Raw genomic sequence first — 72,089 nt, forward strand, 5'->3', positions numbered from 1 at the left:
ATCATCATATAGTATTGTTGCTGAAGTGTATAATGATCTTCTGGTCCTGCTCATTTCACTCAGCATCAGTTCATATAAGTCCAAGCCTCTTTGTATTCATCCTGCTGGTCATTTCTTACAGAACAATAATATTCCATAACATTTATATATCACAATTTACCCAACCATTCTCCAATTGATGGGCATCTCTTCAATTTCCAGTTTCTAGACACTACAAAAAGGGCTGCCACAAACATTTTTGCACATACATGTCCTGGGAAAGCAAATTTTAAAGTGTTCAGAGAAAAGATAAATCAGGTACCAGGATTAAATGCTTCAGGGAAAGTCAGCTCAGGAGGGATAGAACATGGTCAAGAATGAAATTCTGGTAACACAAAGGAAAACAATTACAATGAGAAGGAAATAATAGAGCATGTCTGAAGAGATTGATGTGAATTCACAGAGAACTTGCCAACTGATTTTGGTTTTTAACATAAACTTACAGAAGATAAAGGCAAAGCTGGCTAACAGAAGATGAATGTGTATGTGGCATGGCCCTATAAAAATAGTATCAGGAATGCTAAATCTCAGAATGAACTGAGATTGACAAGGAAGCTAAGGACAACAGGAAAGGTTGTTAAGCTACATTGGACCAAAAAAGGTCTGAAAGAAAGGATAGGAACTCTTTTTGGAGTGGATGTGACAGTGATAAGTGATAACATACACAGAGTTGCTCACCTCTTTTCATTTTGTTTCTATTTTCTCTGCAAAGAAGAATGACCTTTACACTGAAAATAACAGAACAAAAATGACTAACAGAGAGTTGTTGCACAAGTTAAATGAGAGGGTACATGTAGTAATAGAGGATCTAGCTGCAATTGACAAATTCAAGTCACCTAACTCAGATACCTCCTTGAATACTAAAAGAACTAGCAAATAATAACAAATGAGGCATCATTGATGATATTTGAAAGATACTGGAAAATGGGAGGAGGTACTTTCATTTTGGAGAGGGCAAATAATTTTTTAAACAAAAGTAAAAGCAAAGAAATATCAAAATTAAGAGACCATTGGCAAACATCTAGAAGTGGAAGGGTAATTGCTGAAATTCATCATGGCTTCACTAAAAGCAATCATGACAAACTAATATAATTTCATTTTCCCCCTATAAGATTACTAAAGATTACTATATCATGGATATAGTTTACATATAGTCTATTTTATTTTTTTATCTTTGAAAAAAATATTTGCTGAGAAAATATAACAAGAAGCACAAATGATTTCTTTGAACCAGGAACATAGTCACCCCTATAGCAACTTAAACTTTTGAGAGAATTAGCTGAAACTTAGAGAGCTTGCTATCTAATTCACTTCCAAATATAGCAGAGTTGTAGAACACACAGGCTCAGGTTAATTCATTGATGGACTAGATCAAGGGTGAGGAGAATTGGTTCAATTGCTAGCAAACTTAGGTATGGGTTTTATTTCCTGGACCTTTGTCAACTCCCTCTACCAATCTTTCAAAGCTCACAAGGTCACAATTAACTTTAAAACTCTTTCATTTAAGTGCATGAAAATTAATTGCAAGAATATTCTATGGATAGAAAAACAGCTACATATTCATGCCTCTCTCAGTATTACCTGGCTCTTTCCACCCAGAAGCTTAGAGCAGATCATCTCTAGGAAGAAGTATTTACCTAAATCTTAGCAAAGCTTTTGATACAGTATCTTATGCTATTCTTGTGGAGAAGATAGTAACATGTAGATTAGGTAACAAAATGATCAGATGGATTCAGAACTGGTTGGGTGACTAAACTCAAATAGTAGTTGTTAATGATTCAATGGGAGTGGAATACCCAGGGAATGTCTCCTTGGTCCTGTGACAGGTGAAATCTGAAATAACTGAGGAAACAAAGGTTTGAGCTTATAAGCATATCAATTTATTAAGGAAAGCATACCAATTGCATAACAAATCAGAACAGGCCTCTTTGACTTGGCACTGGATCCCAAATACAGGGGAAGATAGATTTTTATGCACTTAAAAGAAAACAATTAACTAGATATAAACCAGTATACAAAGTAATTGGGGGAAAGATTAAGGACTTTCTGATTTGGAAGGGGGAAAGAAAACAGGTACAATTCTCTGAAATCAGAAAAAGAAGCATCTCACTCCCCCAAGGAAACATGGGGACAATAATTGATTGACCAGTACAGAGCCAGTTTTCAAATAAGATATGTAAGTTGTCTGAGATATATAACTGTGAGAAAACTTCTCGAATCAATCTTTAGATTTTTGTCTAGGTTTCTAGTCAATATAACCTAGATCCTTAATTAAGGTCCTAAGCAACAACAGGTGGATGTTGTTCCAGCTTCCCATCCATACAGAATTAGGTTCAAAGAAAGCAATAAAATTATCTCCCAATTCCTATAAGTAGTGCTAGAATGGATATTAGAAGTCACCTACTTCAACTTTTGACTTACCCTTGAGTACAAAAAAATCACCTCCAGAAAATGAGGGTGAAATGGATAGGCAACAGTTGTTAATAAATGGGATCTTGGCATTTTAGTGAACTGCAAGCTCAGTAGGAGCCAGTAGGGTGATGTGGCAGCCAAAAAAGCTCATTTGATCTTGGGCTGTATTAAGAAAGGCATAGCTTCCGGGAAGAGAGGAGTGATAGTATCTCTACTCTGCCCTCATTAGACCCCTCTTAAGGATTGTGTTCCATTCTGGGCACTGTGGTTGAAAAAAGACAATGATAAACTGGGGAGTGTTTAAAGAAAGGCAACAAATCTATAAGAAACCATCTGGTTGATTTCAGAAAGGCTTGGAGAGATTTTCATAAACTGATGCTAAGTGAAGTGAGTAGAACCAAGAGAACAATGTAACATGGCAACAACAAGCTTATATGATGATCAACTGTGATGGATTTTTTTCAATAATGAGGTGATTCAGGCCAATTTCAATAGACTTGTGATGGTGAAAGTCATCTCCTTCCAGAGAGAGAACTTTGAGGACTGAATGTGGATCACAACATAGTATTTTCATCTTTTTTTTGTTGTATTTGCTTGTTTTTTGTTCCCCTCATTTTTTTTCTTGTTGATCTGATTTTTCTTGTGAAGAATGATAAATTTGGAAATAGATATAGAAGAATTATATGTTTAATATATATTAGATTATTTGCTGTCTAGGGAAGGAGTAAGGAGGGAGGGAGAAAAAATTGGAACACAGGGTTTTGCAAGGGTGAATGTTGAAAATTATCTTTGCATATATTTTGAAAAATAAAATGCTATTATTATTATTTTAATAGTTTTTATTTACCAGATATATGCATGGGTAATTTTACATTGAAAATTGCCAAACCTTTTGTTCTAATTTTTCCCCTCCCCTCCCCAAGATGGCAGGTTGAGCAATACATGTTAAATATTATTATTTAAAAAAAAAAAGAAGGGTAACTGAACCAGCTACACCCAGCGAAAGAACTCTGAGAATGAATATGAACCACTACATAGAATTCCTAATCCCTCTATTTTTGTCCGCCTGCATTTTTTATTTCCTTCACAGATTAATTGCACACTATTTCAAAGTCCGATTCTTTTTGTACAGCAAAATAATTGTATGGACATGTATACATATATTGTATTTAACTTATACTTTAACATATTTAACATGTATTGGTCATCCTGGCATCTGGGGGAGGGGGTGGGGGAAGGAGGGGAAAAGTTGGAACAAAAGGTTTTGCAATTGTCAATGCTGAAAAATTACCCATGCATATATCTTGTAAATAAAAAGCTAAAATAATTTAAAAAAAGAAGGGTAACAAAAGATAGGATAGCTTAGAATCCATGACATATTGTTGTTGTTGTTTGTCCTTCATTCTGTAAGAGAAAATCAGGAGGAGGATGTCTTGACTTTCAAGTGAATTGGATTTAAAGAGCTGTTCAAAGTCATCAACCTCCAGAGTAGTCATCCAAGACCAGTGGCAGGACATAAGTTAAGACCTTATTCATGGCTCCCTATGCCATGTGAAGATTGGGTGAAGGAATTTGGCATGTTTCACTTGGAAAAAAAGAAAATTCAGGAGAGACAGGACAGATGTCTTTAAGTATCTGAAGGGCTGCCATGTGAAGGAGGAATATAACTTGTTTTGGTTGACCCTAAGGAGCAAGACCAACAAGATGCAAAGAAGTGAATTTAGGTCTGGTGTAAGGAAAACGTTATCACAATTAGAGATGTTCAAAATGGAATAGGTTGCCTTGAGAGGCAGGGGCACTTTCAACAGAGATTGGAACACAACTTGTCTAGTATATTATAGTGGAGATATATACCTTTAATATGTGAAATGGACTACATGGCTGATGACATCCTTACCAATCAAATTCTATGATTCTTTAAGTACAAATAATTCTCTCAGCAGTAAGTAGGACTTTCCAGCTCCTTTCCTTTGAGAAATAGTCAAGGGAGAATTGTGCCATGTACAAGTGATTATATAATCCACTTACTCCTTTTTCCCAAAAAATTCAATACTATTTTATTTTTCCAATTAAATGTAAAAATAATTTTCACCATTAATTTTTGTAAACTTTAGATTTCTAGATGTTTTCTCCATCCCTCCTTACCTCCTCCTTCCCCAAGACAGCAAGCAATCTGATATAGGTTATATATGTACAATACTTTAAAAAATATTTCCATATTTGTCATGTTGTATAAGAAAAGTCAAACCAAAAGGGAAAAAATTAGAAAGAAAAAAAAGGGCGTGAGCACGCGCGCGCCGCGCACACACACACACAGGTGAAAATACTATGCTTGAATCCATATCCAGTCTCCATTGTTCTCTTTTGATTTGAATGGCATTTTTCATCCCAGTGGAATTCGATTTGAATTGCCTTTAATCAACTCATTGTTGAGAAAAGCCAAGTCCATCATAATTGATCACATAATCTTGGTATCACTGGTTCTGCTCACTCCACTTAGCATCAGTTCTTGTAAGTTTTTCTGTACTTTTCTGAAATCATCCTGATGATCATTTCTCATAGAACAATAATATTCCATTTCATTCATATATCACAATTTATTCAGCCATTCCCCAATTGATGGACATATATTCAATACTTAATGACTTGTCACCACAAAAAGAGCTCTTACAAATATTTTTGCACATATGGGTCCTTTCCCCACTTTTATGATCTCTTTGGGATACAGACCCAGTAGAATGCACTTACTTTTTGAGGAAAATATTCTTTCTCAATAATAATTAGCCCCATTTATCTATGATTAAGAGGCAGCTAGGTAGTTTAGTGGATTAAAGGGTTGGGCCTAGAGTCAGGAAAACTTGAATCCAAATCTGGCTTCAAATACTTACCATGGACAAGTCATTTAATTTCTGCCTTAATTTACTACAAAAAGAAATGGATTTAGTGTCTTTGCCAAGAAAAATCCCATGAATACTATTGACATACTGTGGTTCATGGGATCATGAAGATTTGGACACAACTGGATGATGGAAAAACAACAGTCTATGATTAAGTAAATATTAACATTAATAAAAAATATGTTACTAACAAATAAGATCAATAATGATATAAGACATACGTAATCATTGAGTATATTTTAGCTATGATCAGTGTCATAGCCTGAATTACTTCAAGTCCTCAATATAATAGTAGTTGATGCCTTTTCACTTGTCTAGAAACTCAGTCTCATACTCTTCAGTTCATTCAAGACATTGACTAATGTATTTTGTGAATCTTAATATTTCACTTCAAGAATAGTTGTCTTCCACCTTTGTTATCTATTTATTAATTGCAGGAAATAATTTTTAAAAATCTACTTTATTTGCTAGTAGTTCCTCACAGACTCTTTAGAGAATTCACTTTATAATTTTATAAGAATTTTCTTAACAATTAAAATAGTTCCAACAAAGAAGGTTTGCCTTGCCTTCTTCCCATATACATTCTGCAAAGACTTTTTAAAAATAGTTTTTATTTACCAGATATATGCATGGGTAAGTTTACAACATTGACAATTGCCAAACCTTTTGTTCTAATTTTTCCCCTCCTTCCCCCACCAAATGAAAGGTTGACCAATACATGTTAAATATATTAAAGTATAAATTAAATACCATATATGTATATATGTCCAAACAGTTGTTTTGCTGTACAAAAAGAATCGGACTTTGAAATAGTATACAATTAGCTTGTGAAGGAAATCAGAAATGCAGGTAGACAAAAATAGAGGGATTGGGAATTCTATGTAGTGGTTCATAGTCATCTCCAAGAGTTCTTTCACTGGGTGTATCTGGTTCAGTTCATCACTACTCTATTGGAACTGATTTGGTTCATCTCATTGTTGAAGAGGGCCTCGTCCATCAGAATTGATCATCATACAGTATTGTTGTTGAAGTATATAATGATCTTCTGGTCCTGCTCATTTCACTCAGCATCAGTTCATGTAAGTCTCTCCAGGCCTTTCTGAAATCATCCTGTCAGTCATTTCTTATAGAACAATAATATTCCATAATATTTACATACCACAATTTATTCAGCCATTCTCCAGTTGATGGGCATCCACTTAGTTTCCAGTTTCTGGCCACTACAAAAAGGGCTGCCACAAACATTCTTGCACATACAGGTCCCCTTCCCTTCTTTAAGATCTCTTTAGGATATAAAACCAGTAGTAACACTCTGCAAAGACTTTTAAAAAATAGATTCTATCACTGACCACATAAGAGAAAGTATTACACTTTAAACAGTTTTTCAACTGTCACTATAAAAGTTCCAGCACAAATTATTTTCTTCTCAAAATTTTATTCAATCTTTTGTAGTCATAAAGAGAAAGTAATAGCCTTTCTTGTATTTGTGAGATAGATTTGAAACAAATTATAATAGGAAGACTGGATAGGAAAATATGTCAAAAGAGGGAGGCGGCCTACTCTTAGCTATTGAGATTATAAAGTACATTGCCAATTTCCTGATACCTGAAGCTCAAAAATCTTAGCTCCTGACATTCTTCTCTGATGAAGGGAATTCTATTCTTGGTATTTGACCAGTCTGATAAAACTTTGGAATACTCCCATGTTCTGGATTTTTGAGAATAATGTTTCATATCCACAGAGATATAGATAAAACTTGAGGATTGTGAAATAACTATAGATAAGATCCACAGTCAATAAGGTAATATCGATGAAATCTTAGATAAACATCTTGTAGACCAAGTCTTCAAAGACATGGAAGTGTCCATAGGAAAAGAAATCATTAAGGGTCAGTCAGAAGAGAGAAGTTTTATATTGAATTTGACTTTATGGTGACAAAACTCATATTATTCCTTTCTTACTTCCAGAATTTTTGGTGACTGGTCTGAAAGATCTTCAAAATATTGAATTTTATCTGAGTTCTACTAGGGAGTTTTGATCTCTTTCAAGATTTTGAAAGCATACCTAGATCTATCCTATCGCAAGTCTGATCTGAAGTCGGACTGGATCTTAATAGTCCCCTTCTTGTGTTTGACCTGTATTCCCAAGGATGGAATGGAAATAGAGTGTCTTTCAAGGCTGCAGAAGAGGAGAATGTTCATTGAGATACTGAAATTGTTTGGTGTGGTGACACGAGTACTTTGTACTAGGAATCAAGTAATTCTTAGTTGTGGTCCTAATTCTGTTGCTACCAACTGTGCAGTCTTGGGTTTACCCCACGGGCCTTAATTTCTTAATCTCTAAAAATGAGAGAATATAGAGTTCTTCTTGTCCTAACATGCTATGGTTCTAAGCTGAAAAAATATTCAAGACAGCTCCTAATTTAGCAGATAGTATAATGGGCTGACATAGACTTCATCCTATTCTTATATAGTTTTATTTTTTTTCCAGTGGCCCTCTAGATTTTGTGAGATTTATTTTGGGTAATAAAAAGATTCTGAATAGTGGAAAAGGCAATATACTAGCATGAAGTTCTAAATAGAAAACTTAAAAATTACATAAATTTTTATGAATCAATTATAAGGCTGAGTTATTGTGGACATAATTAGTTTTGTCTGTGATGATTTTCTAGTTGAAATACAGTAAATTTTTTGAGTTTTCAATATCATCATCCTTAATATCATCTCAATTTTCTAATATATTTTGATGAATGGAAAGGTTGGCAGGAACTTTAAAATGTGCTTTCATTGATTGTTTACTAATTATTTTTATTTAATGTTCTGCAGACTCTTGCAAGGTGGTAAAAAGGATTGTTTTTTGTTGTTTTTATTATTGAATAAAAGTATTTGTATGTAATATTATATTTGGTCAGATTTGGTCACTTAGATTCACTGGAAACATATTTTGAGCAAATCCAATAGCAAACAAGAGTACAGTATTTTTATTAAAAACATTGTCTTTACATTTTTATGAAACAATGTCATGTGCAGGTAATAATAGATAACTTGTGTATATAATAATCTCCCAATTGTAGTACAGTAGTTATTGAATTCTCAGGGATATTTTGAAATTTATTCACTACAAGGATTTGGGATCTGTTAGAAATAGGTCAGTGTGTTTCTGGCATATAAAAATCATTTGATTATTTCTTCCTAGGTACAGTAAATACTAAATTTTTACAATATGCATTGATATGTTACACAGTTCCCATCACTACATTTATAAGCTTCCCTGATCAATAAATATGGACTTCCTTGTGAATTATATAGTTTTTGGTGACAATATATTCCTTCTTTTGTATAAATCAATTTACATTACTCAGATGTTTGATTCTTCTTCATCAACATATTGTTGGTAGACTTTATATGGATGCCATTCATGGAATGTCTACTGATACTCCTCTTCAAACTTAGTCTTTTGATAGTCTTTCTCCATAGATCAGCCACTGAAAAACAAACAAAAACATCATACACAGCTTCAGCTTTTTCCTTGATAATCTTTTAAGAGGTGCTTTTGAGGGGCCTAAATTATAATCAACAAATCAATAATGGTTGTACTTTACATTCCCTTGGACTTTTGGGCAAACTCTTTTTGTTTCTCGGTCAGTATGTATTTTGGAGAGTAAATGCTTAAAGATTTTCTGACTATAGGCTATGGATACTTTTTATATGAACATGATATTGACCTATATCCAGAAGGGTCACTGGTATTCTCATTTTTTTTTGTTAATAAATATATGATGTCTTCTGTTAAGAAAAATAGAATCAATCCTAAATCAGTAAAGTGCTTTTTTCATAATTCATGTACTATTATAAACATTTGAGCCAAAAATATGGATCTTATCCAAACCTGCTACTTTTAAATTTTGTACAGATTATAATTTCTTTTTTAAGAATGATTTTTATCATTAGGTACTTGAAAAACATCAATGAATATGAACCCTTTCCTATACAAAAAACCCTCACCAAAACCAGAAGATAGTAGAATTTAAGTCATATGCTTTGATGTCACTGTTTTGTTATTCGTTATTTTAAGGATACACAAGATTTCTCTTTCATGGTTAATCCAGCCTGTACTTTTCGTTGTGTTTTGGGTCTTTTTAATTATCATAACACGGTTGAATTATTTATTTTGTTCTTTATATTGCTTTGTTCTTGTTATCACTTTAACCTTTCAGATTTAGCTTTTAACTGTTGACTAAGGATATCAAAACTTTCTAATGTAACAGAGGATAGGCTAATAAGAGCCAAGTTTTGCCAATCCACTTGAGGATTTGGTGAGCCTGCTTCTAGAAGTGAATGATAATGTAATTGAAAGGCCCTGCTTTCCCTGGTTTATAGTATTAGTAGATATTCTATGGTTATTTTCTGTTTGATTACTGACTGGTAAGGGCAGGGCAGAACTTTGTTATTAGTTTCTAAGTCCGAACTTAAAGCCAAATCAAGTTTTCTTTCCTATGGCAATTTTGTAAACCTCTAGGTGGAGAGAAAAGTCTAAAGTTTTAATCACCACATCTCAGTGGTGACCTTGAATATGTGGAATCATTGTTTTTCTATCTCTGTTGTGTTTCTTTTTTTTCCCCTTATGTGGGCGAATGTAGAAGATGGGATGGAGAAGACTATGACCTTGTGAGCTTTGAAAGGTCAGAAGAGCTCCCAGAAGTTCAAGAACTGGAATGCATACTAGTGCTTGCTCATTAAGGACCTAGCTCAGCAATGTATTAACCCAGTAGCCAAAAAGTCATGCCTTCCAATAAGAAAGTGATTCATTTATCTTCTATATCACACCCAGAATATGAACTTTTTGAGAAGAATGTTTAGTAGCAGCCATTTGGAAGCTAGAGCCTACTTTCCCCAAGATTCAAGATGGTAGAATAAAGAGTGTATCACAGTTTAGGAGATATTTTTGTACTTTGATTTTTGTTATATAATTTTTTCAGTAAATATTCTTTTATAAAAATTAATTGATGTTAATTAGTTAGGTGATATTAAGATACTAATCATTATCAATTAATATGGGGGGAAAAACTAGAATTTCAGTCAAGTTGAGAGCAATGAAAACACCCAGCCCTCAAGAGATGCCCCTAAGACTCTAAGAGAGATGTAGCCAACTGGGTTCTGGGACATGATCTACTATTTGTGCAAGTGTTGGGAAAGTCAGAGATTTGCAATGTTGATATATTTTTATTTTCTGGCTTCCGTTTCATGCCTTTCTTTCCTTTCTCCCTCCCTCTCCTCTCCTCTCCTCTCCTCTCCTTTCCTCTCCTTTCCTCTCCTTTCCTCTCCTCTCCTCTCCTTTCCTCTCCTTTCCTTTCCTTTCCTTTCCTTTTCCTTTTCCTTTCCTTTCCTTTCCTTTCCTTTCCTTTCCTTTCCTTTCCTTTCCTTTCCTTTCCTTTCCTTTCCTTTCCTTTCCTTTCCTTTCCTTTCCTTTCCTTTCCTTTCCTTTCCTTTCCTTTCCTTTCCTTTCCTGTTCTTCCTGTCCTTCCTTCCTTCCTTCCTTCCTTCCTTCCTTCCTTCCTTCCTTCCTTCCTTCCTTCCTTCCTTCCTTCCTTTCTCCTTCCCTCTCTCCTATCCTCCCTCTTTTTCTTCCTTTTTGCTTTTTCTTCCTTCCCTCTTTTTCCCTCCCTTTCTCCTTCCCTTTCTCTCTCTTTCTCCCTTCCTTTCCCTCTCTCTTTTCATCTTCTTTCCCTCTCTCTCTTCTTTCTTTTCTCTTTTCCCTTCCTCCCTTCTTTTCTTCCTTCCTACCTCCCTTTTTACCTCCTTTTTCTTCCTTTCCTTTTCTAGTCCACATATCTAATTATATATTGATATAATCTTTCACTGTCTCTCTCTTCAATAGTTTCTGAAGCTATAGCACAATTTGTTTTTTCTATGATCCTTATTGTGGTAACAACTTCAGCATATAATGTTGAATGAAATTTAGAAAGTATTTTTATACTATTAAATATTGTTGAAGCATGCATTTGTTCATGTTGATTATAACATATATTAGGTTTTTAAAAACACCCCCCCCCTTTTTTTTTTTCAGTATATTTAGCCTATTAGTTAGAACTGTGTTATCACACTCAAGGAGAGCTTTTCAAAATTCCATTCTAATTATGTTCATTTCCTACTCTCCCCCGCCTCCAAATCACAAGCATCCCTTTTCTCTCTTACTCCTCCCCTTCACTAAAAAAAAAAAAAAAAAAGAAAAAGAAAAACAAAATCCTTGTAACAAATATGCATGGTCAAGCAAAACAAATTCCCACACTGGCCATGTCCAAAAATGTATGTTTCATTTTGAAATGACTATTTTACTTCTCAAAATCATTTATAATAGTAGTAAGAGTAAGCCTTCAGTGATTGAGACAAATTGTGATTTAAAAAAATCTATGACCTAGAGAAGCATCCATATTGGAGACCGACAGATTCAGAAGACAAAGACTCTTAGGTATATGATAGTGGGGAGCTATAGTTGATATAGTTGAAAATTTAGTCTAGTGCTCATGAATGAGGGAAAGAGAGATGGCTCTTAACCTGCTTATTGAAAGTGGTGTCAAAATGACTGAAGGTGAATTAGAGGTTTAAAACTCAGCGAGGATCATTCACCTGCATACATACATACCATACAAGATGATGTATCCTTCTGCCAGGCAACAGGGAGAATGTGACTAGAGATCAAAGCCCACCTTACCTCCTCAATTCCATGTGCAAATGGGAGATGAAGATATTTGTACTGTAGAATTTGTGATAATGAGAGAGATGTTCTTGAAACAGTGACGAAGATAGAAGGAATTGTTCAGTATTGACCCATCATTTATCTAATTTAATGAGGTTCTGAATGCACTTTTTGGTACACTGACAAATATCAGGAGTTAGTCAGCAGCTAAATTGATTGACCAAGCAACTGGAGTTTGGGATGATAATGCAAAATGGCTATTTTCATTTCTGTCTATTTAGTTTGCAAGTGATGGAAGACAAGATGTCGACTGAAAGTGACAAAGTTAGGCTGGAGATGGAGGAGCATTTAATATCTTTGACCAGCTGGGGAGTTGACTGAAAGAACACAGGAGATCTCTTCTAATGTTTGAAATGTCAATATGTTCTCTGCTTGCTGAGTTGCCAAGATTTGATCAGATAATAAACGGGCCTGTGTGATGTGTACCCTGCAATGCATCTTGTGTATTTAGGTATTTTAACAATGTTATAAGGGAGGCCAGGCAGCAGTAAACAGCAGTAAATAAAACTAATTGGATATGAATTCCAAGTCTGACATGTTTATCTCCTTTCTTCTTTATCTTCTAATCTATTACATTTCTGTTTGTTATTTAGATTTCAAGAAGCTATCCCTTTTGGGCATTGGATGTATTTTGAAACTTCATGGAAAAAAGTTCCATTTACATTTTGGAGACCACATTCCATTGTGATGAACTGTTAGAAATCTTACTGTCTACTGGAAAAGATTAGAGTATAAATTAGTGGTCTCTCTGGGGTCACTTTCTTAACTCATACTATCACTGCCAGATTGAATTTCCAGAAGGTGGCTGATTACTACTATTTTGAGTCCTATGGGTAACCCTGAGGGGGTTGGCTTTCAAGTACTGTCACCCAGGAGACCCTACCAGTGTGTTTCCCATTAATATCAATTAGCTAGATTTCAATTCACTTTTACAAAAGGCATTACTGAGAACCTGTGGTATGAATAATTGATACAGAACATCCCAAACCAGTAGCACATTCCTCCCCTGTATAGATCCCTGGGGAGAGCAAGAATAAACTTATAATACAATGATAGTGAAGCACCTGTATAGAGAACATATGTGGCAAAGAGGGAACCTTCCATCTCCAGGCCCAGGAAGACCCACCTTTTTTTCTTCTGGAGAGTTTTCAATGAGTTCATTGCAGGATATGGAGCTGGTGATGGATGAGAAGCTGCCAGGCTCACCTAAACTGATTCCACAAAGAATATGACTTTCTTACTGGACAGGTCTGTGATCCAGCCTACTCCTCTGCTGGGATAATCCATTTTTCTACTGAAAACTTTGCACTGTTGCTTCTGATACTCTTTCCCCCTCGAGTTTCAGGAAAGGGAAGATACCAGCTGTACTCTCAGTTCTCTGAAGGCTTGATAGTGCTCACAAGGTCATTACCTAGATACACCCATCTCAAAGTAACTGTTGTTATTTCCCAATGGTGGGATCATAGGAGCTCCCAAATTCACAAAATCTTGCCTAGATACATCTACCTCAGAATACCCATGGAAAAGAAATATCACAGGCAGAGGGGATCATGGGCTCACAGCTACCATAGCTGGGTGGGGGATAGAGCAACTGTCCTTCCTTCCACCTGGCAGTACCAAACAGTCCTGTCTCACTTGCAACCACAAAAGGAAAAAAAAAAAAAAAAAAGATCGAGAGATGGGCGGGCTGCACTTTTTTGTTTGCACACTTTGTTCCAGTTCAGCAACTACTGAGTCATCAGTTCTTCAGGCTTCACAACCAATTAAAAAACTTTTCATCATCACGATGTACCAACCCTCTTATGGCTAGAAACCAGGTCTCTTAAATTTCCAAAATGGTTGGATTGGAAGCAGACAGAACATATCTGTGAATGCTCTATGAACTGCAACCTAGACTGTAATATCTGTGCATGCTTCAAGGATTGCCTCCCCATTGGCCAGCTTATTAACTAGGATTCCCCTCCTGTTTCCAGCTTCAAAAGCCAAAAGTATATTGGAAAGTGAATAGACTTGGAGCTCGGAGAGGTCCTTGTTTCCATGCTGCCTCTGTAACATCCTTGTTATATGATGATGGGAAAGTTTTTCAACCTCTTTGTTTTAGTTTTTTATTATGGAGAAAATAATATGTGTAGTATCTACTCACAGAGCAGTTGTAGTAAGGATTAAATAAAATATATGCAAAAGGTTTTATAAACATTAAAGGACTATATCAATGTCAGCTATTGTTATTGTGGATGTGGAGTAATGGAACATAAGTCACCAACACTGCAGAAGCCTCCTTCTTTATAAGGTATAAACACGATTCTTTTCAGTAATTCTATGCTCTCTGGAGACTAATCCAGGTTTGTTCTCCCTGGGATTTCTCAAAAAGTTGGGGAAGGGGATTCTCTCTTGAAGCAAACACATATACTTACCTAGGCAAGCTTGGGCCTGAACCAATGATTCTTGAATACTATTCTGCCTTGTGTTTCTTTCCTTGAACGTAGGTCACTGAAAAAAATCCTATTAGAAGGATGTTTCCTGTTAATAAGGATTGGCCAGTGAACTTGGTCCTCATGAGCGTGTGCAGAGTATTACAAATGCAGTTCTTTACAGGGAAGAGGGTGGAGAATCAGCTTCTGGAATTTATTAAGATGTGAGATGGAAGTATTTTGAAGAAACTTTATAACACTCATAATTCAGTTACTTCTGCAGTTACTAAACTGAAATTGGGAACATCTTCAAAAGGCCTCTTTTGGTCTTGTTGGTCTCTACCCTCTCTCTTGGTTCAGCTCAGCTTCTTTTCTTTGGCTAACACCTTTCCTTGGTAAAAGATGGATATAAGGAAAGAAGCCTTGGGCCCTCCCCACTGAAACTGACACGTGGATAACTGGAAAAGGATCCCAGTCCTTGCCTCAAGTATTTTGTTTTAGATGAAGAGATGGGAGGATATCAATTTATGAACTTCAAAAGATCATAAGAGAGAGCCTGAGAACTCAGGGTTCTGGAAGTTGAGTCCTTGCCAGATTTTATAGTTTATTCAGTAAAGTGACTTTAGGAAGGGATAGCAAAATTTAGCTATGTTGCATTTGAAAGTAAGCTTGGTAAAAACAATTCTATGTAGAACCTTGTGCTAAGTAAGTCAGAACCCAATATCCCCAGAGACTAAAGTGGCAAAGGTGTTGGGGGAGAAAAAATATTTTTAATTTTATTCTGGCTATATTTTTAAAGTAAATATCCTCTTGAAAAAGCTAATTGTTATAATTGATTGAATGAAACTGGGTTATTGGTCACTCACTAATGACTAACAGGAAATATAACTTGTGAGCACATGAGTCAATGACTTTAGAGAATAACACCCTCAAGACTACCTCTAGGAGTATGACAGGGAGATATAGCTAGTGCCGTGTTAGGATACTGAACAAGAAAAATACTGATTACATCACTGATGTTACCTCATGAATCTGAGAATTCTGGAGTTCCTGACATGGGGCTAATTCCTCAGTAGGTGGTACTTCCTGTAACTACAGCTCTTCTCTAAGAAGACAACTTTTGTCAGGAAGATGTTTACAATTAAAAGGTCTAAAAAAAGTCATCAAACTGGGCTGCCTGAGTGATTTGGACAATACAGATTAGACAAGATGGGAAATATCAACAATCCTGGAACTTGTAGTTGCAGGCGACTAGTGGTTTGGGATCCTAAGATTAAACTTGGTAAGAATATATGCATCACCATTTCTGGGTACTCAGTTTGAGCCACCGTGGCTATGGAGGCAGGGAGGGAGAGAGGTACACCCCTTCTAAACCAGGGATTCTAAATTTTTTTGTATCATGGATCCCTTTAGCAGTCTTAAAAGTATTGTGACTCTCTTCTCAGAAAAAAATGTTGTTTTTAAATACCTAAAATGAAATGCAAGGATTATAAAGGGAACCAAATATATTGAAAGATAGTTTTCAAAATATTTTTAAAAGACAAATTCACAGACCTGAAATTAAGAGCCTCTTAATAAATGTTGATTTCCTTCCTTCCTTCCTTCCTTCCTTCCTTCCTTCCTTCCTTCCTTCCTTCCTTTCTTCTCTTGACTCAATCATCACTAGCTATCTCTGATACATTCTCTAGTCACAGGGACAACCATAGACCATTCAGGAATAAGTGGGTTGCCTAGGTACTCTAATCCATTCCTGATCATACTCCATTAGATGGTTCCTACACTATTGCCAAGTTTATTCTTGTTGTCGTCATTGTTGTCATTGTTGTCATTGTTGTCATCATATCATCATCACTGAAGCTGTTGTTGTGTTTGCCTTGTTATGGTTGTCATCTTCTTTCTCCATCATCATCATCATCATCATCATCATCATCATCATCATCATCATCATCATCATCACCATCAGTACTGTTTTCATAGAGGAAGCCAGGTTATAAAGTCAGCAGTGCATTGAAAAAGTCTTTTGAAGGAATTCATTTACTTATTTCTTCCTTCATGTATTCTTCTAGTGAATATCTACCACTGTGTCAGGGACTAAGAGAGATAGAAAATGAGAATTGTATATAATACCTTCTGTCCAGGAAAGTACAATTCAAAAATTAGCTCAATGTAATTTCAGAAAAAAATCTCTAGATATTAAAAGGAATGTTTTACTTCCCACATTCATCAGGGTTAACAAGTCCTGTCCATTCTGCAACCCCTCACATATCACATCTACTTTCTGATATCCACAGCACAGTGGAAAAACCACTGGTTTAAGAGAGTCAGAGGATAAGAATTTGAATCCTGTCTAAAGCCACTTTACTTCCATGGGTTTTGGTTTCCTCATGTGTAAAATGAAAGAATTGGATTATACGACAATTCTGACGTCTTTTCCAGCTCTGGATCCATGACCCTAAACTTCAAAATGGCACCAATTTCTTTCTATTGCAAGTTATTTTGTACATACTTTGAGAATAATCTTCCTGAATCACAACTCTGGTTTTAATACTCACCTTTTCAAGAATCTCTCATAGCTTCCTAATCTACATTGGAAAATGGTCAATGTATATGATTTAGGATAAAATGAATGGAATACTGTGTTCTTGAACACATATCATAACTTTTTGATTCTATGCCTTAAGTCATGCTTTTCTCTCTCCCTAGAATGCTCTATCCCATCCTTACCTATTTAAATCCTACCTATTATTCAAAGTTTTTCCCCAATGCTACTTTTTTTTTTAAATGAACCCTTCCCTGATCTTCTACCACTACCCAGGTGGAAGTCATCTTTTCTTACTCTTCTTTCATAGAACTTTGGACCATTTCTTCTTTATCTTCATATTCCCCTTAATGTCTTTACATGGTGTTTTCTACAAAGTAGGATTTATTAAATGTTTGTTGAATTATGTTGAATTAAGTTCATTATACTCTTTTGCAGAAACTACAAGGAATCTATATACAAATTCTAAAAGACCATCCCCTGTTTCACTACCCAATTCACATTGACAAACCTTAGGGGAAAAGGATTTTCTTTACAAACAACCTACTCTGCCAGCTGCTAATTTCTTTTCTTTTCTTTTTTTTTTTTTTTAGAATTTTTTCCCCACAGTATATATGCATGAGTAATTTTTTTATATTATCCCTTGTATTCATTTTTCCAAATTATCCCCCCCTCCCTCTACTCCCTCCCTCCGATGACAGGCAATCCCATACATTTTACATATGTTACAATATAACCCAGATACAATATATGTGTGTAAATACCATTTTCTTGTTGCACATTAAGTATTAGATTCCGAAGGTATAAGTAACCTGGGTAGATCGACAGTAGTGCTAACAATTTACATTCCCACTTCCCACTCTGAGTGTAGCTGATTCTGTCCATCATTGATCAATTGGAATTGGATTAGCTCTTCTTTATGTTGAAGATATCCACTTCCATCAGAATACATCCTCATACAGTATCATTGTTGAAGTGTATAATTATCTCCTAATTCTGCTCGTTTCACTCAGCATCAGTTCATGTAAGTCTCTCCAAGCCTCTCTGTATTCCTCCTGCTGGTCATTTCTTACAGAGCAATAATATTCCATAACATTCATATACCATAATTTACCCAACCATTCTCCAATTGATGGACATCCGTTCATCTTCCAGTTTCTAGCTACTACAAAAAGAGCTGCCACAAACATTCTGGCACAAACAGGTCCCTTTCCACTCTTTAGTATTTCTTTGGGATATAAGCCCAATAATAGCAATGCTGGGTCAAAGGCTATGCACAGTTTGATAACTTTTTGGGCAAAGTTCCAAATTGCTCTCCAGAATGGCTGGATTCTTTCACAACTCCACCAACAATGCATCAGTGTCCCAGTTTTCTCACATCCCCTCCAACATTCATCATTATTTGTTCCTGTCATCTTAGCCAATCTGACAGGTGTGTAGTGATATCTCAAAGTTGTCTTAATTTGCATTTCTCTGATCAGTAGTGATTTGGAACACTCTTTCATATGAGTGGATATAGTTTCAATTTCATCATCTGAGAATTGTGCCAGCTGCTAATTTCAATTCCCTTTACCTCTGGAAGACTAATTAAATAAAAATGGCCAAGCTTCCAGCTAGACAGCTACATTTTTTGAGCATCTACCCTTTTTTCAAATATTTGAAGAATCAAAACATGGAGCTCATTTCCTCCTAGTGACTTCCTCCAATGCCAAATTACAATATGGAGCTGGCTATGGCGCAACAGTACACATATAGGACTAGGAACTAGAAGACCTAATTTATTATTATTATTATTATTATAGCTTTTTATTTACAAAACTTATGCATGGGTAATTTTTCAATTAAGCCTTGCAAAACCCTCTGTTCCAACTTTTCCCCTCCTTTTTCTCACCCCCTTCCCTAGATGGCAGATATTCCAATACATGTTAAATATACTAAAGTATATTTTAAATTCAATATATGTATATATATTTATACAGTTATCTTGCTGCACAAAAAAAAAAAAATCAGATCTAGAAAGGAAGAAAAAAACCTGAGAAGTAAAATAAAAATGCAAGCAAACAATAACAGAAAGAGTGAAAATGCTATGTTGTGGTCCACACTCATTTCCCATAGTTCTCTCTGGCTATAGCTGACTCTCTTCCTTACTGAACAATTAGACCTAAATTTTCCTCTCAGTTCTGCCTCTTACTATTTGTATTGAAAGCCTTGAACAAATCAATTAATCTCAATGGCCCTCAATTTCCTTATCAGTTAAATTATGTCCTGGGATTAGATGATCTGTAAGGTCCCTTAAATCAATAAGCCTATCATTTTGGGTTCTTAAATATTATACTAGTAGAACTACTAGGTTTAACAAAGTTAGAAAGGACTGGATTATGTGTCTGTTATCCAATGACCAGCCTTCCTAAGTTCAGAGAGACTAATTGTCAATAAGTTTTTTTCAGTCATGTCAACTCATGAAAATTGTCTAATAAGGCATGAAGGAGTTATACTTTGCATTGGGGAAGAAATAACAGATCTTTGAAGTACTGAGGAAGCCATATGGACTTTTAAAGAACAGAACCAAGATGGTGGAATAGAGGCAGTAACTTACCTGAACTCTCCCAAATTGCCCTCCTAATAACTTTAAAATATGGGTATGAGCTGACTATGATGGGATAATTTTTTTAAAAACCTAAAAGCTGAGAAAAAGGGGTAAACTGAGAGAAGGAAGAGATAGGGGAAAATCATCTCACATAAAAGAGGAACAAAAGGAAGAGGAAGGAAAGATGGGAAGTTGGCAGACTTGTTCTCATTGAAATTGGCTTTAAAGAAGGAATAACATATTTTCAATTAGGTATAGAAATTTATCTCACCCTACAGGGAAGTAGGAGAAAAAAGGAACAATAGAAAGGGATAGGGCTGATAAAAAGGAGGATGATTAAGGGAAGCAGTAGTGGGAAACAATAAGTGGTCAGAAACAAACTTTTGAGGAGAGACAGGGTAAAAGGAGAGAGAAGGATAAACAGAAGAAAATAGAATAGTAGTAATCACAATGTGAATGTGAATGTGAATAGGATGAAAATGGAAGCAGAGAGCAGAATGGATTAAAAACCAGCATCCAATAATATATTGTTTACAAGAAACATACTTGAAACAGAGAGACACATACAGAGTAAAAGAGACTGGAACAGACTCTATTATGCTTCTGCTGAGGTTAAAAAAAGAAGGGATAGCAATCATGAGATCAGACAAAACAAAAGCAAAAAATAAATCTAATTAAAAGAGATAAGCAAGGAAACTACATCTTGCTAAAATACGCCATAGACAATGAAGTAATATCAGTACTAAACATATATGCACCAAATGGGCATAGCATCCAATTTTTAAAAGAAAAGGTTAAATGAATTACAGAAAGAAAGAAATACTGAAACTATACTAGTGAGTGATCTCAATTTTTCCCTGTCAGAACTAGATAAATGTAACCATAAAATATACAAGATATTAAGAAGGTGAATAGAATTTTAGAAAAGTTATATACAGTAGGCCTCTGGAAAAACTTGAATGGGAATAGGAAAGAATATATTTTTTTCTCATTTGTCCAGGGTACCTTCACAGAAATTGATAATGAATCAGAGCATAAAACTTCATAAATAAATGCAGAAAACATAAATATTCGATGGATCCTTTTCAAAATATACTGTGATAAAAACTATATTCAATAAAGAGCCTTGAAAACATAAAATAAAATTAATTTGAAACTGAGTAATCGAATCCATTTTTACCTAATTTTTTATTTAAAGCTTTTTATTTACAAAACATATGCATGGGTAATTTCAAAATTGACCCTTGCAAAACTTTCTGTTCCAAAATTTTCCCTCCTTCTCTCCCTCACTGCCTTAAATGGCAGATAGTCCAATATATATTAAATATGTTAAAGCATATGTTAAATCCAATATATATATATATATATATATATATATACATATATATATATTTATACAGTTATCTTGCTGTGCAAGAAAAATCAGACCTAGAAAGAAAAAAAAAACCTGAGAAGGAAAACAAAATGTAAACAAACATCAACAGAAAGAATGAAAATGCTATATTGTGGTCCACACTCAGTTCCCACAGTTCTCTCTCTGGGTGTAGATGGTTCTCTTCATCACTGAGCAATTGAAGCTGGTTTGAATCATCTCATTGTTGAAGTGAGCCATGTCCATCAGAATTGATCTTGTTGCTGTGTATAATGATCTCCTGGGGTTCTGCTCATCTCACTCAGCATCAGTTCATGTAAGTCTCTCCAGACCTCTCTGAAATCATCCTGCTGGTCGTTTCTTACAGAACAATAATATTCCATAATTTATTCAGCCAATTTCCAATTGATGGGCATCTATTCAGTTTCCAGTTTCTAGCCACTTCAAAAAAGGCTGCCACAAACATTTTTGCACATGTGGGTCCCTTTGCCTCCTTTAAGATCTTTTTGGGAAATAAGCCCAGTAGAAACACTGCTAGGTCAAAGGGTATGCACAGTTTGATAACTTTTTGAGTATAGTTCCAAATTGCTCTCCAGTTCCCCCAACAATGTATCAGTGTCCCCGTTTTCCCACATCCCCTCCAACATTGGTCATTATTGTTTCCTGCCATTTTAGCCAATTTGACTGGTGTGTAGTGGTATCTCAGAGTTGTCTTAATTTGCATTTCTCTGATCAATAGTGATTTGGAGCACCTTTTCATATGAGTAGAAATAGTTTCAATTTCATCATCTGAAAATTGTCTATTTATATCCTTTGACCATTTACCAATTGAAGAATCCTTTGAATTCTTATAAATTTGAGTTAATTCTCTATATATTTTAGAAATGAGGCCTTTGTCAGAACCTTTGAATATAAAAATATTTTCCCAGTTTATTGCTTCCCTTCTAATCTTGTCTGCATTAGTTTTGTTTGTACAAAACCTTTTTAACTTAATATAATCAAAATTATCTATTTTGGGTTCAATAATGATCTCTAGTTCTTCTTTGGTCACAAATTCTTTCTTCCTCCACAGATTTGAGGGGTAAACTATTTTTTGTTCTTCTAATTTATTTATAATATCATTCTGTCTGTCTAGATCATAAACCCATTTCAACCTTATCTTGGTATATGGTATAAGGTGTGGGTCAATGTCTAGTTTCTGCCATACTAGTTTCAAAGGAGGGATTAATTTAAAAAGAAAGGAAAAAAATCCATTTAACTAATAAATAAAACTGGGAGCCAGTTTTATAAAGAAACCAAGAAACTAGATAAACCCACTGGTTAATCTGACTTAAAAAGAAAGAAAGAAAACCAGATTATCAGTATCAGAACTAAAAAGGGTAAATTCACCACTGGTAAAGATGAAATTAAAATAATTATTTAGAACTCTTTTCTCAATTATATACTAATAAATCTAACCATCTAAGTATGAGTATTTTCAAAAATATAAATTTCCCAGATTTACAGAAGAGGAAATAGAAAACTTAAATTACCCTATCTTAGAAAAAGAAGTTGAACAAGCTATAAAGGAGCTCTCTAAGATTAAATCCTTGGGTCCTGATAGGTTCACAAGTGAATTCTATTAAACATTTAAAAAACAATTAATTCCAGTGCTACATGAACTATTTGAAAAAATAAACAAATCAGGACTTCTATCAAATTCCTATTATGACAAAAATATGGTGCTGATATTTAAACCAGGGAGAGCCAAAACAGAGGAAGAAATCTATAGAACAATGTTCCTAATGAATATCGATGCAAAGATTTTAAATAAAATACTAGCAAGAAGGTACACTATGACCGGATGAGTTTCATGCCAGGAATGGAAGACTTGTTCTATATTAAAAAAAAAAACTATCAGAATAATTGATCATATGAATAACAAAAAACCCCACAAAAATCTTACAATTATTTCAATAGATGCAGAAAAAAAACTTTTTACAAATTGCAACATTTATTGCTAGAAAGACAGGAATAAAAGGAGTTTCTTAAAATTATAAGTAGTATCTACCTAAAACTATTAACAAGTATTATTTGTAATGGGGATAATTAGAAGACTTTCCAATAAAATCAGGGGTGAATCAAGGATTCCCATTATCACCATTATTATTCAATCTTATACTACAAGTGTTAGTTATAGCAATAAGACAAGATGAAAAAAAAAGGAATTGGAATAGGCAATAAAGAAACAAAAGTTGTATCTATGCAGATGATATGAGAGTATATTTAGAGAATCCTAAGGAATCCACTAAAAATAGTCAAAGTAATTAACTTCAGCAAATTTGCAGACTATAAAATAAACCCACATAAGTTATTAGCATTTCTATATATTACCAACAAAATCCAACAGTAAGAATTAGAAAGAGAAATTCCACTTAAAATACCTGCCAATACATGGACCCACACTTAACACCGTACACCAAGATAAGATCAAAATGGGTTCATGATTTCAGCATAAAGAATGAGATTATAAATAAATTAGAGGAACATAGGATAGTTTACCTCTCAGACTTGTGGCAAAGGAAGGAATTTGTGACCAAAGAAGAACTAGAGATCATTATCAATCACAAAATGGATAATTTTGATTATATCAAATTAAAAAGCTTTTATACAAACAAAACTAATGCAAACAAGATTAGAAGGGAAGCAATAAACTGGGAAAACATTTTTACAGTTGAAGGTTCTGATAAAGGCCTCATTTCCAAAATATATAGAGAACTGACTCTAATTTATAAGAAATCAAGCCATTCTCCAATTGATAAATGGTCAAAGAATATGAATAATTTTCAGATGATGAACTTGAAACTATTTCTACTCATATGAAAGGGTGTTCCAAATCACTATTGATCAGAGAAATGCAAATTAAGACAACTCAGGGATACCACTACACATCTGTCAGATTGGTTAAGATGACAGGAAAAGATAATGATGAATATTGGAGGGGATGCAGGAAAACTAGGACACTGATGCATTGCTGGTGGAGTTGTGAATGGATCCAGCCATTCTGGAGAGAAATCTGGAATTATGCCCCAAAAGTTATCAAACTGTGCATACCCTTTGATCCAGCAGTGCTACTACTGGGCTTATATCCCAAAGAGATATTAAAGAAGAGAAAGGGAACTGTCTGTGCCAAAATGTTTGTGGTAGCCTTGTAGTTTGTAGCAGCTAGAAACTGGAAACTGAATGGATGCCCATCAATTGGAGAATGGTTGGGTAAATTATGGTATATGAATGTTATGGAATATTATTGTTCTGTAAGAAATGACCAGCAGGATGAATACAGAGAGGCTTGGAGAGACTTACATGAATTGATGCTGAGTGAAATGAGCAGAACCAGGAGATCATTATATACTTCAACAACAATACTGTATGAGGATGTATTCTGATGGAAGTGGATATTTTCAACAAAGAGATCTAATTCAATTCCAAATGATCAATGATGGACAGAATGGGCTACACCCAGAGAATGAACACTGGGAAATGAATGTGGACGACTTGTATTTTTGTTTTTCTTCCCAGATTATTTTTACCAGATTTTTCTTGTGCAATAAGAGAACTGTACGGATCAGCACACATATATTGTATCTAGGATATACTTTAACATGTTTAACATGTATAAGACTTCCTGCTATCTAGGGGAGGAGGTAGAGGGAGGGAAGGGAAAAGTTGGAACACAAGTGAGTCCAAAGGACAATGTTGTAAAAATTACCCACGCATATGTTCTGTCAATAAAAAAGCTATAATTAAAAAAAATAAAATAAAATACCTGCCAACAATATAAAATTATTGGGAGTCTCCCTGCTAAGACAAAGTCAAGAATTGCATGAGCACAATTATAAAACACATTTTTTTCACGCAAATAAAGATAGACCTAAGCAATTGGAAAAATATTAATTACTAGTAGGTAGGCTGAGCCAATAGAAAAAAAAAGGCAATCCCACCTAAATTAACTTACTTATTCAGTACCATACTAATCAAATTTCTAATTAAAAAAATTTTATATAGCTAGAAACAAACAATATTTATTTGGAAGTGCTAAAGATCAATAATAAGAGAAACAATGAAAAAAAATGTGAAGGAATATAGTCTAGCAATACCAAATCTTAAACTGTGTTAAAAATATTAATCGTCAGAACAATCTCATACTGGCTAAGAAATAGTGATAGATCAGTGGAATCAATTAGATACACAACCACAATGTTAAATGATCATAGTAATTTAGTGTTTTTATAAATCCAAAGGCCCAGGCATATGAAACAAGAACTTACTACTTGATAAAAAGTACTAGGAAGTAGAAAGGAGTTTGGCAGAAGCTAGGTATAGAAAAACACCTCACACATCATACCAAAACATGTCACACATCATACCAAAATAAAGCCAAAATAGTTATAACTTTAGGTATAAATAGTGGTATTACCATGAAAAAGTTTACTTGTCAGATCTATCAATAAGCTCAGAATTTATGACACAACAAAAAACAGAGAGCACTATGGGATATAAAATGGATAGTTTTGATTACATTAAGTTATAAAGTTTCTGCCCAAACAAAACCCATGCAACTAAGATTAGAAGGAAAGCAGGAAACTGGGGGGAAGTTACAGCAAATTTCTCTAATAAATGCCTCATTTCTCAAATATATAGAGAAGTGAGTCAAATTTATAAAAAATACAAATCATTACCCAGTTGATAAATGGTCAAAGGACATGAACTGATCATTTTTGAGTGAAGAAATCAAAGCTATGTAGAAAATATGTTATTGATTAGAGAAACACAATTTGAAACAATTCCGAGGTACCATTTCATACATATCAGATTGGATAACATGACAGAAAAGAAAAATGACAAATGTTGAAGGGGATGTGAAAAAATTCAAACACTAATGCATTGTTGTTAGAGTTGTAAACTTATCCATTCACTCTGGAGAGCACTTTGACATTATGCCCAAAGGGCTATAAAATTATGCACATCCTTTGACCCAGCAATACCTTTACTAGGTCTAAATTACAAGGAGATCAAAGGAAAAAGAAAATGACTTATATGTACAAAAGTATAACAGCTCTTTGTGGTGGCAAAGAATTGGAAATAGAGGGGATGTTCATCAATGAGAAAATAGCTGAACAAATTGTGTTGTACCATTGTGATAGCACACTATTGTGCTATAAAAAGTCATGAACAGGATGCTTTCAGACAAACATAGGAAGATTAAAATAAACTGATGTAAAGTGAAATGAGCAGAACTAGAAGAACTTTGTATACGATAATGATAGTATTGTAAGGATGATCAACTCTGAAAGACTTAGCTACACTAATCAAGACAATGGTCCAAGAAAATTCTAAAGGATTGATGATTTTAAAAACACTATCCAGCCCCAGAATAAAAATTGATGGAGTCTGAATAAAAATAGAAGCAAATAGTTTTTTCACTTTTCTTATTTTTCTTGGGGTTTTTTGTTTGTTTTCTTTTGCAACATAGCTAATATGAAAACTTATTTTGCATGATTTCATATGTATAATCTATATAAAATTATTTGTCTTCTCAAGAAGGAGGGAGGAGTGGAAGGAGGGGGGAATTTGGAACTTGACATTTAAAAAATGAAATAATTTTAAAATTAAAACATTTTAAATATAATTGAGATTTTAAAAAAGGAAGTGAAATTAAACTTGTTCTGCTTGCTCAGCAAGGACAGAACCAGAATCTGATGAAATTCACAGAGGGGGCATATTTCAGTATAACCAGGAGATTCCTAACAATTAGAATTTTCTAATAGTGCTTCAGGAAATAGGGAGTTCATCAGCCACTGAAGAGACTCAAATTGAGTCTGAGTGACCAATTGTTTGGAATGTTGTAGAGGGGTATCATATATCAGATAAGTTTACATAACTCCTTGAATTCTGTCTCTGTCTCTGTCCTCTCTCTGTCCATCTGTGCAAAATCATATTTTAAAAACCATATCAATAAAGTTTGTTTGACCCTAGAGGTAATGAATTGTTTTTGCTGTTGTTGTTTTGTTGGGGGTAGGAGAACTAATTAAATAGCCCAGTCAGACCTATAAGTTAAGAAAATCACTTTGGCAATATATATTGAAGTAAAAAGAGACTTAAGTCAAAGAAACAAATCAGGAAGCTAATGCAATAGTTCAAGTGAAATGTTATGAGGGTCTAAAATGGAATAATGATTGTGAGAAGGGGATGATTATGAGAGAGATTGTGGAGTTATATTTGGGACAATTGATTAGATTTGTGAGGAGAAAAAGAGACATACAGAGACAGGACAGAGAAAGACAGATATTGAGAGACAGAGACAGATGGAGATAGAGACAGAAACAGAGAGGAAATTAAAGGATGACTACTAGGTTCCATAGGGAAGGCCTAAAGATCTGGGTCCTGATAACTCTGTTTTATGGGGATCTGTACCTCAAGGTCCCTTTACTCTCCCTCCCTTGACCCACCAAATCTGTGGGTAAAATTTATTTATGTGTGCCTTTCATGTTTTTAGTTTCAGGCTCACTTTGTGATGATTTCCCAAAGCACCAGAATTTCTAACTATGGCTCTGAGAATGCCTCTGCTTCAAATTTTAGACTTCAACTTCTCTCTGGGCTTCCAAAGTACTTATATTGTACCTTGAATTAAATTTATTTTCCCTTACTGGAATGCAAGCTTCTCAAGGTCAGGAACCATCATATTTATCCTTATGTTTACCTTAACACCTAGCATAATGCCTTACATATGCAACAGGTCCTTGATTTATGTTTCATAGATAAAATTGATCAACATCCACAATATCTAGCCATCTTTCCACATGTAACACCCTACCTAAGAGTACATAAACTTCACAAGATCCACATCTAGACACAAGGGCAGAGATTCTCTGTGATTTGGCTACAGCTGAATAAATGCCATGAAACTGATGTGGTTGAACCAGTTCAAAGACTTGAGGTCAGTGTGTTTCATAATCACTGGGAGAGAGCCAGTCCAATATCTTCATCTTTCTCCATTTGGAGGTTGGGGACTGGAGAAAACCCAGATATCATATTGATAGATATAAAGGGTTGTAGTCTTTTTTTTTTCAGTAGGACTGAAATGACAATCTCAACGAAACAAAAAACAAACAAACAAAAAACCTTGCACTTACACAATCAGAATGAAGTGCATTATTCAACTTCCTTATAATACTGAAATTTGAATGATGTGGTCATTTTTCTTATTATTTCAACTTTTATATTTGTTGAACCAGAAAATTTTACTGCTTTTAGAAACAAAAATTTCCCTTATTTGTAGGACAACCTCTTTCAGGGAATCTCTGGTGAAAATGATATCCTTCTGGGCTTCATTTTTTTCATCAATAAAATGAAGAGACTGAGTGTTTGGCAAGATGATAAAATAGTTGTCTTCCATGTAACTCTCCAACCCAAAAACATCAGAAGTGAAAAATATATGCCAAAGATAAAGAAGTTAAAGCTGTATTAACAATGTCAGAAGACAGAAATGCTGCTTGAGATATGGGTTTTATGTGAGCATTTAAAATTCCCTATACCCAATTCATTCCAAATGCCAGGCCCAACCAGCATAAATCCCCTCAAGACTTGTGTTTCCCACTCTAACAGTGAGGCCTCATATCTAAATTTCTCCACAGCAATGACTCAATTTGACTCCTTCCCATTCCACAGGAGGAAGAAACCATTAGTTCTGCTCAGACACATAAAGGAATAAGGAACAAACATAAGATGAAATAGCAGAGGGTCTACTACAAAAGAGGATTTTTCATACTGGAAGGAAAAAGTACTAAAAATTTAGCTGTGGTTAGTCCTCTGGCTAGGGAGTTTGCTTAAGGCAGAGAAAATGTTGGGATCCTAATTTCCCTAATCTGAGAAAATTGAGGACACCCAGCCTCAAGGATCTGTGTGAAAGAAAGGAAACTATAGCAATAGAAATCAGAAGGCCTTGGTCATAAACAGTTAAACCAATAGTGAGACTTGAAAAGACACAGAAAAATTAGAAAAAAATTTAAGGACATGACACATTTTTAAAAAGTATTATACTAGGAAAGAAAATTAACCCCGAATCCCTAATGAACAAGAAAATTATTCAGACTCTCCAAAGATCATGAAATGATAGAAATTCCAGAATGATTCAAAAAGAAAAAAAAATTAAAGATGATATTAGGATGAAAATTAGATTGGACATCAGAATTTTAAAAGAATATATACATATATGTATATCTATATATACATATATATGTATGTGTGTGTGAGTATATATATATATATTCCATCTGAGATGCTCTCAGCTCAAACACACAGGATAACTATAGAGATAGGATAACCTAGCTTTAGAAGTAATGAGTAATCATGGTAACAAGAGATGGGGGAAGGGGAAGGAAAGGCAATAAGCATTAATATAATATCTATTATGTGCTAAGTACTATCCCATTTGATCTTCATAACCATCCTTTTTCCCACTTTGCAGCTTTAAAAACTGAGGCAAACAAGCTAAGTGACTTACCCATAATCACACATCTAGTAAATATCATTTTTCATGTTTGTATGGTCTGCCCTCAATGCCTGGAATATTCTCATGCCTCATTTTAGCTTCTTGAGATTTCAGTATTCTTTCAAGATTAAGTCCAAGCAGTATCTTCTATAGGAGGCTTTTCTGATTCCCCACCCAGCAGCCACTTGAACCTTTGCTTCTAAATTTATCTTCTTTCTATTCTGTATATATCCTATTTATTTGCATGTTGTCTTGCCAAACATGCAAACTTCTTGAAGAGACTATGTTTTTGCCTTTCTTTTCATCTCCCTGCTTAGCAAAGTGCCTGACATGTAATAAGTATTTAATAAAAGCTTCTTTGATTGAAAATGGAAAGGGAGTTTGAGAGCTACAAAATATAGAAATGGGACAGACGGATATCAGAAGTTCTACTCAAGGAAAAACCCATGGAAGAAAATAAATATTCAGGAAAGGGATAGATTAGAAAGGAGGTGTAAATAAGGGACTGCATAAAGTAAATGAAAACTTCTTGGAAAAGGATATTACAAAATAATATTCCTCAGCTAATATTGGAGGTGGGAAAGGAAGATTTTGAGTCACAGTTTATTTGGACAGGGGAAAGAGTCAAAAAAAGAGGTGTATATGTGTGGAAACAGATAAATAAAAAAGGAACTAAGGGAAGAAAGAAGAAAAAGAAAAAAAGAAGGGAGGAAGGAAAGAAGGAAGGATGCAAGCAAACAAGCAAAGAAAGAAGGAATTTAAAATTTAAGTAATAACAAGGAACGTTGGAGCCCTTGGAAAATTTGTGGTGATAGACTGACAAAATTAATTTAAGCAAAACTCATCTTAGAGACAAAATGCATATTTTAAGAGAAGGGATAAAAATGGATATAAATAAAATAAATGGAAGAAAATAAAAAACTTAGCCATTATAATCTTAAATATGAATGTATAGAACAACCCAGTAAAACAAAACAAAGGGGAAGAATGGATAAGAAACCCCTCCCACAATTTTCTACACAGTTGAAATGCTTCAAACAATAAACATATGGAATAAGAAATAAATAATAGAAATGAATATATTGGAATATATGATTGCTAAGATTCATTCTAGTTCTATGGTTTTTCTTTTTCTTTTTTTTCATGCTAATAGGCTCCCTCTAACATTCCAGGAGAGATTTTTTTTTTTCATATTGCTCTGCCATAGAATTGATACTGATTACTGTTTTTGTGATTTGTGATTACTGTTCTATGTATTTCTTTGGTATGACTTTTTAAATCAGTGTTTTGGATAACATTATAAATGACATTCTTATCATACCTGCAGATGACATGAAGCTCAGAGCAATAGCTTATACACTGGATGACCAGGCTCCAAAAAGATCTTGACAGATTGGAATATTAGCTTGAAAATAGTAAAGTGAAATTTTTTATAAATAAATATATATTATATTTGTTTTTTTAAATTAGTTCATGAATAAAAAAAGTATGATAGATAATAGTTCATTTGAGAAAGATCTAGAGATGTTGGTGAACTTTGAGCATTGTATGAATCAACAATGTGATAAGACAGATCAAAAAGCTGGTGCCATTTTAGGCAGTATTAAAAGAGGTAAGGTATTTAGATTTGGGGGGGGATAGTTTTGCTGTATATCACACTTGTGGAGTTTTGTGTTCAATTATTAATAACCTTTGGAGAGCAACCAGAATAGGAAAGAGCCTCCATTTCATGCCAAAGAAAAATACATTGAAGCAATGGTAAATGTTTTGCCTGAACATGAAAAGATTCAGGAAAGATGTCTTTGATGTGTCCAAATATTTGAAGGTCTCGCTTACAAAAAAAAGGATTAGACTTGTTATTTGTGGTCCCAGAGAGTAGAACTAGAAGAAATTAATCTACAAAATGTCCTAAGACCCTACTATGTGCTAGATACTAAGTTAGACTCTGAGAAAACAAGTACAAAGGATGAAACAATATTTTCTCAAAGAGCTTTCTTCTATTGAGAGATAAAAAATAAATATGATATGAGGGAAGGTGAGGGACTGACTAGGTTAAGAGACTAGGAAACTTGGTGATATTTTTAACAGAAATATGAGAGGCAACTAGATGTATTAGATAGAACACTGGAAGTCAGGAGGATCTGAATTCAAATGTGACTTCAGACACTTATTAGTTGTGTGATCCTGGGCAAGTCTCTTAACCCCCCAAATCTCAAATAATCCAATAAACCCAGAAATAGAAACTTTGAAATGCGAGTAGATTTGGGGTGAAAAGAGAATGAATTCTGCTTGAATCTATTGAGTTTGATATAAATTTGCAGCATTCAGTTTTAAATGTTAAATAGGCAGTTATTGATAAGGAACTGAAACTCAGGTAAAAGACTACCCCTGCACATCTTTGACTCTTCTGCATAGAGATGATAATTAAACCCAGGGGAGCGGTGGTCACCAAGAAAAATGTTTGGAGAGAGCAAAGAAAAGGGCTCAGGGCAGAGCCTTGAGAAGATCCACAATTAGGGTCATGCTATTGATATTTGTAAAGGCTAATCAATGTTAAGTAGTTAAATGTAACTCTGGCACCAATAGTTAAATGGACTCTGACACCTAACTGAGAGTACACAGCTAGCTAGTTAGGGTTTGAGCCTATAATATATAGAAAAGAGACACTTCAAGCTCCTTAGGGTACCCTAAAACCTTGAGGGAAATATGTAGCTGGTCTGATAGTGTGGGACCAGAGATATACCCAAAAATCATTTTAACAGCAATTTTAGTGGAGTAGGAGGGTTGGAAGCTATATTGTAAATATAGCTTTTTCTAGGAGTTTGGCTAAGAAAGAAAGGAGTCATATAGATAATTTGAGGAGATTGCAAATTTTAGTACATTTTTTTAAGGATGGGGAAGAAAGACTATTTTTTGTTTGAAGGTAGCAGGGAAAGAATGAAAGGAATTGAAGGTCAGACAGGGAAAAGGCAAGAGGAAGGAGGAAATCTGGTGGGAAAGATGGGAGGAATGAGCATCAAGAGGGGTTGGTCTTGAGAAGAGCTACCTCATTATCAGAGCAATGAGTAGAAGTTGAAAAGAGGCAAAGTGACCAGACTATTAACAGTCATGAATTAGTTTAGGCATTCTGGGAAACAATTTGGAATTATGCCCCTTCCCTTCTCTCCACCATGACTAAATTGTGCATACCTGTCAACATGGCTATATTATTACAAGTTTGTATACCCAAAGGAATCAAACAAAGAAGAAAAGGATTTATTTGTACAAACATCTTGATAGCAGCTCTTTTTGTAATGGCCAGAAACTAGATTAGGAGATACTCACCTAAGAGGGAATGACTAAACAAATTATGGCATTTTCATATAATGGAATTATTGTGCAATAAAAAATAATGAAATGGACATTTTTAGAGAAAATTGGGAAGACTTCTTTGAATTGGTGCAGAGTGAAGTGAGCAGAACTAGAATAACTTAAACAAAAAAAACAAAGTTATAAAAATTTTTTGAAATACTTTAGAACTCCAAAAGTCCATAGAATTAAAGATGATCTCCATCTCCTCCTAGAAAAATGATGAACTTAAAATGAAGAATGGGACATAAATTTTTGAATACAACCAATGTAAAAATTTCTTTTGCTGTACTCAACACATTTGTCATGAGATTTTTCTCTCTCTCTTTTTTTTCCTTTTCTTTTTTGTTATTTTTTTCCTGGGAGATGGCAATGGGAATGAGATGAGGAAATAATAAATACAGTAGATAAACAGTTTTTTGTTTTTTTTTTAAAGAGGCAAGTTTAGACTTGAAGTAAAGAAAAACTTCATAACAATGAGAGATATCCCAAAATGGATGGATATAGAGTTTCTCTTCACTGGAGGCCTCCTAGAAAAGAATGAATGGCCAGTTTGTTGAGTTTATTGTGGAAGTCACTTAACTATACCTGGCCTAGATTTCCTCATCTGTAAACTGGGTATAATAATAGCACCTATCTCCCAGGATTGTTGTGAGAAATCAAATGAGATAATGATTGTAAAGCACTTAGCATTTCAAAAACAAAGGGGGAACAACAACATGGTATATGAGATTTTTTGCAAATTTAGTTTTTGTAATTCTTTTTTTCCCCCTTAGATAAAAGCTAGAATAGTGGATACTTTAGGGGGACTCCAGCACTTAACATTAGCTTGGCAAACACTTAATGATATTTTTTGACAATTCCTTAGGCTTATAGTCTCAGCATGACCTTTAGGAGGAAGTTAGAGATTGGTATCCTATATGAATGTGAAAGATGAAATAAAGATTTAATGGAAGATGTCAGTGTTATCCCAGTTAATTTTCTTGTCAAGAAGAGGAAAAAAAAAGCCTATCTCAACTCTTAAGCAAACACTGTTATGATCATATCTATTGAGGAAAGAAATGTACCCACTGTTTTCTTCTTTTTTTTATTTCAATATTTTATTTTCCAAATACATGTAAAGATAGTTTTCAACATTCTTTTTTTGTAAGACTTTGTGTTCCAGATTTCATTTCCTTGACATTGACTCCTGGCAAAAACCTTTATATAATATTCAAAGGTTTTGACTGTGACAAATTTTATTTTATAAGGAACTAAAGGGAAGGGAAGAACTGAGGGAAAATGTATACAATGATAACATTACAAAGAAAAACAACTTGAAAGATGCTTATCTGATACTATCTCTTCCAAGATAGTTCTTCCTCTTCCCTTCTTGATGCTCCCCAAAGGATGGATGGCTTCAAACACATAATAGTCTTTCTTTCCCATCCTTAAAAGACTTGGTGTCTTTTTGTGGGAAAGGAAATCTGATGCTACATACCAATGGCTAACGAAGGGGAGAAGTCATACTTCATACTTGCCCAAATTTTGACTACCCTCCACTCTCCAAATGCTAGATGATTTGGATGTTTAAAAATCTAAATCCAGAAGCAGTTAAAGGGCCCAATAGATAGAGGACCAGCCCTGAACTCAAGAAGACCTGAGTTCAAATCTAGCCTCAGACACTTAACACTTCCTAGCTGTGTGACCCTGGGCAAGTCACTTAAGCCCAATTGCCTCAGGGAAAATAAACCTAAATCCAAGGCATTTGATTGATTCTCTTTGCTAATTCATAGATGTTTCCTATTTGGCACCTTCACTCACTGTCTAAGGCATTATAATGCTCTCAATCTGATGTAAAAAAAAAAAAAAAACTTCATACTTTTTGGTTAAAGGAAAATTCCTTAGTTCTTTCTTTATACTAGCAATGGAAGTAGTGTGTCAAAGGGGTCACATCTACTCCACATACACTAGACTAGTTTCTCCCTAAAAGGTATTAAAGCTTAGCTCAAGGTTTAATTAGTTAAGGGGACTGATAAAGTTTGCTGGCTGTATATGAAAGCCAGTGCAAGGGTTCTTCCCTAAAGCTTAATATATTATCCTGATCTTTTATTGTTGCTTAACCTTTATTCTCAAAAAGGATCAATGACATAAGGAAGGCAATATCTTGACTTGCAAATGAATTGGATTTAAGTGAGACAGAACTGTACAAAGTCATCAGTCTCACTTTTTCCCTCAGAGTCATTTGGAATCTAGTGGCAAGACATAGGTCAGGACTATTGACAACTGGCTCCAGATGTAGTGGGAGATCTTGTTTTTTTTAAGCTAAGGTCTTTCCCAGTTTTCAGTTTGAGGCAACACCCATTTAGTGATTAAAGGATAGTGTCCATGTTGTGCATTCTTCATTATCAAAATGGACCAATAACCATCATAGGGAATACTAAGGCAGGGAAACCATCAATTGAATCAATGCTCTACTCCTGCTGAATATTCTTTCCACATTATTACAAGTAAACTTTCTTTTGGTAACTGTTGGATGGTTTCTGAGTACCTCATTAATTGTAACCCCAAATCTGAATTGGCAGCTCTAAGTCAGGCCTGGATGAGCTAGAACACTTGGAGTTAGTTGGAAAGATTGGGTTGCAATGACATTATGACTGACCTCATTGTTGAAGTTGAGGAATGGCAATGAAGAGAATATGAGAGCCTTGGACCCTCTATCTCCTGTCTAAACTGAGAGGGCCCCTACTGATCCTGGGGGACTGGAACAGAAATTGTCCATGGACATTCAAGTATAAGAGACAGATGAGAATGTGCCCTGGGCCTTTAAGAACTTTGCCCTGACGTGATAAATGTTTTAAAATGGTTTTTATTGTTATTGTTGAATTTGTGTGACTTTGTATTTGGCTATGATAGTGATCTCTAGGCCCACCAGCTGCCACAGGCCTGGATCCTCCCCAAACATTGTTAATTTAGGGATTGTCTAAGATCTGTGCTGAATGATCTTCTTAAAGCTTTTTATATGGTATTTAACAGACCACTAAGACTCATTAGTGCAAAGCTCTGGGGGAGGCATTTAAAAGGAGAATGCTTAGTTCTTCTCCAGACCCCAGAGATCTTTCCAGAATTGGGGATAGGACCAAATGAACCAAATGCACCCCAGTTGATTTTCTGAAGAGGGAGGGAAATGGCAGAGCTTTGTTTAAAAGGAGAGAAAGCTAATGCTTTCACTGTAAAATTCTGAATTGTAATTCTGTTTCTGTCCAGAATGTCCAGTAAGGGGTGGGTGAAGCACCTGGCAGAATGAGCCTCAGCGCAGGCGGAAGACTTCCTCCCCAATCTTGGCAGTGATAGTAACTATTGGATCATGTGTCCTGACCTAGATGAGCCTGAGACTGGTCCACCTCTTGTGTTTTATGGGTCTTTCCTGGAAGGTAGGTAAGTGAACATCAGCCCTGAGATGGACTGATAGTCTTGAAGGCAGTGCTTAACTGGGGATAGGATGGCAGCAGCAATATGTGGACACATAGCAGGCAATGTTTAGCTGGGCATGAGGTAGCAGGAATAGCCTCCAGCACGAATATAGTAGGAACAGCAAACAGCACTTTGGATTGGCACAGGTGGACAGTGGAACAATGATCACAGAAGGTATGATGGAATAAATATCTGCCATATACATATATATATATATATATGTACATTGGGATAGATAAATATAGATATAGATATAGGCTAGAATAGGCTTTCCTTAAAAGGTATTGAAAATGCTCTTGAAGCTTAACTAGCTTGGGGGGTGACTAAGGCTTATGCCTTTAACACATCTCCTTGTACAAAAGCCAGTCCAGGGAGTATCACTGGTGTTTCAGTATTGACATGCACTTTTGATTAGCACAGACATCACAGAAACCAAAAAACTATGCTGTACCCTTTATGGATATCCTTTCCATGTTATGACTAAGTAAATCTCTTTTTTATTAATGGCTCATTTTAATTCCAGTTTCAAACCTGGAAACATCAGATTATATTGGACTAGGATTGGACTACTACGGGGAAGGTAGAAGCAGTGCCTGGGCAGGCTAATGCTTTTACCTGAAATAAAGGTGAGATGTGGGTGTGGGAGGCATTTCTCAGAACCCATAAACAGTAGCAAAGGCCTTAAAATCAAAGGCATTGTCATGAGTGACAGGATTATGGGGATTGATAGAGGCAACAATAGAGTAACCAGTGGGGTAGATAGCTGATAAATCCCCTCCACATTGTTACCAGTATAGTAATCAATAATAACTATTCCAAAGTGAGGTTTGGAGGAGCAATAGGAAAGTACCTTGTCTTCTGGAGATGGAAAGAGTGAAACTGTACTTACAACTCCTGAAGAAAAAGAGGGCTGGTTTCTCAGCAGAAGCCTCTAGAAGTGAGAAGTTATGGTAGTTTCTACTGCCCGAGGTTTCTAATAAGGGTAATGTCCTGAACACTGAGTGGGTAGTGATATAGAGTGATTTCCTAACACCTGGATAGGCTGCTGTAATAGCCTGCAACAGTTTATTATAAATGATCCTGACAGTGACCACGTCAAAAATGTCATCATCTGTAATGTGACCCTGAAATTCTTTGTGCTTTCCCAGCTCAACATCACCACTTTACACTAGATATCTTATTGGGAAGTAAGAAGATTTGGCATTATCCACTGTGAGAAACAATGGTTTTTTTCTTACATTAACAACCAATTATTAAATTATGATTAAAATTTTCTCTATTTTTTCATTCAGAAATCTGTCCATGTAGGTTATTTATTCAGTCCCTGAAGGGACTCAGTAGGATAAGAGTGTGCCCCAAGTTTGGGGAAATAGTTGGTAGTATTCTTGCTACATTTAAGTTTTCATCTCTTTGTAAAAGTTAATAAATGATCTGGTATTCATTTAAAAATAGCTTAATTAATGGAACAGACTAGACAAAGAGACTAGGCAATGGAACTCAATAGCCCAGAGTTTGATAAAGTAGAAAACACCAATTACTTAGGGGAAAAATCTCCTTATATCTTTAAAAAATTTGCTGGGAAAATTGGAAAACAATCTGGCAAAAAATAGGCTTACAAACCCACTTCCATAATACAATTTAAGTGAATGTGGGACTTTAATATTAATAATCAAACTACAGAAAATTACAAGAGAAACAGATCATATGTCTACCTATTACATATATGGGTAGGAGGGGAATTTTTAACTCAAACAAGAGATAGAGATAATTACAACAAAATAAAATAGATACCATTGTATGAAACTGAAAAGCTTCTATATAGAAAAAATGAACACATATGTGATAAGAAGAAAAAATCTTTATATTAAATTTCTCTGGTAAAAGTTTTATATTGGAGATATATAATTAATAAGCATATATATGACTTATAGACATTCCTCAATATATTAGTTAAAAGATATGACAAACAGTTCTCAAAGGAAGAATTGCAAAGTATTCACAATCTCATGAAAGAATACTTGAAAATACTCACAATAAGAGAAATACATATCAAAACAATCTTGAGGTTTTATCTCACACCTTACAAATTTGCAAAGATAGAGAAAAAAAAATCACTCAATGTTGGGAGAACCTTGGTTGGAACTATAGATTGGGGGACTTGTGAAATGGTAAAACTGTTTTGCAAAACAATTTGAAATTAGGCAAATACAGTGACTTAGAGGTCCATATCTTTTGAACCAGAGACTCCATTATTAGACTTATGATCCAAGGAAGCTATTGATAAGAAAAAAATCCCATTATATTTATAGCAGCACTTTTTGTGATAACAAAAATTTTGGAAATAAAAGCTATGTCTGTCACTTGGGAAATGGCTAAACAAATTGTGATGGAAGAATATGGGATGAATAGAAAGAAGCATGGAAAGATTTACACAAAATGAGATCTAGTAAAGTAAGAAGTACCAAAAAAAAAAAAAAAGAAGAAGAAGAAGAAGAATACGCACAATAAACCCAACAATGTAAATGTAAAGAACAATCGCACTCAAAAAAAAAAAAAAGGTAGATGTAACAAATTATAAAGATTAAGCACGATTCGAATAAGATATAAGAAAATAGCCCCAACCCATACCTTCATGGAGTCAGGAGGTTTATGATTATTGAACACTGCATACATTTTTGGATTTTTAAAAATTTATCCAGTTGTGCTGAATTTTTTTTCCTTTTTTTTTAAAAAAAGAATACTTTTTCTTATATGGGATAACTCTCTGAGAGAAAGAAGGGGGAGGATTTGGGGGGCAATGTAAGAAACAGAAACTATTAATAAATATTTATTTTAAAGTTAATCTTAATTGGTTAAATGCTACTAGGACACGAATCACTGATGGTTAGCATTGGGCAGATAATGCCTAGATGGAGCTTTGAATCAATAACATTAGAAAAAGATACCCCAACCTCTCAGAGGTACCCCTAGAATCCTAAGGGAAAAATAGCATTAAGGTCATTTAAGTTATAGAAGGCCCTACAGAAGGCTTTTAGAATTTGCCTTCAAGGGATGATGTGTTTTTAGAACTACATTTACTGAACATAGGCTAAAAAAGTGTGTGTGTGTGTGTGTGTGTGTGTGTGTGTGTGTGTGTGTGTGTGTGTGTGTTTAAGCATTGAAATTGTCCTTGACACTTAACTAGTTCAAAGGACAAAGGTTACCATTGATGTAGCTTCCAAGTCACTTAAATAAAAAAGCCAGAACTTAAGGAGTCAAAGACTCCTTCCTCAGGCTTAACACGTGTTTCTGAACTTCATCAACATGGCAAATGCTGAGGCAAAGGAGGCTTTGCTCATCTGAATCAATTCTTACTGAACATCCTTTCCGTGATGTTGCTAAGTATAACTTTTATGGTTTTTAAGTATCTTATTTTGTTCCAATCCTGAAGTGGATTCATCTTTGTGTTCTGAATGTTAAAGAACCAAGGAACAATATAAGAAATGCCAATTATGAATCCAGTTTTCTTAAATAAGAATCATTCATATCATTAATCTGCATACTTATTCACCTCTCTATAAACCCTCATAACTCCTACAATCCAACCTGCTCCAGGGGACCTTGAAAGAATTATTATAATGACAATCATTGGCTTCTCTGCCAGAATTTAGAGTAATCAGTTTCTCCATGTTGGGCCTAGAGTCAAAAAGATCTGATTTCAAATGTGACCTCAGTCACTTAACTGTCTGTGACTCTGGGCAAGTCACTTAATTTGTTTACCTCTGTTTCTTCATCTGTAAAATGAGTATAATAATGCCACCTACCTCCCATGATTGCTGTGAGGATCAAATGAAATAATAATTGTAAAGTTCTCAGCTCAGTCTGGCATATACTAAGCACTATATATTATATACATATGTATCTATAAATTATTATTATTGTTGTTATTATTCGTATCATCCATCCTAATGATGCTATTATCTTTATTATCCACTTAAATCACATTAAGTCCCTTGATATGGATTGACTCCTAATAGTTTACTATTTGCTAAGAATCTCAGAATCAGACTTGAAGGAACTTTAAAGATTTCAGACCTCTGTTCCCTTTGCCTCATTGACAGATGAAGAAAGTGAAGAGAGTGGGTTCCGTCATAGGCATTTTCTTTACCAGTTTCTGGAAGCTTTGTTTGTATGTTGCACCTATTCCAGTCTCTTGGAGGATTTTTTTTGTGGTGGTAGTAGTAATAATGATGATGACGATGATGATGATAATGGGGATGATATTTGGTCAGGAATTATTCTGGGGACTTAAGAGTGTTAAACATACCTTTTTTGAAACCCTATACTAAGGGGACTCTGAAGCAGTAGTGAACAATGAGAAACCAGATACCATGGTATTAGTGAAGAATTTCTCAGATGAAACAGGAAAGGAAGGAAATCCAGGGAGGTTTACATTGCACCTGGCACAGGTTAAAAGAATCCAGGTCATTTGTTGGCAATATTAACTCCAGGGTTCTCTGGAAAGGAGCCTTTACTTCTGAAGTAGATGAGAGTATTTTTGGTTTTTTTGTTTGTTTGTTTGTTTTTTTGCCAAGAGAAGTTGCCTTTAGGATCATAGAGCAGGAGCTAGGAAGAATCTTAAAGGACAACTAGTCCAATTCCCTCATTTTAAATATGATGAAATTGAGACCCAGAGAAGTTGTGAATTTGCACAAAGCCCCACAGGTACTAAGCACAAAGCCAAGCTCTCTGAATCCAGAGACAGTGTTCTTGCTGGGGCACCATGTTTTGTTACAACCTTCTCTCTCCAAACATATTTTAATATCTTTTTTATAACAAAATATTCATACTGTACATTTGAAGATGTCTAAATAAAGGTCTGAGATTAAGCAAAAAAATATTGTTAATTTTGACTATAATCCTCTATGTAAATATAGCTACATACACATATCTATAGGACTGATATCCACTTGGTTACTTCCTAGTCCTGTGACCCTGAGTAAGTCATTTAACCCCAATAGCCTGTGCAGCAAAAAAGCAAAACAAAGAAATGTTATATTATTTGATCTTCACAACAACTTGGAAGGTGGGTACTATTATTATTATTATTACTATTTTAGAGATGAGAAAACTGAGGCAGACAAGGGTTTCATAACTTACTCAGGGTCAAACAGTATGTGTTTAAAACAGGATTTGAACTCAGATCTTTCTGAATTCAGATTAAGTGTTCTATCCATTCTGACACTGAGCTATCTCAAATAATATGACCAGTCCCTAATTAAAAGAACACTCTATTCTGAATCAAAAAATCTGGACTCAAAACCTGCCCTAATAAGCTATATGATAATGATTAAGTAACTTAATATCTGTGGTTCTCACTTTTCTTATCAGGGGGATGGGACGGACCAGATAATTAAGTCTCTTCCAGCAATAAAAGTAGAAAAGAAAAATTGAACACATCTCTTTCTTGGCCAAAAATATTCAGTGGATCCCTATTGCTTCTGGGATGAAATAAAATCCCTTCTGTTGATACTAAACATCCTTAACAATCTGGCTATACTTTATTATTTTACTCTCACAAATTGTCTTTCCAGTAAAAAAAAAAAAAATGGCCTTTTGGCTCTTCAATTGCACAAAGTTATCTATCCTTTTTTATTGTTGTTGCCTTGTTATAGGCTATTACCTATTCCAAGAATATCCTCATTATTTACTTTGGTCTTTCAAAACTCCAACTCTCTCAGCTCAATTGCTAACCTCTTCAAAAATGACCTCCAAAAAAGTTTTTTTTTTTAATTGTTTACCCTTCTCAGTAATTTTTTTCTTGGTCTTTATCTTGTCTGGTGAAAGGAATAATTTTCTCAGTGACACTTAAGTAGATGATTCAGTTGAGATAAGGAAGCTATAGAAGACAGTAGAGTGAAAGGAGTTTGAGGCATCAATAAATGGGATTGTTAGGGATAGCTCGAAATTAGCTATGGAAGGAAGGGTGGAATGTTGTTCATTTTTCTATCCTATTTTTGGTTCATCACCCACCTCAGTGTCAAGCCATAATTTTTTCCCTGGAGGTCATTGTCCTGTTATTGTTTTTGCTCTTCCCTTGTCCCCTCAAATTTTGTTGTGAGTTTAGCAAATGCTAAATCGGTTTATGGGGCACCCTAGGGATCAAGGGCACAGAACTCTGCTAAAAACTTATGGGAGCTTCAGGGACATATATATCTTGGCATTTGGCTTTACTGGAGATGTCTTCTGGTTTTGAAAGGATTTGATACTTTAGGATGGTGTGGCAAATACTTTTGAATGATACATTGATCTTCTTCCCATTCTGAGACATCTTCAGGGAGCAGGATATTGCTTTAAAGGAGAGGATTTCTGGGTTGGTTCTCCTTGCTTTAGCACTTCAAAGGACATCATGTAATTGAGGGGTGGGAGTTGAATGGGGATGGGATGGTAAAGGACTAATCTTTCCACAACTCACCTAATAATTAGCAACCAAGTCCTAAAGGCACCTAGTTCAAGGGGACCTATCTAGTCAAACTTTCACCTGACTAGCAGTATTGCTTTTGTATTTGTTTTTTCTTGTTTTGGGGTGAGCAAGTATCTATTCAAGATAGACAGGTCCAGTTTGGAGGCAACTTTGTGAGTTCAAGAGATAAGGAGTTCTTGAATCACATCCTTTTGAAACTGAATGATGACAGGAGAATATTCTCCAGCAACTACTCTTTGAGAGGCTACCAACTTGAGATGACTACCAACATCAAGATATTAGGACTTTAGATAGTACAGAGTGAAATATAAATTGATCAATTGTCTGTTCTATATGGATGATGTTTAATTAGTTTTCTGATGTAGTGTAATGGTAGTTTAATGTTAAATCTTAACTCCTGGTTCTTATTTTATATCATTGTTAATGTTCTCTGTGACTCTTTTATGTTTAGTATTTATTTTATGTGTTAAGAATACATTTTATATGGGGCAGCTAGGTGACACAGTGGATAGAGCACCAGTCAGGAGGATCTGAGTTCAAATTTGACCTCACTTAACACTTCCTAGCTGTGTGACTATGGGCAAGGCACTTAACCCCAATTGCCTCAGCAAAAAAAAAAAAAAAAAAAACCAAAAAACATTTTGTATCATATGTCTAATTCATATAGCACCAAAGAGTACTTTTTTACTTTCTACTCTCCTTCTGGGGAAATCTTAATGTGAGTCATAACATAAAATTATATGTAAAAGGCTTTACAACTTTAAAGCACTATATGAATGTTAGCTATTGTTGTTGTTAGCCACTGTTATTATTATTATTATAGTTACTATTGATGTTATTGTTATTTTTATGATACATTCTTTTGACTAATCTTCTAACTCTTGCTATATAAATTACAACTGTAACTCAGTGAGTGGCTACTCCTACTACTGTGGCTTACACCCACTAGCGTGCTTCCCATTAACAATCAGACATTAAACTTAATTAACTTTTAATGAAGGCATTCACTTAGGGATACATTATAGATAGGCTTTTTTTTTTAAGCATTTCCTCTCTGCCTGCCAGAAAAACCAAGGACATATTCTCCCATATGGTAGAATAGTGGATATATGGGAATGGTGGACTCAAAAGTGTAATAGTGGTGAAGGACACATATAAGATAAGTGAGTGGCAAAGGATTGTTTACAATTCATGACAATGGAAGTCCTCTCTCTCCTTAGAGTTTTCATATGGCTCCTCCTGGGTTCAAACCTCTCCTAAATTGCTGTTCATCTGCATTCTCTTGATTTTTCTTTTGTTTAAAATCTATAGCCAGTTGCCTTCTCTGTTATGAAAAGCCATGATCCTTTGAAGCTATCTCCTTCTTCCAATAACTCTCTCTCTGATTGTTTTTCAATATTTTTCTCTGCTCCTGGCTGCGTCAATTGTCTCTAGAGGTTGCTCTCAATCCAAACCACTTGCCTGGATACGGAATAGGAAGTAGGCACAGTCCCCCAGTCCCTGCAGGCTGAATATTTATTCTTTAAGGTATTTCATATATCTATCTAGCTATCTAGCAGAATAATATATTTGTATATATATGTACATATTTAAATATGTGTATATATGTCTATACATATATACATTTGTGTGGGAGCACTCAAGTGTATAATGGATCTTTTGATCAAATCCACAAGAAATGGTAATTCAAGAATTTGGGAGGAGACTGCCTCTTAAAGTGAGTACCTATTCTCAGGAACCCTTTCCTTTCTCTCAAAATCCTGGTTTCCTGTGGATTTGGTCAAAAACCTGTTGAGTATGGATACATTATATATCTATATACTTTTCCCATAATAGAATGTAAACTCTTGAAGACACAATGGGTTAGGATTGTTTCTTTTTTGCTGTTGTTGTTATGTTTTTGTTAGTTTTTATGTTTTTTGAAGCATTCCCTAGCACCTAAAACAGTATTGGGTATAGAGTAGGTGCTTAATTAATGAATACTTATTGAATTGAGTCATCATTATAATAATAGTAAACATTGATATAGCATTTTAAGGTTTGCAAAGTGCTTTACAAACATTTCATTTTATCCTCACAACAATCCTAGGATACAGTTGTTATTTCAGGAAATTAAAATAGATAGAGATTAGGTGACTTACTCCCAAAGGTAGTAAGTACCTGAGGTAGAATTTGAATTACAGTCTTCCTATCTCCTGGTACAGCTCTCTATGCTCTTCACCACCTAGTTGAATCCCAGGTCAGTCTGACCTGTTCATTTGAATAATCTGAATTTGGCTATGGGGGAAGAGAGTAGCTGTGAACCAAACCCTTGGAAATGCTGATTGGTGCCTTGGTGTCCTGAGCATTTGTCAATCTGTTTTGAGAAGGTTATTCCATGTGATTATATGACACTTGGGAGTAGTGGTGAATAAGGAATTTGGTCAAATTTGTGAACTTTTTGGTAGTTTGATGTTTTGGAAGGATCTTTCCAACTCAAAGCGGTGGTTGACCCACACACGATGTAGTAAAAAAGCAATTCATTTAACCAGTGTTTGTTGGATTCTGGTTATGAGGTCAGCACTATGCTAGAAGTTACTATATTTCCAAATAAATGAACATATATGACATAGTTCCGGCTCTCAAGATGATTCTAGAGTTGTTGGGAGAAGATAAGACTTATTTCCAATTAATAATTAGAGTGATAGTGCTCTATCCTCTCTCTCCATGCTCAATTAGTATGTGATTAAGCACCCAATTTAGTGGTATAAAGAAGTGCTAAAGGAGTTCAAAGAAAGTGGATATGAATATGGCAAAGAAGCAAAATATTGTAGTGATAAAGTCCTATGATCTGGCCTTGAATTCCACTTCAGATATTACAATGACAATTCCCATATGCTTATGTCTATTTTGTTCCATGTGCTAATGAGTAAATCACTAAGCCTTTAAGAACTTCATTTTTTTTTTTTTTCCATCTGTAGAAAAGACAGTTAGGTAGCAAAGTGGATAAAGGACCAGGTTTGGAGTAAGAAAGACTCATCATCCTGAGTTCAAATCTGATCTTGGACATGTACTGGCTATGTGACCCTGGGCATGTCATTTAGTCAGACAAAGTCTCAACTTCCTCATTTGCAAAATGAGCTGATGAAAGAAATGATGAATGACTCCATTATCTTTGTCAAGAAACCCAAATTCCAAAGAGTTGAACCTGACTGAACTGACTTAACAATAAAGAATGGAAATGAGAGATATCACTGGGAGAGTGGAAAGGAAAATGACTTTGAATTCAGGAAGACTTGGATTAAGGTCTTGCCTCTAAAGTAGGCTAGCTTTAGAACTTCGAGAAAATTACTTAAACTCTCATTTAGTATCCCCAGGCAACTCTTTAAAGTTTTGTTACAGACAAATTAGAGGGGATTTCCACACTTTACACAGATCTGGACCAAAAAAAAAAAAAAAAAAAAAAAAGCCAATACTTACATATAATTCTCACAAAGTTGTGAAGAAAAGATTCTGTAAAACTTATAAAGTGAATTTATTGGAGTGGTTTGAGAAATCTGAGCTAGAAGTGGCAGGATAGGTAAATTTTTAATGTAATAAAAAGATCACTATAACTTGATATTAGGAGATCCCAGTATTTAAAAGTCCTGTGATTATGGACAGGTCTTCTTGACGATGGATTTGTTTTAGGTTTCTGGAATAGTTTAGCTCTAAGTTCTCTTCCAGCTCTACTATTCATAGAACATTATATTTAATTCATAGATATATGACTAGGTTTTTTTTAAAAGTCAGAAGGACAATGGGAACAAAATAGACATAAGCATATGGGAATTATCATTGTAAGCAGGTCAAGCATGTACAATTCTAACCCTCTAAATTTATACTCTATCAAATCACCTAGTTATTTTGGAAATGAAGTTAAGTGCCAAACTTAGAAAAAAACTTCATTCTCAAGAAGGCACCATTTCCCAACCATAAACTACAGAAAGTAGATGCTGTCACTCAAGAAACCATATCAATGAAGTTACTCCTTCTCCTTTATCTTCCCTATCTGAAGTGAGCCTCACAGATTAAAAAAAAAAAAGTAGGAATATAATAATACATAACTTTTAAGTAGTGCTTTCAAATTTGCAAAATTTTTGACAAACATTAACTCATTTTATCCTCACAACAACTTGCATTTGTAAAACAATGTTAAGTGAATTCCCCAGGTCACACAATATCTGAGGCCACATTTAAAGTCAGTTTTTTTCTGATTCAAAGCCCAGAGTTCTTTCTATTGCATTTAGTTTTGAGAAACAGAGGCACAGACTAATTTATACTTCCCTTAATACCATGCTATGGTCAATTCCTCTGTGTCTGGTCAATTCAACTGGCTTTTATTAAGCCAGTTTGGCTTTGACCACATTGCAAAATCACATGTTAGGTCTTAAAGATACAAATATGAAATAAGACAATCCTTGTCTTCACAGAGCCTATATTGGGAAGAGACAGGATAAGACATGTACCCAAGTAATTATAATACGAGGCATAGTGTGATAAATGAAAAGGAGAGGTCCAGACAAGGTATAGTAAAACATCTGAGAAGGGAAGATCACTTTCAGCTGTGGGGAGGTAGTGGTGGGAGGAAGGGATCAGGAAAGATTTCATAGAGAAGGTGCTGCCAGGATTAGGGCTACAAAGAAACAAATAATTTCTCCTTTCTTGATCTAATTTTCATTATTCAAGAAGTTGGTTTAAAGATGGGAGGAAAGATCTCAAGTCAATAGGTAATTGACAAAACAAGAAATCTGCTTGTGTAAAACTAAAAATTGATCATTATTTTCTAACCTGTAGGAAAGGGAAGCAAAGTAGAAGGCAGATTAGTACTTTTAGACAGCATTATTAATCCATTGCTCAATCTGTCTTAATTTTGCCAGGCATGCATATAAATGATTCAATTCTTCTGTGAGATGTTTAATGTTCTGGTGAAAAAAAAAAATAATCTGAATGTTTATTCATAGGATTTTCCAGAAGAGCTCAAGGCATTCTACTGACCTAATTCATTCTTATATCCCATGTGACAAAGAAAGGTGGAGATCCTAGGATCATAAAGTTGAAGTTGGAATAGACCCAAGAGTCCTTCTAGTCCAAACCCTTTATTTTACAGAGGAGGAAACTGAGGCCCAGGAAGGTTGAGTTATTTGTCCAAAGTCACATAAGTAACATAGATTCAAGGTGGGATTTGAAAATAGGCCTTTTGACTCCAGGGGCAAAGGTGTTTTTTTTGTTTGTTTGTTTGTTTTTGTTTTTTTCACTGCTTCCTACTGAAGTACTATTTTAAGTTCACTTAAAAAGATTGGGAAACTAAGATCCAGAAAGGTACTATTTTATTGATGGGGAAAGTAGGTATAGAACTCAAATCTTTTCCATTCTCTTTATTCTTCCTATGAATTTGTTTAGAAATCTCAACCCAGGATCCCTAAATTTGTTCATCCATCAGACAGCCCAACTTCTGATCCTCCCTCATCAATCTCTGAGGCCTTACTTGAGTTTCCTCAAATATGAGGAACAAATTACCACTCCTTTTATATATACTTCCATTCAATTACAGTTGGAAGACATCTCCAGATTGTCTTCTTAGATATACTTGTTTCACCAATATAATTCCTAATTTACCTTTCCTCCCTTGGCATATAAATAGGATGTAGATGTGATCTATAATTTAATTAGTATAGAAAACTCCTAGATATGGAAATTCCCTTGATTAATGTAGGTCAACAGCTCTGCAATTTATAGGCTTAGAGAATTACCTAGAGCACTAAGAAATTAAATGGCTTGCCCAGTATCACACAACCAAAATGTGTCAGTGGCAGTACTTGAATTCAGAGCTTCTTTTCTCCCTATTATGCTGTGAATATAATGCTAAATACCCAATATACCACAAGATCCAATTTTATATATTGCCTATATCATCTTCTTCTCCCATTTATAATATTAATTCAAAAGTTTCTTGAGGATATAAGCCTTATTTATTTCTTACTATACTTAAGAACCTGATAGATGGCCTGACACTCTGTATTGACTAACTGAATTTAACAGAAAAAAAAAAATAGAGATTTAAGATAAAAGGGGATAAGAACAAATATTGGAATAGAATGAATTCTAAGAATTCTATGGAATCACAAAATCTTAAAAGTTGAAAGGGATCACAGAGGTAATTTGATTCACTCATTGAGGAAAATCTTTCTACTAACCCTCTTGACAATTGACTCTTCTGGAAACCATCCAGAACCAAGCTACCTACCAGTGGAAAAGAACTACATCATCTGGGGTAGTGAAGACTGGGAGGATATCAGCTACCCCTCCCTTTCCTGCAGATCAACTTTTGCTGTGGTGACTCCAGGATTCATTCTTTTGGAAAGGTTCAGTAGAAGAAAATAAAAGATCCAGGTATTGAGATTTAAACCAAAATTCTTCCTTCCCTGAAGTTTCAACTAGGATGTAGAATATATTATCATCTAAGAATAGGACTGGTGAAGAACTGGGGGTGGTGGTGAAAGGGGGAGAAGAAAAGGGTTGCAGACTGCTCCACAGTCAAGGAATCATACAGTCTTCTGGATGAACTCCATCTTTTTTTTATTATTAAATTTTTTATTATAGCTTTTTATTTACAAGATATATGCATGGCTAATTTTTCAGCATTAACCCTTGCAAAACCTTTTGTTCTAACTTTTCCCCTCCCCTAAATGGCAGGTAGACCAATACATGTTAAATATATTAAAGTATATGGTTTAACCTCCATCTTACAAGATGAGGAAACTGAGACCCAGAGAGACAAAATAACCAGTCCTAAACCACACAACTAGTGGGTAAAAGGGCAAATACTAGAATCTGGGTGTTTTTCCACTGTACCTCACTGCCACTTTTTAAAAAGAAATATTTAAATCTGTTCCAAAGACAGCTCTATGGGTGGAAGATGAGAGAAATGTTTTATATTACTCTAAATCTCTCTTTTGCATCCTGGGACCTTTTGGCACTCATCTTTGTTTCTGAATCAGTGAGTGATTTCTTCAGGGGGTAATGAGGCATGTGCCTATTGGCCTGTAGGGGAATCTACATACTCTTCATACTTGTCCAGGGTGGAGGGAGCAGCACTAGTCTAAGTCCTTAGGCATTTTGTCTACATTATTGGGGTATAAGATTGTGCCATTTTGTCTTGATATCACCACCTATATTCCTCTGCCCTATTTTTGATTCTTCCAATCCTGATTTCTAAGCCTTTCTTCAGATGATCCTTTGTGGCCCTAAAACAAACCAGGACACTAGGCAGTGTCCAAAACCTCAGATTTCTTCCCACCCAAATAACTGCTTATTACTCTGCCCTCCAGACCCCTGATCATGCCCCACTTAATTTTGGAGGGGTATTCCCACCCTCAATTGACCTCTTGGGATCAGCAGTCTCCTATAAGGGAGAAAAGTAGAAATATCAGTGCTCTCTCTAAGCTTACTAACAGTAAGATCCTGGACAAGAGGATTCCTTCCCCACCCCCAGTTCTTCAGTTCTCCTCAACTATAAAATCATGGAGGCTCAGTCACAGCTTGGTATTATCCTTTGTATCCAAAGAGGGACAGAACCAATTCTAGCCCCTTACAGGCAGAATGCCAGGATCAGCAGAGATTCTCCCCTTCCCCCAACTCAGAGAGGGCAAAGGGCATTCATTATGTGGAAGAAGAGTTTTAAATTCAGCTCAAGGGAGAATCCAGAGGGGGGAAGCTGTGGAAGGGTTCAGTTCATAAAAGAGAATGCTGTAGACACCAAAAGGTTAAAAAAAAAAAAAAAAAACATCTCAAAGTCAACCTAATAATCTTCCCTCCCTCCTCCAACTTTCCACCTCCTTTCTTGGCTTCCCTACCCCCTCCTCCCAGAGTTCAGACCTTCCAGCCGCTAGTGGCCTGAAGCCAACATCAAGGCCACACTGGCCGCATTCAGGTCCCTGCTGGCCTCAGGGTCCCCTGTTCCTTCCATACCAAGGTCATATCCTAGGCCTTTCCAGGGTTGACGGCCATTCCCCACACTCCCACACCCCCACATGGCATTCAGCATCGTGTTAACCCCTTCCTTCCCCAATCCTGGGTACGGAGGACCAACACATAGCCACACTAGAGAGACAGAAGACCCCATGAGCAAATCCCCAGGCCCCTTTAGCCCCGCCGGGTTTCTTCTCCTACGGGCTACAGAAACCAAGAGTCAGACTGCTGAGTCGGCACAAAGTCTCACGCTCTAGTCCGGGATAGCCAGTGGAGGGGGTGGGGGACTGCGGGCTGGTGGAGCCGATTTCCCAGAGCTCTGCCTACTCCTCGCCTCTGGGGAGCATTTAACCCGTTCCTCTCCGTGTCCAACTGGGTCCTGAGATTGCTTATCTCCTGAGGGAATGGAGAAAATAGTGGGAATTTTTGGTTTTGTTTGTTTTGTTTTTGTTTCCCCAAACTTGGGGCAGGAAAGGCCAAAAACATTCGCTAAGGACGACCTTTAGCCAGTACTACTTCCCTTCATGGCAAGAAAGCAGCCATGCATTCGCCTAGACTGGGCGGTAGTTTCCGGGGAGAACACCTAGCTCAGTCCCAGGGAAGGAAAGCTCTTCTCTACCTCTTCTTCAGGGTGGGTGAGCAATCTCGGCTCTGGGGACTCTGGCTGAGAAAGTGGAAGTGAGGAATGGGGAAGGTCTCCAAGTTTCGGGGTACAGCTAAACTTCAAATGAAAGGAAAATTCCTTCCCACACCAGGAACCCTCGGCTCTTTGGAGCACCTAGGGTGATTGAAGTGGAGGGAGGAGAATCAGAGAAGGAAAACTCGATTTCACCAAGGGCGGGGCGACGCGGGGACAACTTGAAACAATCTGGCAGGTGCAGCAGAGGGAAATGTCCACTGCGTGGGATTGGTGCCCATGAAAAAGTCTAGGTTCTAAGCTATGGAGCAATTTCCAAGATTTGCGAAGCCCTTACCCAAATGAATTTTACTTCACCCTGCACCCAGCCCCTCAGCCACAAGTGGAGTCTTGCAGGCCCCAACTGTTCCTTGGCAGGTGATATCGTACGGTCTTAGACCTACCATCGCCACGCGAATTACGCCCTTCCGCCCTAGTTTCTTAAGGAGCTGGAAAGAGGAAGGGGAAAGGAGAATTGGAGTGACGCCAAATTGCAGAGATGCACCCCATGGAACAAACCCACTAAGACGGCCCGTGCTGTTATAAAGCTTTATAGACCAGGGATAGCAGTCGCATCAGCATACAGTCGGTTCCCTGACCAAGTGCTAGCACCGGAGCTGGGGAATCGTGAGGTTGGGGCGGGGGAAGGGAAGACAGTGAGAGGCTAGACAGATAGTACGAGAGGGTCGAAAAAGTACCCAAAGCGAAACCTTGTTGATCCACTTTGCGCTAAGAGCAAACATCGAAAAACACCATCGACATCTCCATTTAATATTTACATTCAAGCAGGTAATAATTGGAAGCTTATAGTTTAGACATTTCTAGTAGCAGCAGTTTCTAGAGAGCTTGTTTAGCTTTTTAACAAACTTTTTTTTTGCACATAGAAACAACACATCCATGTGTACAGTATCAAAAAATATATACCAAGGTTATTGGTATTGCGGTTCATGGGGGAAGAGGGGAGAGAAAGAGGAAGGTATGGAAAATAAATCAACTGAAATACTGAATGAGGGAAGAGAGAGGTAAACAGAAAATAATTTGATATAGAATATAAGTGATCTAGAGGAAACTCCATAAATCTAGGTTTTTATATTTCAATATATAAATACCTACAAATAAATATATATATATTTATATATATATATATATATCAGCCCGATGGGGGTGGTCGGGATTTTTGAGTTCAAACAATACATTTCAATAATAACACCACGTACAAAGGGGAGTAAAGTCAGCACTTGACAAGTTAGCACGGTTAAAATATAATACTATAACTCTGAGACCGCCTCACGGCTGTCATGTCAGTATCCGAGGTCCGGGTGGAAGCGGCTGGGAGCAGCTCCCGGTTCGGGGATGGAGGTTGGGGAGGAAGCAGAGGAATAGCCCCTATAGGCACCTAGTGGAAGGAAGCTCGGGCTTCTCTCCACTCCCCCAAACCCTTCCCCCCTGCAGTGCGGTGCTGTACGGTGCGGGAGAGGGATGAGAAGGGCGGGGGGAGGGGATATAAGTGCTTCCTGTCCCGATCGTGGAGATGAACTTTGAAGGACAGGATCACTAGGGTATTTGGGGGTTCGCTGTCTGTAAGTGCACACCCTCAATCTCCAGTGGTCAGAAAGATAGGGATTTAGGCTCCCAGTCCACGCAAGCCAAGCTCCTCAGCAGAGGCAGAGCGCCTCTTCCCGACTACACCCCAGAGCTACACAGTCACGTACTCTTTGAAAGTGACAGTGAGGCAGTTTGCTGTTACGTCGGTGATAATTATATTTCCAAAAAAAGGTTTGAATTCGGTCAGAGGCTCCTCCGGCTCGTCCCGCGCCTCAGCCGGCGGCTTTTCGGCCGGCGCCGCCGCCGCCACTGTCGCCTGCGCCTCAGGTTTCACCTGCAGAGGGCTGGGAGACTCCCCAGTCCCGCAGCGCGACTTGACACAGCGTAAGTCTATAGGTTCGTCCAGGTCCGAGTCCAGAAGGATGACCTCGGGCGGGGGAAGGGCGGCGGCGGCCGAAGCTGCGGAGGGCAGGTCGATTGGTCGCTCAGCTACAGGGCTGGCGCCTAGGCAGGTGGGAGTGCTGATGCTGCGGGCCGTGAGACGTTTCTTGCAGGGCTCCCGATCACCGTGAGAATCCGAGAGGCAGCGTTTACGGGAGTTAGCGAGATTTAAGCCCACCGAGTGGTGGTGATGGTGATGGTGGTGATGGTGATGATGAGAAGAAGGTGGGTGCGAACTCCGATTGGAGTCCCAGGCTAATAAGTCGGGCTTGGTGGTGAGTTGTAGGGGTTGGTCTAGGAATGTCTCCTTCGTTGGGGAGGACTTGCGGGAGGCAGAGTCTTGGATCTGGGTCTCCTCATCGTCCCCATTTTGGGAGTCCTCGTCCCGCCTTTTAGCGGGCAGATCAGGATTTTTCTCACTGGCCCCCGTCATCTTTTTCAAAGTCCTGTCTCCACTACTATGCCGCTCCTCCCCAGCCTTCTTCTTGGTGTGTCCGGGAGAGCGGCTCTCAGTCTCAACTCCATCCCCTGACTTGATTTTCACTGCCTGCATGCCATTTTCCATGTATTTGCTCATGACAATAACTATGCGTCCATTTTTATTCTTATTTTTGACTATTTTCATCTTGCCCCCGATCCCATTGCCCGCTGGCATTCCTGCCTCCTTGGGCGGGGAAGTAACGCCATTGGACTGGCTCTTCTCCGAGACTTTGACACCAGCTCCGCCCCCACTGGCTAAGGGTTTCACAGTACCCAGATAACCCTTCGACATCTGGCTGTGTGCCCACTTGTCAGGTGGATGGCTCTTGGTCGCCAAATCCGGGCAGGTGGGATTGGGAGTCTCCTTGTGGCTAGGCTGGTATTGAAGGTCGTACATCTTGGGATCTGGCTGGTAGGGGTGATGTTTCTTACTGTTGAGTTGATAGTAGTATTTGCCGCTCTTGCCATGGGGCGGGGGCTTGCCCCCTTGCTCCTTGCTATGTGGCTGGTATTGATGGTGTTTTTTGCTGTTGAGTTCATATTGGTGACTTTGGCTCTTCCCTTGGGAGCCCAGCTCCAGCTTGGAGCGGTTGTCTGCTGAGGAATCTTGAAGGCCCGTCAGCACATTGGAGCGGCGGGCAAACGTGGGCACCTGCGAGACCAAGTGTAAAGAATGTAAATGTAAATGTAAAAAAGGATAAGGACTTGGCAAAGAGTATGGGGGGGTGACATTGGCATGCAGGAAGCACAAAGAGACTTTTTCCTTTTACTAAGGATGGAGGGTAAAGTAGGACTCTAGGAAAATTAAATACACCCTAAATTGTGAGGCTTTGTTATACCCATGACCCTCTGTGCAAAGGAAAGGGAAATAGTACAGAGGCATTTTAAAGCTCCAAGTGATTAGTCACCTCCATCCTCTTCCCCAAAACTCTAGAGCTCTGGCATTGTTCCACTTAAATCTGATCTCTCCCCCTAGGGATGATCAAGGCTCCCAAAAAAGTAAGGGGAGGAAACAAGGAGACCTGTCTAGGTACCCTAAGACCTCAAGGATATCATGACTTATTGAACTGGGGCAGGGGTAAGGGCATGCTGAAAATACCAGAAGAAAACTCTGGTTACCATGGATGTTTTTTAGAGGCCAGGAAAGGGGAGGTGCAAATCACTTAAATGATGCCACTAGATATAGAGACTGTTACTGCTACCCTCCCTCCAGTCCTTTCTCTATTCCTTAGTGTCCCAGATGCCCTGTTATATTTACTTGAACAACCAGCGGTTTGGGCTTTGGCCCTCTCTTCCGATATCCCATCAACTGCTCCTGGCGCTCTCTGGGGAGGAAACAAAGAACAGTGCTATTAGCAAGAGAGTCTCCTCATTCCCCTTTGGCAATGCCAAGCCATGGAGCCAATATTTCTTATAGAAAAAGAAAGCTTAAATGAACCATAGAGGGGAGATGATTAAGAACCACTGGGCAAAAATTTGCAAAGGAGGCGTCCTAAGCCCTGCTCTCTTAAATCCCTTTTTAAAAATGGGCTTAAATACTACTTTTGCATAGGATGTTTGAGTATGCATATCCTTCCTAATACACCCTGAAGTAAACATCATAATCCCAATACAAACCAGTGCCCAGTTTTCTTTAAATGAGCCCTCTTTAGCAAGAGCCTTCATTTGAGAAAAAAAAAAGGGGGGGGAAATAATGTGGAAGAGGAGTAACTCTGGCAGTGACCTACCATTTCAAACATCCTTAGCTTAAGCCCAGGACATTACTGGACAAAACAGATGGGGGGGGGGAGTGAGGATGGAGAGAGGAAAACAGAGAATCCAATCAAGTCTAAATGAGGTATATGTCGAATTCATCACTCTCTATCAGTAGTTCCTGATGCTAAATGACCTCATTAGGATTCAGATAGAGTGCTGCTCCCAGAAGTAAAGACTTTCCAAAAGGCCAGGCACTAAACAGGGGGAGGAGCTGGGCCCTTGTTTACACAAGGCAAATGAGCCAATTAGAGTCTGGTGGTGGAGGAAAGATAGAAGCCTGACCAGGTGAGTAGTCAGTTCTGTAAACTGTGCCCCCAACACATCCTCTAAGCAGATGGGAAGAAGCTAGGGTGCTGGAAAAGGAAAATTTCACTAACGATTGTCTCAAGGGCAGCCTCAATTTCTAATGACAATAAAATCAGCAGATTGTGCCACATCTTCAGGCTGAAGAGAGTGACAGTTTGAAGAATGCTCTAGCTATCTTTCTTCCAGGATAAAGTTTTCAATGTTCTCAAGAATTAAAGGCCTTGTCTCTGTCTGTAGAAGAGGACAGGTCTCCAGAGACCATACCCTTTCCCCCATGAGACTGTCTGGGTACTAGGTCTATGAGACAAATGTAAGAGCTGAGCAGGTTGGGGGCAGGAGCATTGCTTCGAAGTTGCATGGCATTGCAACATCCTGAGTTTAACTCTTCGGGGACCCATTATGCAACATGGCATCAGCCACTGACATGGTTACAGAGTTGTGAACTCCCCTGGGTGAGGGAACAGACAGGGTACTGCACTAGGCGCCCCCCTGCGCTTTGATAAGCAACTTCCACATTGAATCCCTTCTAGAGGGCTACCAGAGTTTAGTTTTAGCGCCAAACACACAACAGGAAGTAATGCAAAAATATAAGGGCGAGGGAGGGAGTAGAACCTTGTACAGTCGAGTTCGAAAGCCCAGTCCCTGTTTCTCCTTTTTCCTCTCTGTCCCCTCCAATTCTCCCCAAAATAGATCACTAAAGCCACCAGCAGAGAATCCAGCTGCAGCAGCTGCAGCTTGACAGGCATCTGCTCGGGTGCAAGGTCCTGAGGAAGAGCCTCTTTCAGCCTGAAATTCAGACCGCATTCCCTACCTTCCCTTCCCTTCCACCTCCAAGACAACACAGTTCCGCCACAATTTTCACTTTCCCTAGAACCAAACCTACTTTCAGCTCTCAACAGCCCCCTTCCCTTTCTCTGCCACCCCCTCATAAGAGAGTCATAGTGGGCGTGTATGTGTGAGGGAAAGTTAGGTGGGTGTGCGGTGGAGCTAACAGTAAAGCCTAAATGTGCCCCAAACTGTAGCAAGGGGAAGGGTTTGAGGACCTGTCCACTTTACGCCGGCCTCCAACAGGTTAACTTTAGTTCCATGACGTCCTTGAGGTTGCACAATGCCAGCTCCCGAGGAGCTGCTCCGCAGGTTAAGGGTGCCAAGAGCCTAGTGACTGTAAGAAAGCGAATACCTAGGCTTCGGGGGTGGAGCTGGAGGGTGGGGTTGTGAGGGGGCAGTGGGGGACCAGGCGTGGCTAAAAATCCTGGTAGTTGCAAAGCCTACAGCAAGGTTCTTTCCCTCCCCCCTTCCAACTAAACCCCGAAATATCAAACTCATGTTGCACCCCTCTCCCTAATGATGCAAGAGTTAAAGACATTTGTAAAGGAGCAGAAAAACTTGAGGGCGTCCCCAAGAGAGGAGGGGGAGATACTGTTCGAGCGCACCCCCACCTATTCCTAAAGCAGTTTCTCCCGCTTTCCCTTTTCCATATACGGTTACTGCAAGCAGCCGCAGCGGCTTCGGGGATTCTCACCTGTTCTGGAAAGCGATCAGCAGTCTGGGATCCAGGATATTCTCCTCGGGTTCCCACGTGTTATATCTTGCAAAGGGAAAGGGGGGGAGGGAGACACATCAGAAGAAATAATCCACCTCTGTGGCTGCCAGGAAGGGGAACGACAAATAAGGCCTGCTTATCTTAATGAAGCGAAAGCTGTTGGTGTGTGTGTGTGTGTGTGTGTGTGTGTGTGTGTGTGTGTGTGTGTGTATGTGTGTGTGTGTGTGTGTGTGTAGGGGAGGTTTTGTAGGCACAAGAGTCAATGGCATTCTCCACTTCTCTCCCCCCACTCCCCGTACCTCCCTTCTAACCATGAGTCCTCTGCAAACCAAACTCTAAATGCACAAGCCCGGAGCTGGGCGAAGGGGGTGCTGGAGGACGGTGTCGAGAAAAATAAAACAGTTTATTTTGCAGAGTGATTAGCCAGGAATTTTAAGTATGTTATACTGCGACATATTCTAAAAACCACTTTGCTCTTATGAACACTGTGTGTTCAGCAGAAATATAAAGTCGCCGTTCTTACCCCCCCCCCGCTTTCTCTCTGGGAGCCCCCAAAGGGTTTCGATCTCCCCTTACTTGAATCTTGATTCTACATTAGTCAACCGTCCCTCCAGATGGAAGAGAGCTCCGCTGTCATGGCCATTCAAATCCCAAATATTCGGCAACACAAAATATATGAGTGAGTGAGTGAGTGAGTGAGTGAGTGTGTGTGTGTGTGTGTGTGTGTGTGTGTGTGTGTGTGTGTGTATGCCTGTGTGTACGTCTGTCTCTATCCGGTGTCATCGCATTTCAAAAAGAAAAAAAATCCGAACCAAAAGAGCCACAATGACAGTTCCCAACATTTTCTGCCTTTTTTTCTCCCCTCCCTCCACCATCAGGAGGGAGGAGACACAATTGCATTTTCGTCGCTTTTTAATTTTTTTTTTTTTTTTTTTTTTTTTTTTTTTTTTTGGTTTTGCAATATGGAGCCGTTCGGTGGAGGGAAAGGGGAAAGAAGCCATTTTCTGCTGCACATCAGTCAGTGCCTGCTCGCTCCCTCCCTTCCTCCCTCCCTCCTCCGGCCTCCCCGGCTCGGCTCCACGTTTCTCCAGCCTTCTCCTAGCTCTTTTTAGTGCATAAATTAGTGATGGCATTTCCCGGAGAGCACAACACAGGGATCCAGGCTAGGGACTCTGCAGCTCTAGCTTTGCTAGTGCCTGCCACCGACCTCCCCACCCCCTCCCCCTTTTGCCCCCTACTCCGCCTCCCATTTATTTCCCCCCTCCCATCTCTGGTCCAGCAGTCCAAGACACCCGCTCTCTCCCCACCCCCGCTTCCCTCTTCCCAGGTCCACTACTTACTTGGGGGACCAGCCTCTCCATTTCACAAGATACTCCACTCTGCCCTGCGGGGGTGGAAGAGACAAGACTCAGCCCTAAGCAAGCGGTTTGCACTGGATCTCTAGCTCTACCTCCGCGGCTTCCCGGATCCTTTAGCTTCCCCAACCCCCAACCCCCTTCTCTTCTTTTCTCACCCTGTCTCCCAGTCTCCTGTTTCCCCTTCTCCTTCACGGTTGCCTTTCCCCTCCTTTTCAGCGGCTGCCTTACCTTTCGGATTCGCTTCTTCTCGATGCTTTCCACCGCGAAGACGTGCTCCCCAACAGCTGGCAGCTCCATGTTGGGGCCAGAGTGAGCCCAAGGCTCGAAGAGGTTGGCGAGGTTGCAGACACTGCTGGTTCTCCCGGGCGTCCTGCTGCACCACTGGCTGAGTGGCCGCCACTGCCACCGTTGCTTCTGCTCTTGCTCTGCTCCGCCAGGCTGACTCGTTCCCTGGACCTCTCACGGCTCCTGTCTCTTGCTCTCACAGACAACTGAGCCCCAGTCGATCCTGCACAAGCAACTCATGCAAATCCCGGACGTCAGTGGGGCGGGGCCTCCACAGGCCTAGTTTGTCGTCAAGGGGAGGGAAACAGAAGGGGATTGGTGCAATCCGGCCTGCCAAGGCACTGGAACTGGGCGGGAGGAGGAGGAGGAGGGAAGAATGGGAGGGGGGAGGGGAAGAGGGATTGAGGAGTGAGCGAGCCAGCTACGGAGGGAGAGAGAGAAGGGGAGAGACAGAGAGAGGCATAGATGGAGGTTTGGGAAGAGGGATAGGGACTAGGAAAAAGAGGTGAATCAAACAGACTATGCAAGGATAACAGCATAGGAAACTGGGTCTTGGGGAATCGGGGGAAGAGGGATGGATCTTGCTTCTCCGCGGCCAGTGGGTTCTGTTCGGGTCCCCTTTCTCGCTGTGCACAGCTTGGGGTCCTCTGCCAGGGGCCACGGAATCAATCTATAGCATTTAAAAATTGCACCAAATTGCATCATGTGCAGCTAGAATAGCATAGGAAAAATTGCCTGCAGGGGGCGGAATCGATGCTAGGGTAGTCTGTGCGACCCCTTCCATCCCCTGTCCAAGTGGCCGTTTCCGTGTCGCGCCCTCGAAGGCTTTTAGGGATGAGAGGAAGAAAGAGGTGGAAAAGGTGAAAGGTCAAGGAGAGAAAGAGGCAGGAAGAATGTCCTGCAAAAAGGTGGAGAAGTGGAAGAAATAACTGAAAAAGTAATAAGGCCAGAAGAAACGGAGAAGAAAACGCTCAAAAAGGGAGATTACCAGAACCTGACTCCTAATTTATTGATGGCGTTCCTCCTGGCACGGGGAAAAGCTTGAAAGTACAGACCCCAGCAGCCTCCGCGGCGAACCAGCGGGAAGAGAAGACAAGAAGGGGCCGGGAGAGAGGGCGAGGAAAGAAACCTAGGAAAACTGAGGGGGAGTGTCGACTTATGGGAGGAATTGGCGCGACGCCGATGGACACTGGGAAGGGACAAGGAACGAGGAAACGGGAAGGGTTGGTTAAGGCAGGAGGGGAAGTCCAGGATGAGACCCAAGGAGAGGGAGAAGAGAAGACAGCAGAGCTGGGAGCATATCCGCAGGAAGTGAAAGGGACCCCAAAGCTGGAGAAAAGACAAGCGTAGGAAACAGCAGAGGAAAGGAGATACAGACTAGCCCGCTAACTTCTTAGCTAGCCTTCTATTGGACTCTGGAGCCCTTTCCAGTAGTTACCTTCTGTGGCTTTTAGCCACAAGGACGTGTGAAGTTTAGCACCTACGGTGGAGAGGCTGTGCTTTCTCCGGTTAGAGGCGCTGCTGTTCCTCGTAGACTTCCCCGAAATCCCTAATAGTCCAAAGAAGGGGGTGGTGAGGTTGGATTCAATAGGAGCCACGGTGCAGGAGAGAGGATAGGAGGCTGAGATCTTTGGACCTCCTGAGGATCCTGGAGATAAAGCCAGGCAATACTTAGTACGAAATGGCCTAGAGAGATAAATAAAGGAAGGGAAAGAAGATTGAAACTGTCCGGCTTTCCACCCTTCCCCCCAAGTCTCCGAAAGACACCGAGGAGGAGAACAGCATTGGAACCTCGGAAAACCAGAAAGGCGATTTAAGAGAGAGGTTACAGTAGTGAACCCTCCAAACTGCCAGAAGTTAGCACTACTAAATTGATTCACGAGAAGACTGAAGAATGTTAACAGTGTAATAACGGAGTGCCGCATTTACTACTTCTAGTACTATTACTACTGTTACCGCCACTGACTGGTACTACCTACCTATTGCTATGGCTGGTAAAACTGCGCAGAAGCAGCAGAAGAGGAATTGAAGCGGCTTCTGCCTCAACACTCTTCCAACAAATACAAAGTGCAAATATAGTTTTTTCTGTTGATATCTTGCCGAATCCAAAGAAGCAACCCATGTTCTGATCTCCCAGGGCAACAGGAAACCTAGGCTCAAGGAGTCCCGTTAATGAATGGATGGGGGAAAGAAGCCCAGGATCCGGACCTCCAGTCCCTGGTACTCTCCATTCAAAGGTTAAATAGAGGGAAAGGAAGAAATTGCATAACATCTTGACATCTACATCTTTTAGGGAAGTTGTTGTTTTTAATTACCCCTCTACCTGGAAGAGGATTTCTTTCTTTTTCTTTTTTCCTTTTTTTTTATGCTGTCTGATGATACCTTTCCATTTTTATCTCTAGTTCTATCTAGTGGCTTCTTTAAAAAGTGGGGCACAAGTAGAAGGGAGGACTGGGTAGGAAAGGTATACTGCATACCCATCTCCAAACAGATTAGGTCTAATATAGAGGCAATCCTCTGGGGAAATATATATATATATACATAACAGAGCTGTCTACAGGTTTTATCCAACCGTATACTCAATTGTACTCCTCAACTGGAAAAGGGTGGGGGCTTCCCAAGCCTCTTCTCTCCTCCTCATTCTAAAATCCCCAGGAAAGGGGGACTCTGTCCTCTGCTTCAAAAATTCTGGTTCACCTGGCATCCGAGGGGAGAAAGCCTAGCTTCAATTCCATCCCTCCTAGCCGCCAGGGGCGTTGGTCCGTTATAGGACTCCGATTTCTCTTCCTTCGAGTCGGGGCCCTTTGCTTAAAGCTCCCTTAGCCGAGGAGTTGGGAAGGAGGAGGAGACAGATAGTATTCGAGGCCCTGGTGGTCCACGTGGCACCGAATTTTAAGTTTGGCTCCCAGCTTTGTCCGACGGTCTGAAACCACCCAGATTTGGGAAAGGAGAGGGGTGAGAGGGATAAGAGTGAACCGAGACAAGAAAGGGACCCAGACTGGCGTGCTTTCTCTTCCGGAGTCAGCTTTAGGGCTAGGATGGCAAAATAAGGAGCAAACAAATCTTCGGGGACTGTCCCAATCCTTCTTCTGGCCCCTCACAGCATCCCTGAGGGCTCTAGTTCAGAGCATTTGGAGAGAGATTTGTAAAATGCTAGAAAGAGACAAGTGTCCAACATCCCCAGCAACTCGCTTCCCTTGATCTGTTATTTATTTATTTGCGTACAAAACAAGGGGGTGGGAGAGAAAAAGTGAAAAAGCTCTCAAACTTCCCACTACCCTTTCCCCTGCCCATCAGAAGTTAAAGGAAAGCAGCACCTGAGTCAGGGGACAGGGGCCAAAAGAAAGTCTAAAGGAAATCAAATTAATCCGAAAAGTGAACGGGGAAGGAGTACTATCCCAAAGTCTTGTCACCTGTTTTAGAGTCTCTTTTCTTCCTTATAGGGAAAAATCGCGAATATTCCCTATCTTCAGCCTAGATCACCATAAATTAGAGTTCTTAGTCCACATTTCATAAAAAATGATCTCACCTAAAGAAAGAACCTACACGGCAACAAATGCCTGAAGGGTCCACCCCTTGGAGTGTTAAAAAGAGAGGAGAGTACAAGAGCCAGCCTTTCTCTGGCAGAAATCTACTCTTCCACTATATCGCTGCACACTGCAGAGCCCGGAAAAGATTTGAAGGCTGCTTTTTTTTTTTTTTTTTTTTTTTTTTTTTCCCCCTCCCTCTGCGCTAGAATTGCCCTCTTGTCTTTCATCTGCTTGGAGCTTAGAACAATCCTCTCCGAAAACATCCCTTTTGCTCCTCTCCTGAATGGAGTTCGCCCTTCCCCAACCACTGCCTGTAAAAGAAAGACCTCCAAAGGAGATATGTTACCCGTCTCGGGCCGTTCCCCAAGTTCCGGTGGCCACAACCCAACCCTGTGAAAGATTGGGGTCCCCTTAGTTAGTGACAGCCTGACAACTGAGGAAGGGAAATGCGTTACCTCTTCCCCACCCCCATCTCCAATTTCTCCCAACCCAATTAAGCACACTCGAACTTAAACCCCGGAAAATATTTACTCCCCCAAAAGCCCCTAATCCATTATTCCTCTTCTCTAAAGGGAAATTCCTTCCTGAAGTTGGAGACAGAGAAGTTCTCTCCACCCCATCTCAAGGTTTTCCCACTCAAGAGCCGCTACGCATTCTTTCACTGGATGAATATCTCTACAGGATTGTGACTCTTTCAAAAATAGTTGGGACCAGTTAAGTAGTCCCTTTATTAAGTAGTCGTGTTCTTTCATGGCTTCATTCTCCAAGGGAATTGAAGGTGAAATTTCTGAAAGGTGAAGTTGAAGGGGAATTTACAAAGAATGACAAATTTTTCTCGGAATTTACTAGACCGTTCATTTCTAGACCAACTGTCAATCTGGAAACTCTCCTCTAATTTTATTTCGAGTCTTATAAACGCTGTATTTTTAGCAGTGACTGAGGGGAATCTTTAGGGGAAACGTGCTGGATTCTCCAGGGAAAAGTTACAAAGGAGGAATGCAATAGTCTTCTTTTCCACCCCTTCACTTTTGATTTCCAGATTCCAGCAACTTTCAAGAATTCTTTAACTCTCACCCTACTTCAATGGGGGGGGGGTGCGATAGAGAGAGAGAATTAGCTCTTTAGAATCACCCCCACTCCCATTTTCCACCTTCCGTGGAAATGCTTAGCTCCTGATGACCCGGATCTCACAGCTTCGCGGCGAATCGGTTTACTGGTTACTTCCAGTCTTTCTGTCGCGGACTGGAGAACCCGTACGGGTGCCCCGGCAGCAGACCGAGGCAGGGGAGCGTGAGGGAAGAGCTCAGGGAAGTAGGCAATACCTGGAAAATTAGAGTTTGGGAAGACCCTAGCCTAGAATTAGTCAAACTAGAGATCCAGTCCCAGCCCCAACCACGCAATTACGAGTCTTTTTCCACTCGCTGGAACTCTGGGATAGCCATCGTATTCATCATCGCTTCCCCCGCCCTTATACACTCGCACACACTCTTGAATGCAGAGGATCTTGGGGCACAAAGAGGGGAGATGAATTACACATCAAAAAAACATAAAAAATGTTGCCCCCACTTTTCAAAAGCCAAGACAACCAATCTCTGACCCCAACAGTAAGAAATCGGAGAAAGTGCAGGTCTCATCATGGGACTCCCGACCAACCCAGTAGACATTTATCTCCCCTTTAGATCCACTTTTTAAATAATAAATGTTGAGTCATCATCCTTGGGTTGCCCTCCGCTGGGTGTGTGTGTTTTATTTTATGTATTTGTTTTATTTATGTATTTATTTAAATCTGGCTCCAGAGTATTTCTCCTTCCGTGGGCATTCATGATTCACACCCTCCGCTGACTCTCAGGGCCCTCTCTCTGAGGCGGGCTTCTCCCAGCAATACCCTGAAATCCATCAGTGCCCACCACACAAACGGCAGGTCCCCCCCCCTTCCCATCCACCTCTCCTTCCGAGAGCTGCAGCGCAGAAGCTGCACATGAAATGATAGCCTAGCCCCTCACCCCGAAGATGCTTAAGTTGTCTTCAATCCCAAACGGAGCCACACCCTGTACTCCCCTCCCCACACACATCGTGCCCTTCCATCGCCCTCAAAGCCCCCTTCCCCGGTATCTGGCGCAAGCCAGGCCCCGAGGGAGTGCAAAGGGTTAAGCGCGTGTGCTGGGAAGAGTATTTAGCTATGCAAATCGGTCAGCTCCTGAGACGTGTGTATATATACATGTGTGTGAGTGTGTGTGTGTGTGTGTGTGTGTGTGTCTGTGTGTGTGAGTGTGTAAGCGCGCGCGCGCCCCCGGTGGCGGCGTGTGCAGCGGCTGCTAAGCCAAGCCAAGACTAGTTGCCCTGGGCCCAGCAGCCCTTTTTCTTGTTCCCACCTCCTTCCTTCCTCGGGCTCAAGCTTCCTTAGAGCGAGCGGAGCTAGGCTTGGCAGATCGGAAGGGGCAAGGAGGCCGCCTCCGGTGTAGCTCGTGCCGAGAGAGGGTGGGGAATGGAGGAGAGGGGGAATGGGGAGCCTCTGGGAGGCGGGGGTTAGTTTTTCCGGAGCAGCTGCAGCAGCAGCCTGGCTGCCCTATCGTTACTCTAACAAACGATCGATGCTCAGTTCAGGGGCACGAAGTCTTGGGAGGCTGGGCTGACGCGAACCGTCTTGGCCCCAGGAAGGAGGATTTATACCAGTCCAGTTGAATCGTCTGCAAGGAGGAAAGAAATGGCGTGGGGAGGATGAAATAGCAAAACTGAGCAAGATCTTCCTTCGGCCTCTGAAACTAGATGAATAAACGTGCACAGGAAAGTTATGGACTCAGGAAAAAGTAGCAAATTTTGCTGATTTGAATTCACCACTACCGCACACTCTCTCTTTCCCTCTTCCTAGTCCATTCCAGGTAATGGTGATGTCCTGGTTCTTACCAACAGACTCAGGCCCTTCTCGAACCCAGACAAATGAAAAATAATTCTTGTGTGTCTGATCTCACAGTCAGGCCCTGACCAGTTCATTGCATAACTAAAAAGAATCTTTCATTTAGCTTATCTGCCATTTTAAGATCCCTAAAATGTCTCTCTTATTCTCTTTCGAGACACAAATGAGGCAATACCTCTAAAGTGTACTCTAAAGTTCTAGCCCTATTGCCTTTCAGTACTCTTATTTCAACCTTCTCCGACCGCTCCCCCTTCACTCCCCCTTCCCAACCCCCACACATCACAGGTCCCAGTTGTGGACCATTGGTTGAGAGAGGGGGAGGGAACCTGCACTAGTGAAGCCCTCCCCTAGGGGGCAGGCTACTCCTGAAGGACTCTCCAAGAGCTTAACAAATCCACGAAGTCACAGACCTGTGTGATTCCACCTCTGGGTTGTCCAGCATTCTCTGGAGCAGAAAAAAGGGTTTGGGGTTGTTGGTATTTCATTCCTGCTGATTCCACAGAGTTTCCCTCTGTGCTTGGCTACTTCACCCAAACTGTCTCTAGCATTTTACGGCTCATGTTGGTTGGAAGCTGAGAAACGACTGGTTTTCAAAAAACAGAACCAATCATCTCACAGGAGATTTTAAACTTATGAGCTTCATACTTTTATTTAGCCTCATAAGAATGCAAAGAAATATAACTTAATAGTTAAGGCTGTTAATTCTTAAAATGGGCACAATTCAAAAGTTTTTTTTTTTTTTTTGGCATTTTAGATGAGGGATAATATGCAAAGTATATCCTTAAGTCTTTTTTCTTTAATAAAAAATAGGAAACCTCAGAGTAAGATAATCACAGAGTCCCTTCTTCTACTACCAAAGAGCCAATAAAAAGCAAAGTGATATTACAATTTAGATTTCCCTCGAGTAATTCCCTAAGAATTAGTATCCGGTGTGAAGAATAGCAAAAATGAACTGCCGCCTGGAAATATTTTCCCTAATCAAGAGTTTACTTAAGAAGGAAAAAAAAAGTTGGATTTTCCTTGAAATTCATTACTCTCCTATCTTATTAAAAACTGTCTTGACATTTCACTATAACAGAAGCTTCCCAAGCCTAGCTCATAGAGAAGGCAGAGAAAAGCACTGGTGTTTGCAATAAAATCCTAGGGATATGTCATACCAAAGAAAACAAGTTGTAGTGCTTCATTAACTCAGGTAACCTATAAAAGGGAACCCAATAAATTGACAATTTCAGACCAGAGGAATCTTGAAGAGAGGTAGCAGATAGTATGGATTTTGTCCTCAAATGATTTATAATTTGTGGCTTAAGTTTCAAAGAAAGTTCAGGTTTTTCTTCCCTGCTTAGATTCTCATGGAAATTAAAGAATGGGTTCCACAGCTAATCTAATGGGAAAGCTACAAAAGGAAGGAGAGAGTTGAAGAGGAAAGAGGATCATTTATGAAGGTAGTAAACAGCCATAACTAACTGTTCTTGGTTCTGAAATAGACTCCAAGAATTGTGTTTCTGGGCAGTAATGGAGAGTGGGAAACGTTAATTTAATCTGAAATTCAGTTCCTAGATCAGACTGAATTCCTTGTCTATGGAACCAACCCCTCTGGTTATAAAACTTTTATTTTAGGGTCTATCATGGACTACTCCCTTTGCATAAACAAAATACTCCCAAATATTTTCTTGATATTTCTCCCTCTTTCAATTCAATTTGATTTCACAGCATTTATAAAGTGCCTATCACTGAAAAAGCACTACACTGAGTACTGTGAGTACAAAGATGAAAAAGAAAAGAAAAAAAATAGAGTTCCTACCTTTAAGAAGCTAACAATCTACTGAGATATACAACAGATACAGAGATAAGTAATGGGAAAAAGACAAAGAGAAAGAGAGAGAGAGAGAGAGAGAGAGAGAGAGAGAGAGAGAGAGAGAGAGAGAGAGAGAGAGAGAGAGAGAGAGAGAGAGAGAGAGAGAGAGAAAGAGAGAGAGAGAGGAGAAAAAGAAGAAAAAAGAAAGGAGAGAAGGACAGGGAGAGAAAGGGAGCTCTAATTAATTGGGATATCATGAATTGCCTCATAGAGGAGATAGCACCTGAAATGTTCTGAAGGAAGCTAGAGAGCCTAAGAAGGAGAGGTGAAGGAGTGCATTCCAGACATGGGAGGCCACTTGTAAAAAGGCATATCAGCAGGGGATGGAATGTCATGTATAGAAAATAGCAGGCTAGCTTCAAGATTCTCTCTGTCTTTCTGTCTCTGTCTCTCTTTTTCTCTGTATCTTTCTCTGTCTCTCTGTCTCTCTCGTTCCATTTTAAATAGTTTAGAAGCAGATATAACAGTATAGATTTCTCCTAAATGTTCAGCTTGTCTGTGGCATGAGGGTGATTGTCTGAGATTTAACAGTAATGATTATAATAGTGGTGATTTTGTATTCTTTGACTCACTCTGATACCAGAGATTCACAGGCAAATCTATCTCTTCTTTTACTTGAAAACAGTGCTTTCTTTGATTCCTCCTCTCAAATGGCCAGATCTCATGAAAAAATGTTTCAAATAGAATAGACCCTTTATTTCTTCAATTCTTTTATTTACATATTCTCTCTCTCTCTCTCTCTCTCTCTCTCTCTCTCTCTCTCTCTCTCTCTCTCTCTCTCTCTCTCTTTCTCTCTCTCTCTCTCTCTCTCTCTCTCTCTCTCTCTCTCTCTCCCCCCCCCCCTCTCTCTCTCTCACCATGAAATATTACTTCAGATGCAAGCACAGGAGATAAATGGTTTTCAGTTTTTAAAAAAATGTCTATGGCTGTTATATACACTGAGATAGAGTATCATAGGCTCAATCATTCCCACACACTGTTAGTGTTGCTTTTTTATCTCTACCTTGGTAACTCACCAGCAGAGATATTCAGATTTTAATAAGCCTGACTTCTGCCCTCTTTCCCAAAATAGATCCTAACAGACAGATGGACACTGATGCATTTCCTGCAGATGCTATGGTATTGAACCAAGTACAGCTTGGTCTCCAATAATTTCCTACCTTTTCTTCTCTCTGACCCAGATAAGTATGCTTTGGTCTTCTTTTCCCTCCCTCCCTCCCTCCTTCCTTCTTTCCTTCCTTTCCTTCCTTCCTTCCCTTCCTTCCTTCCTTCCTTCCTTCCTTCCTTCCTTCCTTCCTTCCTTCCTTCCTTCCTTCCTTCCTTCCTTCCTTCCTTCCTTCCTTCCTTCCTTCCTTCCTTCCTTCTCTTCTTTCCTTCCTTCCTCTCTTTTCCTTTTTCCCTCTTTTTCTTTCTTTCTTCTTTTCTTTTCCTTAAAACATTCTATAAATGTTAATTATTATTATTTTTTCTCATTTGTTGAATCATGGAAGTAAACTTGTAAATGTCCTCCATTTAAAAAAATACATAAGCTAGTACTGGTATAAACATTACAGGGAAAGTGCCTCATTTCTGGTGCAGTTCAGATTCTCTGAAAGGAAAGCCTTATATTTAGAGCTTTCTTGCTACCATCCAAATGCATCTTGTAGACCTGCTACATATCAGCTACTAAGCAGCATTGATTATACATGCAATCATTTTTCATGTCACTCATTAGGCAGTTTGATTATTAGCAATGCAAACCAGTATTTTTTTCTTAAACTCAAAGCTTCTAATCCATAGTAGAGAGACTGAGCTCAGAGAATTATGTGTTTAGTTTTTCTTCCTTTTCTCCAGAGTAAAACTGGAGCCACACCTGTTAGTCCATTAGGTCAAAGACATATTATATAGAAAAACATTTTATTTCTAGGCCTCTGTCCACCTGCAGTTGATGAAAGCTTTAGCAGCTTGGGCAAAGTGAAAAAGGAGACAAGAATCTTTTAGCATGTCTCCCATTGCTGTGAGGCGTCACTATCCCCTTATTCTTCATTGTTGCTTTACCAAACTGACTTTGAAGTTCCCCATAGAAATCTTGACTTGTTTACAGAGCAAGGGATCACTTTCCCTTTCCTAGGTTGAAACACTGTATTGCTGAGCCAGGATCAGAAAGGATGAGGAGGTGTTCCTTTAAAAAAAAATACACACACCAATAATAATAGGATACCATGAGGTAAGCTGCACACACAATAGAATTGTGCTCTAGGTTTCCAAGGTGAATCTGTCAATAGAGTATTGAACTGGAGACTCTGGCTTGCAATAATTGTTTCTTTCAAAACCACAACTGGCCTCCAGTTCCTCACAGTCTGTGCCCAAGGCAAATGCATATGGGATCAGCAGCCTCAGTTAAGAGTATCTATTGAAAGCAGAGTGGAGTGTCAAAGGAGCATCACCATGAAATTACATAGTGCATCCTAGAATTACTGCCCCTTTTAAAGTTCCCATTTTGGAAACAGCTCCCTTAAAAATTTGAAGCTTCTCTCTTCTTATAATTTTCTTCTCTCCCTCCTCCCCTTTTCTCCCCCTTTACCCCCCCCCCACTTGTTCATTCTGAGCTACACAAAGGAGAATTACAGGTCAATGGAATTTTCAAACCTGCCATCAAGATACTATGAGTATAAAGAATCCCTCTTGAAAAATTTCCTTGATAGTCATTATAATTACCTGCTGTGAGTCTTTTTCATTGGTAAAGAAATTGAGGCTGAGCAGGTTAGTCCAGTCAGGAACAGAACTGATAATTTGATGCTAGAGAAGTTTCTATTTCCTTATATGCTTCAAATACAGTAGTTTCTAACCTGAGGTTCACCAACCACAAAAAGGTCTGTGGATAGATTTCAGAAAGTCTATAAACTTGGATGGGAAAAAATATCTATATGTTTATTTTCTCTAGCCTCTAACTGAAATGTAACATTTCCTTCAATTATTCATAAACATTGTTCTAAGAAGTCGGCATTCTTAAGACACCTTTGATATCTGAGTTATTAAATATATATATCCTAATTCCTGGTGACCTTAAGATAGGTTTATTTATTTGCACACACAAAAAAAAGATACTCTCCTGAATATCACCCACATTGTCAGAACTCATCAGTCTGCAGCTTTCACCATAATTGCCCATCTACACCAAAAGTACCTTACCTACCTCCTAACATCTACATTTTCTTCATTCTTTTTATGCTCATAATGCCAGGCCCATGACAAGTTCCTAAATTATACTATTATAGACTTGATTTATACAATAGGTACACACTTAAAATGTGTGTCTTAAATAATTTAATAAACTCTTTAGGTTTATTTCTGATTAATATTATGAATTCAATTCAGCAAATATTAAGTGTAATTTGCATGTTATCTCCTATATTAGAATATGAGCTGCTTAAGGACAAGGACCATTTTAATTTATTTATTTATTTATGCATTCATTTATTTGTATCCCTAGGCTTAGAACAGTGCCTGGTATTTAGTCAATGCTTGTTGACTAACTGACTTCCCTGGACTTGATCCTTAAGGGGGGGAGGTAAAAATAAATAATATTGAATTTTTAAAAACTTAAAAATCTAATGGAGAAGTTATACAAATAAGTAACACACAAATTAGAATAAGTTCTTAACAAAGGAAGAGAGAAAATACAGAGAAAGAAAAAACATTTTTAATTGGGTATCAGAGAAGGTTTTATGAAGGATATAGCAATTGTTTTTAAATTTTGTTAATGTTATGAATGCCTTTTGTTTTTATATCATATTCCTTTCCTAATGTACCTCTCCCTATAATATTAAAAAAAATTTAAGCAATCAACCAATCTACACCACCTATATGTAGCTTGGAAAGTAAACACCTGCATATTTTATGCATGTGATAGTAATTTTTTTATTTTTTATTTTTTTTTCAAAATATATGCAAAAATAGTTTTCAGCATTCCCCCATGCAAAACCTTGTGTTCCAAATTTTTCTCCTACCCTTTCCCCCACCCCATCCCTTAGACATGCTATAGTAATTTTGGAAAATATCCTCTCTTTTTTGCTGGGTTTTGTTGGTAATGATGTTTGTGGACTAATTTTATATCCTGCTACATACATGAAGTTATTAATTTTTAAAAATTTATTTTAGTTAAATCTTTTTTCTTTGTCTATGGTTATTCCCATAATTTGTTTTTGTTGTCTCACTGCTATAGCTAACATTTCTAGAACAATGTCAAAAATAATGGTGACAATAGACATTTTATTGGAAAGGTCCCTAGTAAAGGTCACCATTACAAGTGGTACTAGATTTTAGTTTTAGATAGTGTTTATTATGCTAAGGAAATATCCATTTCCTATTTCTAGTCCCTTTAACAAAATTTGGTGGTATCTTTTATCAAAAGCCTTTTCCATATCTTGCTGTAATTATATTGTTTTTATTATTATATGTAGCATATAATTTTTTATGCTTAATAATGATCCATCTATATTCCTCATACGAATCCAACGTGATCATAGTGCATAGTCTTTTTACAAGCTATTGTAGGCTCTCTCTAATTTTTTATACAATATTTTTGCATTGATATTAATTACAGATATTAACCTATAGTTTTCT

At 38.2% G+C, this 72,089-nt stretch overlaps 1 protein-coding gene and 1 long non-coding RNA gene across 3 annotated transcripts; both read right to left on the reverse strand.

The window, feature by feature from the left end:
* Positions 1–8,305: 8,305 nt before the first annotated feature.
* On the reverse strand, positions 8,306–13,732 carry LOC141538661 (uncharacterized). The gene is made up of 2 exons (XR_012481096.1): positions 13,231–13,732; positions 8,306–8,832 (listed from the first exon to the last, which is right to left on the reverse strand). It is a non-coding gene; the product is annotated as an uncharacterized LOC141538661 (long non-coding RNA).
* Positions 13,733–52,222: 38,490 nt separating this feature from the next.
* CBX4 (chromobox 4) lies at positions 52,223–59,416 on the reverse strand. Of its 2 annotated transcripts, none has more exons than XM_074260326.1 (5): positions 59,129–59,416; positions 58,883–58,926; positions 57,522–57,587; positions 55,197–55,263; positions 52,223–54,590 (listed from the first exon to the last, which is right to left on the reverse strand). In XM_074260326.1, the coding sequence occupies exons 1-5, from the start codon at positions 59,195–59,197 to the stop codon at positions 53,169–53,171; spliced, it is 1,668 nt and encodes a 555-aa protein (XP_074116427.1). In that variant the 5' UTR covers positions 59,198–59,416; the 3' UTR covers positions 52,223–53,168. The 2 variants fall into 2 exon arrangements, with proteins under 2 accessions (XP_074116427.1, XP_074116428.1); XM_074260327.1 differs by having other exon boundaries at positions 57,522–57,645; positions 59,129–59,147.
* Positions 59,417–72,089: the final 12,673 nt, after the last annotated feature.

Source organism: Sminthopsis crassicaudata, chromosome 4 (assembly GCF_048593235.1).
Source record: "Sminthopsis crassicaudata isolate SCR6 chromosome 4, ASM4859323v1, whole genome shotgun sequence".
Classification (NCBI taxonomy): Eukaryota; Metazoa; Chordata; class Mammalia; order Dasyuromorphia; family Dasyuridae; genus Sminthopsis; species Sminthopsis crassicaudata.

Coding starts and splice junctions, on each gene's coding strand:
- CBX4 (XM_074260326.1), bottom strand. CDS start 59,197: ATGGAGCTGCCAGCTGTTGGGGAGCACGTCTTCGCGGTGGAAAGCATC. Junction 57,588..58,882: donor TGGAGAGGCTGGTCCCCCAA/GTAAGTAGTGGA, acceptor TCCCTTTGCAAG/ATATAACACGTGGGAACCCG. Junction 54,591..55,196: donor CCAAACCGCTGGTTGTTCAA/GTAAATATAACA, acceptor TTGGTCTCGCAG/GTGCCCACGTTTGCCCGCCG.